Raw genomic sequence first — 72,089 nt, 5'->3', positions numbered from 1 at the left:
CTTTTATTTTTTGTGTTTTGGGGCACATTTAATTCATAACCGCTGAAATATAGGTCTTTGTCAGCTGTTTGGCCGCTCCGTGTCTCCGTACCGTAATACCACAAATAGACGTGCAGCAGAATCCAGGTGGCGGCTCACTTGACCGGGTGTTCACAGATGACGGCTCACTTCACCGCGGTTGCCAGATGGCTCAAAGATCCACATTTCCTACACTCCTCAGGTTGGCCATTGTAGAACACAAAGCCTCTAATCGAGCCTAATTGGATCATGGATGGCAGGTGGGAGAGCTCACTTTTCTCGTTAGTTCTCAAACGAACATGGAATCTTGAGGCTCCTGTCTTGACTCCATCTACATCTTTAATTTGAAAGGCTTTTGTAACTGAGCAATGCAATGAAAGCCATGTGGAAATATCCTCAAGCTTAATCCTCTCTGAAAACATCACCACTGTCACAATTCTGAGTTCTCTCTCAGCTAATTGAATCAAATCAATCTTTTGAAAACAAGCAGACTCATTCTTCTTTCTTTGAAATCTTTCCAGACATTGTTCATATAGCAACAGGGTAGTAAATATCACTTCAAAAGTTTTCCTACCCAGTAAGGCAAAGACAAAGTCCAGCTGAGAAGGATTAAATCCCAATTCACTTTGCAGTATCCTTCTGCTAAAAGTCACACGGTCCATTTCCAGATACTCCAATAACACGAATCTTGCAGCATTCCGTCGTTGCCCTTGCACTGACATTCTAGCTCTCAAACCCCCAAGAGGAAAAACAAATCATCAAAAGGCTTTGAAGTGGGGTCTTTAAATCTACAATACCATGGCCTGGGGTGAACTGCCTTCTTGATCATGGTGTCTCCCCTGCCAGATAAGTACTAAATATTATTAAACAAATATCACCGTAATGTTAAAATATTACAAAAAATGTAGCACTCAGGCTTTTAGACATGAACACTTATCATATGATCCTCAACAATGGTGACAATAATAATTCATGCTGCAGTGCATGAAGGGAGTTTTTACTATAGTGTTAACCAGTATGCATTGCAGCATGAAGCATTTTGTTGATTGTCACCATTGTTGAGATTCATATGCTGGTTCTTGATGTCTGTGTGTGTCTAAATAACAATGGAGTTTAAATATTTATATGCATTACATAGATTTAAGATTCATTCAATATAACTATTGAAGCAACGCTTTCATTTTTATGCTGTAGTTTCACAGGGTTGGTTATTGAAAACCCGAGCATATAAATAAAAAATAAATAAAAAAGTTATTTTGGAGGTAAACAGGTCAGTTCCTTCATCATATGAAAACAGCTATTAGATGCTCACTGCGCAGCACTGATCTTTCTGCTTTATAACAGCACATGCATTATTACAGAGAGCTAGATCTGACAGAAAAAGTCAAGGGTCAAGAGCCCAATTAAAGCAAACACTGACCTCCATGATGGTGGTATCATTTTAACCAATAAAATATCAACATCTGATCCTCTGTGATTCTCAATAACAGCAGGTGTTCATCACTAATGCATGATCATCATTTAATTAGTCACTTAATTATCTCATTAACTTTAACTCTTTGAAGACTTGGGATTTGACTCGAGACTCGTTTGTGACTTGAAAGGAATGACTTGGTTCCTTCTCTGGTGAAATCAGCTGCTGAGTTCATGGGTGGAATAAACATATGGCAGGACTTTTACTTTCTGACCCATTGACTATCCACCTCTGTCTGTAATATATCTGCTTGTTTTACACTCTTTGGCCACCATGTGGTATTGTGAGCAAATGAAGCCTCTAGAAATTAACCCTTTTGTGAACCAAGCTTAATGATTCATAAAGCTTAATTTCACCATCACTACTTTTTAGAACAATGCGATAATATTAATTAGCATTTTCAGGAAATATATCTTCTTCTGGTCAAAATGACCAGCACACAACATGAGTGTTAAAAAAATTATAATAAAAAAAAAACACTTTCTCACTCCAAAATGAACTCAAAAGTTGATATCCCTTCCTTTAATATATTATATTTTCAGTATTTCACTTCTGCTTATTGGAATCATTTTTTTGCTTGACTTTCTTTGAAAACTGTGGTGCCCCCTTTGATTTTAGCATCATATAGTGATTTTCCATTAGCAGCAGCCATTGCTGCAGCTCCAGCAGCTGCTCCTGCCAATAAAGCTGCACGACTAGGAGCAGAAATAAACATTGCACCTCCTGCAACTGCTGCTCCTACAGCTCCTGCCACTAATGCTGCATCTTTAATCTTTTTCAGCATTATTTTTTTCTGAGCTTTCTCGTACATTTCATTTGTGTAACACTGTCCTCCGTTGTCCATCACCATTCTGTCTATCTTTTTCAGCAGTTCAGTGACCTGTGATTGATTTTCTTCATCTGTGTTGTCGAAAACATGATAACGACCTTTACACTCTCCAACTAGCTCTCTAATCTGCTTGTTATTGTTCAGAAACTCCTCAATAGCTTTTTTTTTAATCTGTAACTGATCTCCTCTAGTGAACAGAATGATGGTGTAACATGCAGCATCCTTTCCAAAGTTCTCCTGAATCCATTTTACTGTGTTTTTCTGTTCCTCTGTGAACTTATCATCTAATCTGATGACCAGCAGAAACGCATTAGGACCAGGAACAGACATCTCTACACATCTCACTATTTCATGCTTCATTTGTTCTTCACTGATTTTTGTATCAAACAGTCCTGGAGTGTCGATCACTGAGACGATTCTATCTTCTACCATCTGCTGATGTTGTTGGCATTGTTTAGTCACAGATTCAGTAGAAAAATCTTCATCAAACACTTTTTGTCTCAGGATGGTGTTTCCTGTTGCACTCTTTCCAGCTCCAGTTTTCCCCACCATCACGATCCTGAGATCTGTGCACTCGCCAGGTTTTATGTGGCTGTTCTGTATGGACTCTGGGATGGAGTTTCAGATCAGAAAAACAAACAAAAAAATTATTTGATTTTAAAGTTTCATTGAACTTTTTCATAAATGTGTCATGATATTTGGGAAAAGTGTTATAAAACTGTTCTCACCTGCTTGGGTTGGATGTTGTGTTGTCTCTGTCTGTTTTTTCTTCTGGTCCCATTTTATTGTTGTGCTTAATGTCCAGTATTCTTCTGGTTTCTGGACTGATTTTTTTATTTGCATATGTTCAAATGAGCTTTTCAGTGATTTGACTGATTGTTTGACCACCTCTTCTTCATCATTCTTGTTTTCGTGGGGAACTCTGGAGCATTCTTCTTCATAAAGTTCTGTTCTCTCGATTTTTGTCACATGAGAACTAAAACCTTTCTTTTCAGTCACAACATTTGTTATGCTTTTTTCCTTTACAATGTGTGTGTGACTCTCTTGCACTATTTTTATTTGCTCTTGTTTTGTCTCTTGCACTGTTGTTCTGCCCTTCTTCATTCCTTGTTTTTTTGTTTCTTTCCTGCTCTTTGTTGGACACCCCATGTAAAGCTTATTATCATAATGCTGACCATCATTCTGCTTGATGATTTCATCAATTTTCTCTAGAAGCTCTGTGATGTGAGTTTGATTGATCTCATTTTTATTGTTTATCACATGATAATTACGTTTGCAGTGCCTGATTAGTTCCTGAAACTTAATAGTAAATGTAAAGGCAATCAATTCTCTCTTTGTCATTTTTTCTCTCCCGATAAACAGCACCATGGTGAACTTTAAAGCTTGAGCTCCAAAGTTGTCCTGAATTTCTTCTGCAATGTTCCTCTGCTCCTCTCTGAAGGTCTCCAGGTTGATGACGAGCAGGAACACGTGAGGACCGGGATGAGCGAGAGAAAGACTATCCATCATCTGCTGCTGCAGCTCTTCATCGGTCAGCTGAGTGTTGAAGAATCCTGGAGTGTCGATGATGGAGATGTTTCTGTCTTCTACTCTTCCTCTCTGTATCTCACTCTCTCTGGTTCTGCTCTCTTCAAATGTGTCTTGACCCAGTATTGCATTTCCTATTGCACTCTTTCCAGCTTCACAGACTCCCAGCAGCACAATCCTCAGTTCCTGTGAATCACCTGAAGTCAAACAGTTCATGTCATTAATTGAGTTCTTGGTGATTTTTAGATGTTACCGTTATTCTAACATGCCTATTTTTCAGTTCCAGATATTCTTTGCTAATTCACCATAGCCACTTTCACTCATGAATGTTTTGCTCTGTATCTTGAAACAGTTTGAGTGAAATTTTCATCCATCCATTGCTCTACCTGCATAAGTATTCACAGAAGGGATAGCAAAGGTAGTAAACAACTAACTAAAATACTGCTACTAGCAACTAACTAGAAAACTATCCAAATGCTAACTAACTAACTAACAGCTAACGCACTACTAATGGCAAACTAATGTACTGCTAACTAGCAAATAACTAGAAAACTAACAACAACTAGCATCTAACAGTTAACATTTAACAAGTGACCTACTAACAAATTACAAAAAAATCAAGGCCATAACAATGTCTTAAACATTTGGGGGGACCAACTTATATGCACCCAAATAGCAACATATTGTCAGCCCAGATCCGGCCCACATCTGGGCACATGTGGAATGATGATGTGGCCCACATGTAGCGTGGAACGATGGCACTTGGGCGGACCGCTCCTGTTTGCCAGATCTGGGCCACAAGCAGGCCAAATCAATGCCACATGTCAGCCAAGAGCAAATAAATAAACCACAACTTGACCTTATCCGAGTCATAAAATCTGTGTATATTAAATATGGAGTCATCTCAGCCCTAAAAAGCCCATTACAAGCAGAATTGCTAAAGGAAAGAAAAAAATAGAAAGAAAGAGACAAACAGAAACACAACAACAACAACAACTGACTGTTGCCACAGCCTTAGATGAAATCAACTGAAGATAAAATACATTAAATCTCTGAAGATCTCAGCAGAGCAGGATTAAATAACTCCACAAACAGCATCACCAGCTTTACTCATTACTAACCAGATTGACTTTATTTCTGTTAGAGGTCTACAGAAGTTCTTTTTGAGAATTAACAGGGGTTTAAATCAAATGTTTTTTTTATTTGTTTCATTAGTTCTTACTATTAATCATTTGACTTATTTGGCTACTGCTGTTACAACATCAATTTGAAGATTTAAATTTAAAAAAATTGACAACGAGATAAGAGGTAAGAGCCAATTAATGGAAACACGAATCACCATTACGGTGACGTCAGATTAAACAAATGTTTAAACCCCTGTTTATTCTCAATAAGAACTTCTGTAGACGTCTGACAAAACGTCAGTCTGGTTAGTGTAGCAAATTAGCTTAAAAGGGAAAGCTAAGGGAATTGTATATAAATAATTACAATTAATTATGATTAATTACAATTATTTATATCGGCTGACAGTAATAACTGTAGGAGAATTAAATTGCCATCAACTGATCTGTTCGCCCAGCGACCATTCAGTGTAATTTCATATCAACTCTAAGAAAGGATATTTTCGTGGCCACAGAAAATACTTTCCTAAATATTAATGCATTAGAGCATGTAGTAAGGATCGAAAATCGTAAAGGGACATTAATTTGCAAGGCGGAACCAGAAACTCATGTAATTTGTGCACACAACTTTATTAACTAAACGCTAACACATATAACTAATCTAAACAAACAAACATACATACACTCACGCGTATATACAAAAGGGGAGCTAAAGTGGATGAATGAAGCCATTAGAGAAAACAGAATGCAGTTATGGAAAGAGTCAGTTAACCACCTGAGTAAAACCATCAGCGCCGTTTATAGCGGGGTCTATAGCTTATACTAAACCTCTGTTTAGTTTAGTTAGACGTACCATACTTGCACCTCCATGGCTGTTGGCGTGTGTCTGGAATGCAGTCTCGCATGAAAAGTCTTGATGGTTTCAAGGTCTTGGACTCGCGATCACGTTCTTCTGGGTTGAAGAGCTTTTGCAGCAAGAGAGCTTAGGCGGAACTGTGCGTGAGCCATTTAAGATCTGCGAAGAGTCACACCTCTCAGGATGGGCTTGACCAGTAAGAAAGGCTGAATTTCCAAGCGGGAGTTTGGAAATACTGGGGGGAGTTTATGGCCCTTTGTCTGAGAGCATGGTAATTTGCAAAGGGGTTGGATTGGAAGTTGTTATACAAACTATTAAAGATTCTCAGGACATTAATATGTTGCATATGTATAAACATGTAATATTCACTCTCAATTAGATCATCCGAAGACGAATTGATAGAGACCAAACATGTTACAGTTAGAGTGATATTAACTAGTGAGGTTGAGAGGAGGCAGCTCAAATATCAGTCACCGGGGGGAAATTCTACTTCCTGTTTCTCAACACTATCACAGAGATGTCACAGTGGTGTCACATGATGAGCTCATGAGAGCACGCCCAGCTAACAGATTTATGTTATAAGATACAAGTGAAACATACGTTACCATCATGGTGAGTAGTGTTTGCTTTAGTTGGGCTCTTGACCCTTGACTTTATAATGTTATATCTTTTTGGGGCTGCTGTAACTGTGTTTGTAAAGCACATTTGTTATGGCAAGAAAAACCGAAAAGACACTGCAATCAGGTGATACTGGTTTGTTATTGATGTCATCACCTACACTCATTATGCAGTCTTGGTGAGGTTTTATTAATAAACAGTTTCTAAATACAAAAGCTCTGTGATCACACAGTATAGGACACAATAGTCTCGAATAAAATGAAGAATAAAAGCATAATACACAAACATTATTAACTACCCTCTCATTTAAAAACAAAGAGAGACATCAAGAATCAGTGTATGAATCTCAACAATGGTGACAATCAAAAGTTTCATGTTGCAATGCATGCTGGGTACCTAGTATATGTGCAGTGAGTGCACTTTGACCTCACATTAGTATGAGCACACAGTGAGGGCGCTGTGAGGTTACACTTTTAGCTCACTGTTACCTCACATTGTGACCTCATCATGAGTATCCTGTGAGATCAGGGTGAGATCACTGTGAGATCAAATTGTTGACTGGGTTGCTCTCCACCGACTGTGCTGATCAAAAGCATGATGGGAAAAGACTGACTGACGACACAGCTTAATGCTCATTGGTTCAGACAACCATGATGCTGCGTTCTCTTCTAAAATGTTTTATTTTTTTAATCTGATTTCATGCTATTATGTATTTAAATTGTGCATGAATATTCCCAAACACTATGGCGGTGCGATCTCTGTGTGAGATATGTGATTGCTGTCATATTTTCTATAAAAATCTAAAATACATGTTTGAATTAAAATAAAAAATGGATGATGAATACGACTTTCGTATGGAATTAAATAGCAAGCACTTTGAGTGTCTTGTTCATCATATTTATATTCATAAAAAAGCAACAGAACTGAAATGATATCATGTTTATCAGCAGCACAGCATATGAGTAAGAATAACGCGATATCTGTCTTTGATCTCGTAGGTATCTGTTCTACTTCGAGAGGGCAGAACTGTCCGTCTTGACTGCACTTATTTCACTCCCCTCACTGCAGCCACCTACTCTTGCCTACATTTCAGGCGAGGCGCATCTCAAACAAGCCTAATATGTTGTTATCTGGCCAGGTGTACATTATTGTTTAAAGCACAGGTGGTTCCAGTCAGCTTAATCGCCATTAATACTCTGCTTTCATTTACACACACATACACCAGTCGCACAGAGATCAGAGATTGCACTGCACAAACACAGAATCATTCAGGAGCACAGAAACTTGTTTTCAGTGCTTTCCCAACACTTTTATTAATAAAATAGATTTGATACTGAATCTCTGCATTATGTTTCTCGGCAAAGAGAGAGTAAATTGTTGTTTTTAAAGTAACAAAACTCACAGCTTTGTTGTTTGTAGAGAGAAACACACAGACACAGGTAATTTACACATGCAACTTTAATCTCTCTCTCGATGCATGCTGGGAGTGTTGGGGTGTGTGTGAGGGTGCTTACAGGGAAGAGAACGAGTGATTTTTTTTTTCCCGCCTATGTATCTTATTTATTTTATTTATTTCCATTTTATAATCATATAAATTGCTATATTCTTTCTAAAAAAAATACCTTTTTTTGTTTTAGTGTTTTGGAACTTTTGAGGTGGCATGGGGGCGGCATCATCTGTGTTGCTCCACCAGAGAATCAGGTGTGTACCGGTGCAAGGAGTCACTGTTGAAGACGTGCTGTTAGTAATTGGAGAAAAAACTGGATATGAAAACATCACTTTGGCATCCAGGATGAATAAAACCATAGTGTTTTTTTGTTGAGAAGGAAGATATAGTTAACCGGATGGTAAGCAACGGAATTGTGGTAAGTGGCAATTTTCTTAAAGTTTCACCGCTTGTTACTCCAATGATAAGAGTTACGATATCCAATGTGCCTCCTTTTATTTGGAATGATGAAATCGAGAAGGCTTTAATGAGATATGGTAAATTGGCTAGTGAGATTAAAATGATTCCTCTGGGGTGTAAAAATGCTGCCCTGAAACATGTTATGTCTTTTCGGCGACATGTGTTTATGTACTTGATTGAAACAGAGTTGGATATTTTGTTCAGAATCTTGCATGAAAGGAAAGCGTATGCTATTTATGCGAGCACTGGTAGCATGAACTGTTTTGAGTGCAGGGACATCAGGCATAAAAGGCATGCATGTACACATAAGGCCCAGGTTAGTGAAGTGGAAGTTAGGCCTAGCACTTCTGCTGCTGGTGAGAGAAGTAAGTCAGCTTCTGAGGTTGTGCAGCCTCAAGCTGCATCACAGAGAAACACTGTTAGTGATGGCTTGATTGAAAGTCAGACTGAGGATGTTAATGAAATGGTTGATTCTGGCAGAAATCAGGATGATTCTAAATTGGATGGTAATAGTGTAACGAAAAATGATGCAGCTACGGTTAGCGTCTAAAGGGCTTCTAATGGAAATTCTGAAATTTCTAATTCTGGTGAAATGTGTACTGATGTTGATTTGGGAATGAGAGATGATGATGATACGTTCTCTGAGATATCTGACATTGGATCACAGTGTGTAAGTATGGAAGATGTTTATACATTGCAAGATATAAATGATTTTCTGGATGTAACCTTCGGTAGAAATATTGAAGTTAAAGTTTTTTTTCCTGACGTAGATAAATTCATCCATACAGTGAAATTGTTGCAGAGAAATGTTAGCTATGAGGCCTTAAGTAAACAGAAAAGGTTCAGGCTAAAGAAGATAACAAAGTTGAGAAAGGACAAAGTAAATGCCTCACTAAACAAATCAAATGTTTAAGTCACTTGGGGTAAAGATTTTTTTTCTGCCTTTCTATTCTTTTTCTGTCCTCTTTATATTTTTTTCCTTTCTATGAAGCTGTTGAGGGTGGGCTCTTTAAATATAAATGGGGGTAGAGATGGAAATAAATTGGCAATGGTATCAGAATTATTTAGTATTAAAAAGATAAATGTGGTTTTCTTACAAGAAACACACTAATTTAGATAATGACTCTGAATGGAATAGATGGTGGAAAGGAAAACGTGTTTTAAGTTAAGTTTTAAAATGTATGACAATGTTTGCACTATTATTAGAGGTGATTGGAATTGTACTGTTGAATTTATTGTTGATAGAAATGGAGAAGAACCCCATCATGAATCAAGTGTTGTACTGTCAAATATTTAAAAAGAGTTCGAATTAATAGATATCTGGAGAAGAAGAAATATAGGAATTAAACAGTATACCTGGCTTAAAGTATTTAATAGTGGGGTTAGTGGAGCTAGATTACATAGATTTTTTAAAGAATGGAATAATAAAATTACAGATGTTTCTATTTTACCTGTTGGTTTTTCTGATCATCATTTGATAATGTTTGGTTTGAACATGAGAAGAACGTTAAAACAAAATTATTTTTGGCATTTTAATTTTAAACTATTGCAGGATGTTTTATTTTGTGAAAATGTACAATTATTTTGGAATGACTGGAAGTTAAAAAAAAGATTCCTTTGAAAAATGTTTGTATGTGCTGGGAGGTTGGTAAAGCAAATATAAGAATCTTTTGTCAAAATTATAGTCGTGAAAAATGCTATACAAAAACTTCAAAGAGATATGCAAGCTTTGGAGAAGGCTTGTGAATAATAACAATGATGGAAATACACAAAATGAGCATCTGAAAAAAAAGAAGGAACTTGGTTCATTATTACAAGAACAAGTGAAGGGAGTGTTGATAAGAGCAAGGATTTGTTCCATTAAAGACATGGATGCTCCTTCTTCATATTTCTTTCATCTTGAAAGGAATAGTGTCCAACAAAAGCAAATGTATCATATTCGCCGGCCTGATGGGGTCATAACATCTGACCCAGTGGAAATAAGGAAACTGGCAATTAACTTTTATATGGACTTGTATGGTGCTGAGACTTGTGATCCTGAATGTGTTTCTGATTTGCTGAGTGATCTACTCAAACTGACAAATGAACAGAAAAATTCTTTAGATAAACTGATTACATTTCAGGAGATTACTGAAGCAATGAGACAGTTGTCAAATGGCCGTTCTCCAGGAATTGATGGATTACCAGCAGAGATTTATCAGTCATTCTGGAATGTACAAGGAAATTACTTAATTGAAGTATTATCAGAGAGTATAAAAAACAAGTTACTTCCTACAAGTTGTCGAAGAGCAGTCCTTTCTTGGATCCCTAAAAAGGGGGATTTATGCCTTCTAAAGAACTGGAGACCTGTCTCTTTATTGTGCATGGACTATAACATACTTTCAAAATGTTTGGCAATTAGGCTGAAACATACTTTAGAATCACTGGTTCATAGAGATCAAACATATCCCAGTCAACAATTTGATCTCACAGTGATGTCACTATGAGCTCACAGGATACCCTCACTGCACTCAAAAAAATGATTTGGTCTAAATTGCGCCATTGTTCATGTGTTTCCACACTACAGAGTGTTCAAGTAGAATTGAAGCAGTGCTGGAGTTAAGGAGATAATTATGTGATGATTGATCATTAATGATAAACACCTGCTGTTATCAAGAAGAATCACTGAAGGTAAGAGAAACACAAGAACTACAACTGACTTCAGCCACAGCTGAAGATGAAATCAACTGAAAAAAAAGAAGACATTAAATCTCTCAAGATCTGATTAAACAGCAACAGACTGACCAGATTGACTTTATTTCTGTCAGACTTCTAGAGAAGCTCTTATTGAGAATTAACAGAGGTTTAGATGCTTTATTGTTTTGTTTGAAATCACCATCAAAGAGACCAGTGTTTCCTTTTGTTGCTCTTGACCCTTGACATTTTGGTGTTAATATTACGCTGGTTGCTTTAATTGTGTGATCATTTAAAACACACTTAGCTTAACCAGCGAAACCAAGTGAAAAAGAGTTGTGGGTAGATCTTATCACTGGTCCCTGACCTCATTTCAGGTTTCAATTTCTGATTGTGTAGACATTATACTGTTTTAGATTTTTTCGTAGCTTCATATCTTGCAGTATTGTAAATATCAGATAATTTGAATAATTTACAAATCACTTTGTGCACATAAAGTTTTCATCTGCAGTAATACAAAGACCACAGACATCAAGAATCAGTGTATGAATCTCAACAATGGTGACAGTCAAGAAAATATTCAGATAAAACTCTGAACATCACAAAACAAGCTACTAAAAGTCACAACTATAACAGCATACGTAAAATAAAATAGTAAGAATAAAAGAAAAAAATCAGACAATTCAGCTGCGTTGTTTATTCATGCTGCAATGCATGCTGGGATACATGGGAGAGTCTTGTACTATGCTGGTACCCAGCATACATTGCAACATGAAGCATTTTGTTGACTGTAACCATTGTTGAGATTCATACGCTGATTCTTGATGTCTGTGATCTTTGCATTGTTTCAGAAGAAAACTTTTTGAGCACAAAGTGATTTGTAAATTATTTAAATTATCTGATTTTACAAGACTACTACATCTGAAGCTATATAAAAAAAATCTAAAGCAGTACTACATCCACACAATCAGATGTTGGACTTGAAATGAGATCGGTGGATCATTTGCCAACAACTATTTTTTTTTTTTTTTCTTAGCTTTGCTGGCTAAACGAAGTGTGTTCTATATAAACACACAATTAAAGCAACCAGTGTAATATTAACACCAACATGTCAAGCGTCAAGAGCCCAGAGCCCAACAAAAGGAAACACTGGTCTCTTTGATGGTGATTTCAAACAAAACAATAAAGCATCTAAACCTCTGTTAATTCTCAATAAGAGCTTCTCTAGAAGTCTGACAGAAATAAAGTCAATCTGGTCAGTCTGATGCTGTTTAATCAGATCTTGAGAGATTTAATGTCTTCTTTTTTTTCAGTTGATTTCATCTTCAGCTGTGGCTGAAGTCAGTTGTAGTTCTTGTGTCTCTCTTTCCTTCGGTGATTCTTCTTGATAACAGCAGGTGTTCATCATTAATGATCAATCATCACATAATTATCTCCTTAACTCCAGCACTGCTTCAATTCTACTTGAACACTCTGTAGTGTGGAAACACATGAACACTGGTGCAAATTAGACCAAATCATTTTTTTGAGTGTAAATGTCTAAAATTCATGATTGGAGTATTACAATAAATAATGCAGATACTGCTTTCTGTGATCGGTGATCGACTTCAAAAATCCTGATCGGAGCACCCCTACTCGTTTTGCATTTGATTGTGCAGAATGTTCACGGCTGATTTATTTATTTATTTATTTTTTAATAACTAATCTCTTTTCACTCCTTTGTCACTGTGCTGTCACTTCTGCTTTCCTGCATCAAAAGCTGATGATGAACTTCACATGATTTATTTCAATATAGATTCAAACAAAATTAGCTCAAATTTCCTGTATCTAGGAAGAGTATTATCATTCTCCGTTGTAACTGATAAAACAACATTTTCATCCTGATGATTTCTGTTTCAGGGGTTTCTGGTGCTGGTTGGGGTGTGAGTTACAGTCATCCACACATCTGTGCACTAAAGAACTCATCAGTGATAATGAGCTGCACTTATACATACCCTACTGGATATAAAATCATGAAAGTGTTCTGGACCAAAAACCCTGTAAAGGGTGTAGAGCCTCCAGATCTGTCTAATGACACTGAATACAGTCAGAGGCTTCAGTATCTGGGAGATAAACAGCAGAACTGCACCATCAGAAATTGAAAGTAAAATGCAGATGTTTAATCTACGTCATTTTCATTAAAAGTAGTCAGACTATTTATCTTTACAGTGTTGATGCTACGCTCTCTCGTGTTGCTGTCTTTGCTCTCTCGAAATTAGCTGACAATTAATAAAATGCAGTACATATATATTACTTCCATTGACATGAACTCTGTAAAATTTTAATATATAGCAGGAATTGAAGATTGGATGTCTGTTTTGCAGTGACACATAAGTGTAGCTGAGGCCAGCTGGTAGGGCTGTTTAAATCTTGCTTCCTATGTACTGTCATTGTTTAGAACCCTGTTTTTTTTTTTTTAGCTTTTCAGGTTAGGTTACATTGTGGGGTGGGAATGAAGAGAGAAGTTCAAACAACATTTTGAAAAGTTAACAGGCTGTGCCACATTCCTTTTTCTCACAGATTGTTGTTCTAGCTTCACACAGATGACATACCCTCACCATTATTTAGGCAAATCATATTTTATTCATTATGCTACTATACATACTAATGCAGTGGTTCTCAACTCTGGCCTTCAATGTCCATTTTCCTGCAGAGTTTAGCTCCAACCTTGATCAAACTCACCTGCCAGTAAATTTCTAGTAATCCTGAGGACCTTGATTAGCTTGTTAAGGTGTGTTTGATTAGGGTTATAGCTAAACTCTGCAGGAAAGTGGACATCAAGGGCCAGAGTTGAGAACCCCTGTACTAAAGTATAATGCAATTAGGTACAAGACATGCATATTTTAAATGTACTGGAACAGCCTTCCATCAAAATGTTGTAACATGACCACTAAATATGAAGATTTTCTTCACTTTTCACTTTTTACCGTTTCATCCTTTAGTGCTGTCAGTTACAAAATAACACAGTATAATTCAATTCTCAGTATGTATTGAACTATCATTTGTCTATGAGTATTATATTAGGTTATTTCAGACTAACCTTTATGTGCTGATTCCATTATGTCTCTTGCAGTTTCGTTGTTTGTCGTTTAGAGTCTCTCTGTCTGGCTGCCTGAACCCAAATAAGAGAAACTAGAAGTGTCTAAATTGCCTAAAAAAAATAAATAAATAAAAATCAGTCGACGCCACCCATTGGCTGAATGGCATCTTGAGTATGTGCAACCTCTTACCTCAGAAGTTAACTAGAGTAAGGTTTGCTCAGTATTTCAAGTAAGGCATAGAACTAGTGATGGTGAAATGAAGCTTCATGAAGCATTAACCCCTTAACTGTCACCCACAGTTTTGAACAGAGACATTATAGTGCACTATCCAAACTTAATTTTTTATAATTCATGAATGAAAATATTTTGTAACATGATTTTAATGTACCATTTACATGGTAATGCAATGTCTGATTTTAAAATGGGTTTCAAAGGATGAATTTTGAAATTTTAAGTTATCTACTGATAAATAATTTCTTATGATTTCTAATTCGTGATAGAGAAAAAGGCAACTAAGAAGACTTTCTGTGACAAAGGTCAGAATTCATGTCATGATGTAGATATTTTCAGGTGCACTCTTGTCATAAACAGAGGTGTCAAATCCAGGGTCAGAAAGTAAAAGTCCTGCCATGTGTTTATTCCACCCATGAACTCAGCAGCTGATTTCACCAGAGGAGGAACCAACTCATTCCTTTCAAGTCACAAGCAAGTTTCGAGTCAAATCCCAAGACCTCAACGAGTTGAGGTAATTAAGAGATAATTGAGAGACTAATTAAATGATGATTGTGCATTAGTGATGAACACCTGCTGTTACTGTGAATCACAGAGGATCAGATGTTGATGTTTTATTGGTTAAAATGATACCACCATCATGTAGATCAGTGTTTGCTTTAGTTGGGCTCTTGACCCTTGACTCCTGTGTTAGATCTCTCTGTAGCAATGCATGTGCTGTTGTAAAGCGGAGAGATCAGTGCTGTGCAGTGAGCAACTGTTAGTTGTTTTCATATGATGAGGTAATCATCAGGTGCTTACCTGTTTGTATCCAATATACAGTATATATACAACATTTTTAATTTTTTAAATTTATGTTCTGCTTTTGAATAAACAACTTTGTGAAACCACAGTACGCAATGAATTTACTGCTGTAGTAGTTATAGAGAAAGAATTTTAAATCTAATGTATTTAAACTCCAGTCCTATTCAGACACACACAGACATCAAGAACCAGCGTATGAAACTCAACAATGGTGACAATCAACAAAATGCTTCATGCTGCAATGCATGCTGGGTAACACCACAGTATGAATAATTATTGTCACCACTGTTGAGGATCGTATGATAAGTGTTCATGTCTAAAAGCCTGAGCAATATAATTCTTAATTTTTTCCAATATTTAATATTACAATGGCATTTGTTTAATAGTAAATTCCTGCAGTTCTGTAACCGCTGAACATCAGTAAATAAACCAAAGAGAAACACCTTCATGATGTTCATTCAAGTGACATAAAAGCCAAAAGTGTAAGCTCATCTGCTTCCTCAAGCTTTTAATTCAGCAATGTGCAAATGTTTGTTGTGAAGTAATATTGCAGTTGCTTGAAAGCAATCCATTCTCAGTTACTGAAAGGGTCAAGAGCCCAACTAAAGCAAACACTGATCTACATGATGGTGGCATCATTTTAACCATTAAAACATCAACATCTGATCCTCTGTGATTCACAGTAACAGCAGGTGTTCATCACTAATGCACAATCATCATTTAATTAGTCTCTCAATTATCCCTTAATTACCTCAACTCGTTGAGGTCTTGGGATTTGACTCGAAACTTGCTTGTGACTTGAAAGGAATGAGTTGGTTCCTCCTCTGGTGAAATCAGCTGCTGAGTTCATGGGTGGAATAAACACATGGCAGGACTTTTACTTTCTGACCCTGGATTTGACACCTCTGGTCATAAATTAATCTATTACTTTTCCTACATAATTTTTTAAATGAAAAAGTGGTAAAATACCTATTTAGGAGTCTTAGACCTTTCCAACGATATATAGTTTGTCATGATTAGATTAGGATTTAATTGTAAAATAGTGAAGTAAAGGTAGGCGTCCCACAGGGTGGACGGTGACAGTTAAGAGGTTAAACTTTTCAGCCAAGTGGTTCACAAAAGGGTTAATTTCTGGTGGCTTAATTTGCTCACAATACCACCTGGTGGCCAAAGAGTGTAAAACAAGCAGATATATTACAGACAGAGGTGGATAGTCCCAAGTACTCCTCGCTGCAGACTGTAGCGTGGTGACGTCAGGTACCTACGTCAGGTATGTGTTTACCGCGCATGCGCAAAGTGACGTATGGTATGTCTATAAAACGCATGCGCAGTAGCGCGGTGACGTCATGTACCTACGTTACTTATGTATTTACCGTAAATACGCAGGTTCAATAATGGATCATTCACTTCCGGTACATTTACTTACTTTTGTTTTCTTATAAATGTGCGTTTGTGTTGACTTTTAATTGTAAGGATGCTTTGGTCATAATCATAGAGAGTGTCATTGCAAATGTGTGCGATTTCAAACATTTATGACATTCTTTATGATATGTGTTAGTATTCGAAGTGACGGGGATTCTGCTGGTCTTTAAAAGTCTTATTTCGCCTAAAATTAGCATTTAAAGATGTATTAAAATAGAGCAGAAATACTTATAATAAAGTAATGAATTGCATGCATTGCAAAAAAAATAAAATAAATACATACGTACACACACACATATATATATATGTGTGTGTGTGTATGTATGTATGTATGTATGTTTCTCAGATTTGTCATATTTACCTTCATGTTCATATTACTTTTTAGGGACATTCAGGGAAATTCAGAGAAGAGACCCACTTCATATGTCTAGACAGATAGTTCGTTAACATGTAGTGAATACTGTAAAAAGTATTTGAGTGTCTGTCTCTCTTCTCATTTTTCTGTCTGTCTCATCTCAACTATCTGTTAGATGACACTGATCTCTACCGTGGTTACTTGCTGGTTAATGCAAACTTGATTTGTCTGCTACACCCACTAAAGGTTCTATGTTAATACAACTTAACCTGTTTAGTTTCACCCTGTGTAAAAACTAAAATTGTTTCGTGCAACGGGTTTACTAGAAAATTTCTAGTAAAGTCAACTAATCCGGGTTAAGAGTGATACACTCTTAACCCGAATTAGTTGACTTTACTAGAAATTTCTAGTAAAGTCAACTGATCCGGGTTAAGAGTGTAGGTATGTCAGGACTGACAGGAGGGGAGTCCTGCATGGGTTTTATTCATTCAAAGAATTTGAGGGCTACTGCTCGGTTGATTGTTTTATCAGTGATGGAGGTGGATTTCAGAATGAGTAGATGCAATTTTTTTTTTTTCTCATGTGTCATGTTTATAGTCTATGGTCTTAATCTATATTTGTATATACAATTATATTTTCTGTTTTCTTCTTTGAAATAATAATAATAAAAAAAAAGATCACTGTTTGGTTTTTTGGAGGCACCATGCGTAAAATAGGATGCAGACACTGAAAATATACTGTATGTAGTCAATTGAATTTAAAACTACTTTATTGGCTTAAATATTTCACATGCAGAATTACCAAAGCAAAAGAAAAATGTCCAAAATTATACTAAATAAATAAATAAATAAACAAGAACCATGACAGAGGACAGATTAAAATAAGAAAGGCAGCAGCTATTTGCACTAAGTGATAGCAGGATTTTCTGCTATTTAAACTACTTATTGCAAACAGTGGTAATTATCTGCACCTCAGTATTGTACTACAATATAAAACAGTATGCAATAATAACTTATTGAGTGTAAATTATAATTTTAATTCAAATTATTAAATGGATATCACGTACCTTATTGGGACAATAAAGCCCTCCCTCACAACTTTTTGATTATTTGCTTAATTTTTATTGAAAATAAATGCTTTTTTGATGTGATTTGAAATTTGAAAAGGGAGAAAAAACTTTGCTAAAAGGCGGATTCGAACCTGCGTCGATCGCGTCAAAATGTAAAAATCACAAGTTTTACCATCTGCGCCACTAGAACTGACGACTGATGCTATCTTTTGTAATGTTGACTAGCCTAATAAGAAATACATAAGACGCCGTTAAAGGGTAATATTACAATATACACAGTGAAGTAAAGTGCAGCAGAATGTTAATAAATATACTACACACATATTACAGAATAAACTCTGTAATTCCGTATCATTTTACCTGAGATGAGACATGGTTAAAATCATGTATATGTGCTGCATTACATTTTATTGTTTTATTTTTTTTCCACCTTAGCATTCTTAATACTTTTACATTTTATTAGAGTATTCTGTTAAGTATGCGCATGCGTTTTTATGACGTGTTACGTTAAGTACCGTCACCACGTAATGCAAATTACACACGCAATGCGCATGCGTGTCATAGACATACCATACGTCACTTTGCGCATGCGCAGTAAACATATACCTGACGTAGATACCTGACGTCACCGCGCTACAGTCTGCAGCGAGGGGTGTCTCAATAGTCCAGGGGTCAGAAAGTAAAAGTCCTGCCCTGTGTTTATTCCACCCATGAACTCAGCAGCTGATTTCACCAGAGGAGGAACCAAGTCATTCCTTTCAAGTCACAAGCAAGTCTCGAGTCAAATCCCAAGTCCTCAAAGAGTTTAAGTTAGAGATAATTAAGTGACTAATTAAATGATGATTGTGCATTAGTGATGAACACCTGCTGTTACTGAGAATCACAGAGGATCAGATGTTGATTTTTTATTGGTTAAAATGATGCCACCATCATGGAGATCAGTGTTTGCTTTGGTTGGGTTCTTCAGCCGTTTAGTAATTCAAAGAAATTTGTTTGTAAGCAATTGCAATATTGTTTGACAGCAAACATTTGTGCAGTGCTGAACCAAACTTTTAAGTAGTAGAGTAACTTCTTGGTTCTTGGTTTAAATCTCTCTGGTTTTAGTATTTCTCTTTGGTTTGTTGACTACATTTCGTTATTAAAGAAAAAAAAGAAAAACATCCTACTAAGCAAATACCACCATAATGCTTCAACATCAAGAAAAAAAAGAAAAAGAACATTATATGAACATATATCATATGATCCTCAACAGTGGTGACAATAATTGTTCATACTGCATTGCAAAATGGGAGTTTTTCATGCATTGCATCATGAAGCATTTTGTTGATTGTCACCATTGTTGAGATTCATCTGCTAGTTCTTGATGGGTTTTTTTTTTTATATGTGTTACATAGATTTAAAATGTGTTTATTGTAACTGTTAGAGAAACTCTGCTTGCATGCTGTAATGGGTTGTACAGGATTGATTATGCAAGACCTAAACATATAAATGAAACAAAGAAACAAAATTTATTCTGGATATAATCAAACCAGCTATTGGTGATTATCTGATCACAGTAGAGCACTGATTTCTTTGCTTTACAACAGCACATGCATTGCTGTAGTGAAAAATCTAATGCAGGAAGTCAAGGGTCAAGAGCCCAACTAAAGCAAACACTGATCTCCATGATGGTGGCATCATTTTAACCAATAAAACATCAACATCTGATCATCTGTGATGCTCAATAACAGCAGGTGTTCATCACTAACACATCATCATTTAAATCATCATTTAATTAGACACTTAATTATCTCATTAACTTTAACTCGTTGAGGACTTGGGATTTGACTTGAGACTCGTTTGTGACTTGAAAGGAATGACTTGGTTCCTCCTCTGGTGAAATCAGCTGCTGAGTTCATGGGTGGAACAAAAATATGGCAGGACTTTTACTTTCTGACCCCTGGATTGTCTGCCTCTGGCTAACACAAATAAAACTTTACCATTAGCAGTTAAAGGAGCAGGTGCTCAAGCCCTACTGACCTCGCCCTTTGCATGCCACTGTTATATATTAATAGGAAAGAGAGGCCCAAAAATGTATTTTTCCTATGTCACAATAAGACGTATAAATCTGGCCCTGAGTACAGATGTGGCACTCATGTTCTCTGACATGTTTTCACAAAGTGAATCACAGCTGGATCTATTGAATTTGGTGTGTGTGATCGTGGGGCTGGTGTTCTTCACTTTGGCCCTGTTGACCTTTGCCATCTGCATCAGTCTTCTGCTGGCTCACCTTCTGTTCCTGCTCACACAGCGGTTCCTGAGCCTCATACGGCCTCAGCAGGTGAGAATGATGAAGGAGCCCTACAGCTCAGCATAGCCTCACTGAGAATCATCATAACCGTCTCTCATGGTCTCCAGGTGTTGTGTGCCGTGATTGCAGGCCTTCTGCACTTCCTCTTTCTCTCCGGCTTTGTGTGGATGTTCATTGAAGCTGTGCTGCTCTTCATCTGTGTGAAGAACCTATCACAGATCAGCTCCAAAAAGAGGGAGATGCTTAGAAATGGATTCCTGCACAGCAAAAAATCCAGAGTGAAATTAACTCTCCTGGGAGTACATGTGAGACCACACTCAAGAGTGTGAAAGTGTTAAAATAAGAGTGTTAAATTAACACTGAAGCAGAGTTAAAGTAATGAGATAATTAAGTGATTAATTGTAGTGATGATTGGCCATTATTGAAGACACCTGATGTTAACGAGCAGAATCACCGAAGGAGAAAATCTAAATTTTCATGTCACCATTATAGTGCTCAGCATTTGCTTTAGTTGGGCTCTTGACCCTTATCTTTTTAATATTGAATTTTATTTGGTTGCTGTAACTGAATTACAACAGACAGACAAGCAACAAGAAAAAGGAAAATATATATACATATGTATATTATTTTTTCTAAATCTCTGAGTTAGATTTACGTTGTTGGTTATAGCAGTCCTGTGGTTCATTAGCATATGATTTCCAACATGTTCAATACAATCAGAGGGATTTTTTTAAAAGGTGTTCGTTCAAAAATCTTTGAAAAGAGTTTTTTATTTAGACACACAAACATCAAGAATCAACCTGTGAATCTAAACAACGGTGACAATCAAAAAAGCATGTTGCAGTGCATTCTGGGTGCCACCAATCATAACTCATCCATGGCTCCCATGATGCATTGCGGCATGAATGAATTATGAGCTGAATTGTCTTAGTAATTTCCTTTATTCTTACTATTTTATTTTTGTTTTTTATGTGACTTTTAGTAGCTTGATTTCTAATGTTTAGAGTTGATCTGTTTTTCTGAATATGCCGTTTGTCACCGTTGTTGAGGTTCATACGCTGATTCTTGATGTTTGTGTGTGCCTAGAAGAAAGACTTTTCTTTTTTTAATTTTCAGAACAACTTTCAAGAAATGCTTTTAACAATTGAATACTGTAGAATCACAGGGCATTACGATCAGATATCTGACTTTTTTAGGCTCTAAATGACTTGGTGATTCAGATACGATCGTTATGTAAAAACATGACCACTTTTTTCTCATTTCTTGTCTGTCTGCTATAACTCAGCTATAACAGCCAAACAAATTCTAACTTTGAAACTGTAAGGGTCAAGAGCCCAACTAAAGCAAACGCTGAGCACTATAATGGTGACATGAAAATTTAGATTTTCATCTTTGGTGATTCTGCTCGTTAACATCAGGTGTCTTCAATAATGGCCAATCATCACTTAATTAGTCACTTAATTATCTCATTAACTTTAACTCTGCTTCAGTGTTAATTTAACACTCTTATTTTATCACTTTCACACTCTTGAGTGTGGTCTCACATGTACTCCCAGGAGAGTTAATTTCACTCTGGATTTTTTGCTGTGTGTGTGTGATTGAATACATGGTTGCTCTGGTTGTGGTGTGTCTGTTTGTCGATCTGGTTCCTGAAGGATACGGCAGCGAACAATGAGTTGTTGTTGTTGTTGTTGTTGTTTTTGTTTTTTTTGTTTTCAAGTTAATTTGATTAGAAGGAAATAAAAAGAGCTGGGAAAATTTGTGACATTTCTGATATCAGATAAAAACACAACTCTGACACAAGCTGTATTAACATCACTCAAAATTAAATCTGTAATATTTTACCAGTCAACACCTGTATCTTGGAAAATTGAATTCAGTTATTATATCGATTTTTCTCGAAACAGCTGCTGGATTAAAATGGAAAAAGGTTTTATCTGGAGTTTTCTAGGTCCTGTTTGTGTCATACTAGCAGTAAGTTCTAGTTACAGATATTTTTGTTCAAGGCTGTTGAAGTCAAGAAAACTAAAGTGATAAATCCCCCCCACCGCAGTTAAACATGATTGTCCTCATCAGCATCATCATCAGTCTGAGCTCAATTCTCACAAAACTGAATGCTGAAGTTTCGCAGATGAAACAAACCATGTAACATTATGATTTAATCGCTCTACAGAAAACCACATAGTCAATAAAGACACACAAAACTCTTTCTTTCTCTGTATCTTTGCAGGATAATGGTGTTTAAAACACTGGCTCAGTATGTGGTTCCTGGTTGGCCCTGGGTTCTGGGTTTCTTTACTAATAGCAGCAAGGTGATGGAGATCCTGTTCCTGATCTTGAACTCCCAGAAGGGAACTTTCATCTTCCTGATCTACTGTGTCCTCAATAATGAGGTCAGACATAAACCATTTCACTGTGTCCACCATGTTTTCTTTAGCTGTTAAAACATGGTGGTGCTCTCATTTTTGTATTAATTAATTATTGAATGCATTAATTAATTAATTGATTAACTTTTTATTTTTATTTTTATTGACTACTTGATTTTGTACAGCACTTTGATCAGTCCTGTGATTGTTGTTAAATGTGCTTCATAAATAAAAGAACTAAAGAACTAGAACTCTTGTCCTACTGGGTCCAAAAGTTGTTAAGCTTCAAAAGTGATCAAGAACTACTTATTCATGCTATAAATCATATCCCTGACAACAAGAGCTTCATGTTGTAGTGTGTTTGGGAAACTTAAAATTTAAGAGATTATTTAGTTTTGCTCATGTAAATAAATGTAATTAAGTTACAGCCCAATTTTGATTGGTTGGTCAGTTTGTTCTTCTTTAAACTCTCTTCTGCAGAATTCTACATGCAGATCCCAAATAGTATAATTTGCGCAGAAACAAAATCTCTATGCATATTGAAATTAAAACAAAATATTTGTAGCATTTTACAATATAGAAACAATACAGATTCCTATCTATTCACACTGGACATGAATATTTGACAAGCTGGAGATTTAATGAGGAACAGTTTTATGAGTTTTGTCACTTTGGGTTTCTGTCATTACAGATGGATGTTGTCTTTGCACACCCCACTTTTTGAGCACAACAAAAATAGGTACCATGGCAAATATGGCATGACATCTAAGATGATAACAAGGAGAAATCGAATTTGTGCTTTTAAAAAGTTTGAAAAAAAAGTGTATATAAATGTGTATGAATATATTTTAAATGTGATCTTTGCATTCTCTTGATATATTGATATGTAAATACATCTTGGTTTGCGTGCTTTCTTTGGTATAAATTTGAATATCAATTTGAATTTTTTTCTGAAAGACACAAACATATTTTTAATATGTTTCCTCATTAGATGAGCAGATAACTGTCATATAAAATTGTGACTCAGATATTTAGTCAGACTAGTTGGGTGAAGATCACGACATGTAAACTCATATCAGGTGAGACCCTCTTTACATACTTAAATGAGAATTAAATGCTCTAATGTTATTATCAATCAATGCATTTTTGCAGTTTTGACTTCAGTAGCTGTTTGCAATACTGTACATGTTCATGCTATTTAAGCTAAACATTGAAAATCTCATCAATTAAACTTTTATTTCAAGATCATCTAAATTTCGGATATTCATCCGGAGGATGAACTATAAGCCTTAGCAAAACAAATATACTTGATCATGTGTAGTGAGGTGTGATTTATGTGTAATAAGGGTATTAGCAAAATCAGAGCGTTGTTCAATGTTGCAAGAGATAGTTAAAGGGTTTACTGACAGAACAGTGAGGTAAAATAGAACTGAATTTAATGTGTCACTTGTAGTGATTGTCAAATCGCGATTGATCAATTTGACAGCACTACTTACTTGCTATTTCTTTGTAATTAACTGTGAAATTTACTTGCAATTTCTGAGTGAAAATTGTTTCTACACTTTTTTTTATTCTTTATTGTTTTCAGTGTAAGCAAACAAATCTGTAGGCTCAAAAGCAAATATGTGAGGCAAATGTGTAAATCTTGCAATCCAGGATTGGTTGGCACATTTTTCATCTGTGTTGGATGTCTCTGTTGGGATCCCAAAGATGGGAACAGTTGGCTGATGATTAAATGGTTATTAATGGTTATTTTTTTCTCTTATTTAATTTCAGAAAGTCAATGCCTGATCTGGTTTGCTGAATAAATATTGAACACTGTGGACTGTCAGATTCCATAATGGTGTTCATTGTATTTAAAAGTAAGTATTATTAATTTCCTGTTTTGATTTAGAAAATTTTGATTGTGACTTTTAAGAACTGACTGAGAATTAAATATATGATAAACGTCTAAAGCCCCGTTCACACTGCAAGTGATTTTAAAACTGTAAGATTGCTCCGGAACTCTGTCCTGTCTTGCGTGCACTCGAGACGGTGACGTGTGAGCACCACTGACAGATTCTTCCCTCCTATTGGTTGTCGTTCGCGAAATTAGCTTTGGCTAAAAGAATACATTACTTATTTTCTAGAAAAAAACTGAAATATAAAACACACACACACACACAGAGATATATATATATATATATATAATTTTTTTTTTTTTAAGCCATGTGAATATTATTTATTTACAATGTATAGTTAGTTTAATCAATTTCATGCACAATCATCCTTATCAAGTCAAACTTCTTCAACAGTCTACATTCAGTTCATCAGTTACATGTTTTCCAGTTCTACAGAACAAACCAAAAAGTGGATTCAGAAACTCCTGAAAGTGCACCTGCGCCGTGCGCTTTAGACCATGCCCTTAGATCGTTAAAATAGGGCCCTATGACTGCACTGTGTGTATTAGCACATAAGTGTATGTTAGTATACATTTGGAATTGTCTCTCTTGATTAAATGTAATGGAGCAAAAGGTCTTTTCTGCCTTCCAAAGGCAAAGCGCAGTGACTACACATCTGGTCAAAATTGAGTTAAGTCCTAAAATGGGCTTTGTGACATCTGATCTGCCTTGTGACAAAGTCTCCTGGTTCAATTTTGTCCCGTTTCAGAGAAACAAGAATGTCAAAATTGCAGTAACTACAAAATCCAAGCTAATACCAAGGCAAACCGCAGTAAATGAAGTTACTGCATTCTGGCTTTGTTTTCCTGTTTGACACTGTAGCAAATCAGCTCAAAAGGGAAATGTGTATACATAATTACAATTAATTATAATTAATTACAATTATTTATATCGGCTGACAGTAATAACTGTAGCAGAATTAAATTGCCATCAACTGATCTGTTCGTATCAACTCTAAGAAAAGATATTTCCGTGGCCACAGGAAATACTTTCATATTAATGCATTGGAGCATGTAGCGAGGGTCAAAATCGTAAAGAGACATTAATTTGTGCACACAACTTTTATTAACTAAACGCTAACACACATAACTAATCTAAACAAACAAACAAATAAACATACACTCACGCGCACATACAAAGGGGAGCTAAAGTGGATGAATGAAACCAGAGTATGCAGTTATGGAAAGAGTCAGTTAACCACCTGAGTAAAACCATTAGTGCCATTTATAACGGGGTCTATAACTTATGCTAAACCTCTGTTTCGTTTAATTAAATGTACGATACTTGCATTGCCTTGGTCGTTAACGAGTGTCCGGAATGTCAGGCTCTCCATACAGGCAGCAATCAAAAGATTTAGCAGAAGAGCTTTTGCAGAAGAGAAGACGGAACTGTGCGTAAGCCCTTTAAGGTCTGAGAAGAGTCACGCCTTTCAGGATGGGCTTGACCAATGAGAAAGGCTGAATTTCCAAGCGGGAGTTTGGAAATACTGGGGGGTTTTATGACCCTTTGTCTGAAAGCATGGTAATTTGCATGTGAACTGGATTGGAAGTTGATATACAAACTATTAAAGATTCTTAGAATACTAACATGTTGCATAGGTATCAACATATAATATACACTCTCAATTAGATCATCCGGAGACAAATTGATAGAGACAAAACATGGTATAGGTGAGGTGTTATTAACTAGTGATCTATCAAAAGCGTGCATAAAACAGTATACAATACACAAAACCATATACAAGGAGGTAGTAATCATACACAAAGACATGGGAATATGCATGACAGGAAAGTCATAGAAAAAGTTGTCTATGAATTAATGAAAGAAGTCATTTCCTATAGCAGCATGTGTTGGTTTTAGAGAGAACTGAGTAGGAAGGAAGATTATCTCTACATACTTTTAGGTCCTAAAGTTTATCTGGTCTGTCTGAAATGTCCTGGTTGTCATGGTAACCGGGGGCCTGGAGTCATTCACAGACATACTGGCACCCAGTATGTGTATTGGGTGAGGGGTCTGTGACTATTTGTTAATCTAATGACTAATTGATTTGTTGAATCTAATGAAAAATTGTGTGACTGATTGGTCCAAATGCTACAACACTGCAGATACTGTGCGGTCTTCCTTAGTATCCCGCAGCCAAATGATGGTTGAACTCGTGTTAAAACGCAAACATCCAAAGATGGGCAGGGAAGATAGCAAAATATTAACTCCTAGCAAGGCAAATGACAGCTCTGTAATCAGTTAACTAGCCAGCCGCTAGCAAATTAAACAGCCTACCTGCACTGCTCGATATCTACTCTGACAACGTAATGATAATTTGATTTATAATCGTGTTGATGTTTGTTGATTCGGACTTCTCTACACGATTCAGGCAGCTTACCCAATTGTAGTAACCAATTGTAGGGGTCCCAGTCAACAATTTGATCTCACAGTGATCTCACCATGATCTCCCAGGATACTCGTGATGAGGTCACAATGTGAGGTAACAGTGAGCTAAAAGTGTAACCTCACAGCGCCCTCATTGCGTGCTCATACTAATGTGAGGTCAAAGTGCACTCACTGGACAGAGACTAGGTACCCAGAATGTTCTGCAGCATGAAGCTTTTGACTGTCACCATTGTTGAGATTCATACACCGATTCTTGATGTCTTTGTTTTTGAATGACACCATAGGTCAAAATGTGTGTGACTTATCATGCTTTTAACTCTCTGGGGTCGGCTATATCACCGGCAATACCAGATCAGTGCAAAAGACACTAAGAATACTCTGATTTTGGTCACACAAATAAGTGTTATACATCAATCGAAACTGTTAAGTGTCTACTTTTATTTGTGTACACTCACAATAACAACACAACTTTGTGCTTTTGGAAAAATAAGAAAACAAACAGGGTGCGCTCTCTGTCTTCTCCATCTCCGCGAACTGCTTTTAGAAACGCGTCACTAAAATGAACTATAACTCAGCAAATAGGAAAATGGGAGTTATATCAATAGAAAGCTTGCAGTGTCTGCTTTTAACCCTCTGGGGTCGACAAACGTGGATACGCGTTTTGAGGCAGATTTTCCTGATAAGGCCGAAATGAGCTTGAATTACTCTGCCATTTTTGATCGTACAGATAAGTGCAATACACCATTCGAATCTGTAAGGGGTCTACTTTTATTTGTATACACTCATAATAACAACCTTGTGTCAGAAACGCGCTGAGAGGAAAAAGACTTGTATTTACCCCCAGAAGATGCGCTGAGAGGAAAAAGCTTTGTTTACCTCACAAACAGAGCGTGAATGCTGCTGGAGCCGGCGGAGGAGATACCGGGTAAGTAATGTTTTGGCATTCGATAATGTGTTGTTGTGACAAAGTTGAACGCATTTACAAGTTGAACTTTTCCCAAACTATAACTCCAGAATAAAATATGTGAAATCGAGTGCAACATTTTGAAATATGAAATGCACTTTCATTACATTTAAATGTTGCACGATGTGAGGATAGTTAAGTAATGTCTAAGAAAGTTTAGACCAATCTTTATGCTTCATTTATTTTGAATAGTAACAATATGTAGGCCTATATATTATAATAAATATAATGTACTGTTTTTGCTGTACTTTGGATCAAATAAATGCAGGCTTGGTGAGCCGAAGACACTTCTTAAAAAAAACCCATTACAAATCTTACTGTAATTTGACTGGTAGTGTATGTATTGTCACCATGTTTGCTTTGTCTTTGTCCGTTCATTGTGTTGCTCACGTCTGTTTTGTGTTTTCTCATGCAGTTTCTGCTGTCTCCCGTTTTCCTGGGTTCCAGTTTCCTGCCACTGTTTTGGATATTTTGGATATTGCACCCACGATGTCTTGACTCTTCTGTTGTTTATTTGTTTGTTTGTTCCTAATAAACTGTTTAACTGCACTCGCAAGTGAATCTCAAGTTATTTTATGTGATAGTTATATGTATACACATTTCTTTTTTTCCTCACATTATTTCTTGTAGCAATTCCCCCTGTCACACACCTGACTCAATGGCTCATTATGGAGCTCATTAAGCGGGTCTTTGTCTTCTCAGGTGTGAGTCACAGCATTATCCAGGATAGTTCACGCCCTCTCGCATAGACCCTTTCTACTCAAAAAGTGACTTAGAAAGTTTAAATCAATATATTGTTTTCTCTGAATGAGTGAGTTAGATTATTTTCAGATCATTTTGAAGCAAATATTCTAATTAACCCTTTTGTGAATCAAGCTTAATGCTTCATGAAGCTTCATTTCACCATCCCTAAATGAAGCTTCATGAAGCCTCATTAAGCTTTTCAGCTTTTCAGCCAAGTGGTTCATAAAAGGGTTCATTTCTGGAGGCTTCATTTGCTCACAATACCAGCTGGTGGCCAAAGAGTGTAAAACAAGTAGATATATTACAGACAGAGGTGTAAAGTCCAGGGGTCAGAAAGTAAAAGTCCTGCCATGTGTTTATTCCACCCATGAACTCAGCAGCTGATTTCATCAGAGAATGAGACCTATACTCTGGATTTTCGGATCCTCCGCAGCAATCCGTCGGCCCCAGGATTACTACTTCTCCGCCAGAAACAGCTGCTCTATCGCAGCCGTCGCTCTGCTCAACCAGCAAGATTTTCCCGACACGGGGGCTTAACCTCGCCTCCACCGCCGAAACTTCCAACTTCCCCGGCATGCTCGTACCATTCGGCCGCGCCAAACAATTCCTCTGATCGGAAGTGGACAGTATTTTAATCCAGAGGCAAACGCTGATTAATTCCGCCGCTCCGTTCTCGTGGAGGATAAACAAACGGATGCGTACAAACTATTCGTCACCCTGCAAATCAGCCAACCTCACTCCTGAATCCACTCCAGCCTCCAAGGCGGCCAAAAGATCGAGCAAAGCACCGATCTCCCCTCGCTCGACACCACCATTGTCCCGCACAAGACCCGGCTCTCCGCGAGCGTCGGGTCACAGCAGCAGGCCTTCAATGAGCCTGGGCCACGCCCCAGTTCTCACTGCAGCAAAGCCTTACTTTTTATTTTTCACCAGCATTTTACCTGTATTTAATTTACTCATTATATTTAAATGGATGGACAGGTAAGTTGGATAACTTCAATAGTGGAAGATAAGTTTCACTGTTGATCACAGTGGACCAACAGTAATGATTAACAATCATAAGTACAAACAAAAAATCAAGGCATATCACAAACAATTATTGAACAAGTGCAACCTACAACTTACTTCTCATATGAAGTGCATACTGCTAGGCACCTCTCAAGTGTCTAACGTTGCCAGCCGATGTGCCGCTTAGCTGGCTAGCCGTGTCAATACTTTTCATTTTGTGTGGTTAAGCAAAAAATGCATGCCTTTCATCATTATCACTTTTTAAAGACTGCCAAATACATTTTAAAAATAGCTACAATTGTTGCTAGTTGCTTTTAAAAGCAAGTCACTAGGTAGTCCGACATGGCTTTCACATCTCAGGCTTACCTTCTACCTCCCCTAACCCCTTTCCTTTTCAGCGGTCTCCAGCTCCCGTAGAGGACACTAGCACGAGGTCCCTGCTAGCAGTGCAGGCTGCACAGGCTCTACAGCTTTTCCCTGAATGTCACAAACCCCCTTGGCCTGCAGCTACAGCAGCTGTAGCAAGCGCGAAGCTGCCTCCGCTTACAACACAGGCCCTCACGTGTCTTTTCCCCTGTTACTTCTAACCCCTCCTCCTTTCCAGTTTCCTCTATCCCCATAGCAGACGCTAGCACGAGGTCGCCACAGCCATCCCCTCTAACCCCACCAAATCCACCCATAGCGGCCCATCTCCACTTCAACAGTCCCAGCAGCACCCCGCTCCCGCAGGAGCTCTATCTGTATGTCTCCACTGCCGGAGCAGCGTCTGCTCCCGCAGGAGCCCTATCTGTATTTCCCCACTGCCGCAGCAGTGTCTGCTCCCGCAGGAGCTCTATCTGTATGTTCCCACTGCCGCAGCAGTGTCTGCACCCGCAGGAGCTCTATCTGTATGTCTCCACTGCCGCAGCAGCGTCTGCTCCCACAGAAGCCCTATCTGTATGTCTCCACTGCCGCAGCAGCGTCTGCTCCCGCAGGAGCTCTATCTGTATGTCTCCACTGCCGCAGCATTGTATGCACCCGCAGGAGCTCTATCTGTATGTCTCCACTGCCGCAGCAGCGTCTGCTCCCACAGGAGCCCTATCTCTATTTCTCCACTGCCGCAGCAGTGTCTGCTCCCGCAGGAGCTCTTTATTTTCCCACTGCCGCAGCAGTGTCTGCTCCCGCAGCAGCCCTATCTATATTTTCCCACTGCCGCAGCAGTGTCTGCTCCCGCAGCAGCCCTATCTATATTTTCCCACTGCCGCAGCCCTATCTGTATTTCCCTCTCATCTCTACTTTTCAGATGCCGCAGCAGTTCCCTGCAGAAGCCATTTAATCTTTTCAGGTGCTGCCGCAGCTTCCGCAGAAACCACATTTTCTTTTCAGATGCCGCAGCAGTGTCCGCTCCCGCAGGAGCCAAACTCTCTTCTCGAAGGCCACAGCAGTGCCGTTACTCCAAGCGACGTCCAGCACCCCACCAACCTTAAGCTCTGCAAATATTGGGAGGTTATCAACGCACCTCTCTGGCTGCTGTCCCGCGCTTATTGCATCTTTGGGGGGAACACTCTGGGTCCGGGCTAAATGCCGAGCTCGGACCCCTCTCCCCAGACAGGGGGATTACCCTGGGCTCGGGAGTGATTACCGAGCTCGGAGCCCTCCCCCTGGACAGCACGCCAAATACGCATAATCTTTACTCAGTTTATTATAGGTAAGAGTGAACTCGTGAAGTGATGTTTTATTAACAAATTTCGGGAGGAGCTCGCACAGATAATTAACACGGCCAATTCATCATCAGTAATCACACCACCTATCCAATCAGCACGAGAGAGAACCCCTATAAATAATCAACAATCTTACCTTCATTATCTCTCGTCTTCCAGCATCCCTCCACCACCCCGACTCCTCACCTTCAGCCCGTTTCTACCCCAGCATGGGGAGGAGCACTTGGGTGGGGGAGAACGCTCTGGGTCCGGGCTAAATGCCGAGCTCGGACCCCTCTCCCCAGACAGGGGGAGTACTCTGGGCTCGGGAGTGATTACCGAGCTCGGAGCCCTCCCCCTGGACAGCACGCCAAATACGCATAATCTTTACTCAGTTTATAATAGGTAAGAGTGAACTCGTGAAATGATGATTGTGCATTAGTGATGAACACCTGCTGTTACTGAGCATTACAGAGGATCAGATGTTGATGTTTTATTGGATAAAATGATACCACCATCATTTAATTTAACACCGGGGATTTTGCTGTGTAGAGCAGCTCTAGAAAGAGGACAATAGTAAACAGACAACTCACAGTGATGTGGAGGCTGATGTGAATCAAATTTTCGGTTGATTAGAGAGGTTTGCTTGTGTCTTAATGTGATTAAGTCCATACTCTGATTTTTGGAAATAATTGCATTTTTTGTGCACGTCATTCTTAAAGATCTGCTTTGAAAAACATGTATTATTTGTGTGTGTGACGACCCCTGTCGTCTTTTCATGGAACTGCCGCTGAGTCCGCAAATTACCTTGATTGGCAGTCGTTTGAAACACCTGTTTGTTATTAGATGCTTTGTTAAAAGTGGCCTCCGCTTGGAGGGAAAATTCTCGTTATTTAATTGCACATTATAATTGATTTTTGGCGATTGTTTTCATGGCTGATGTTGATTTCTTTAATTCGCCGTCTTGTAATCTTTTGGAAAAATGCACAAAAGAAAAGGTTATTAAAAATTGCGGATAGGTATGAAATTGTAATTTCTGATAAGAGACTCAAAGAAAATATTAAAGTAATTTTAAGGACAAATTTGATTGAAAAAGGCATTTTGAAAATGGAAGAGTCTGGATCGGTTGTATCTTCCTTGCAGACTAATCTGTCATTTGAACAACAAAAGGAATTATTGCTTTTACAGATGGAGCATGAGAGATTGAAACATCGTTCTGAACAGGGTAAGATCGAGTTGGAAAAGGCAAAGTTGGAATTAGAAGCTCTCAAATTGAATGTGATGAAGGAGGGTAAATTTTCTAACGGCACGGAAGAACAAGGTATGTCTTTTTCACTCGTTTCAAGTTTAAAACTTGTTCCAAAATTTAATGAAGAAGATCCTGACACTTTTTTCACTCTTTTTGAACGTGTGGCAGAATTAAGAAACTGGTCAGATGAGAATCGTGTTGCACTGTTACAGTGTGTTTTGATTGGGAAAGCGCAAGTTGCTTTTTCTTCATTGTCACTTGACGATTGTAAGGATTATGACAGAGTTAAGACTGCAATTTTAAAATTATATGAGTGTGTTCCTGAAGCATATAGACAGCGTTTTCGATTACAGAAGATAGAAGAGTTGCAGTCTCATCTGGAATTTGTGCGTGATCTTAGAAAACACTTTAATCGTTGGTGCACAGCAGTAGGTGTTAAAACACTAGATGATTTAAGTCACTTAATGATTTTAGAGCAACTTAAAAATTCAGTTCCTGGTCGAGTTGCGACATACATTGGTGAGCATAACATTGAAACGCCCGAGGAAGCGGCTGCATTGGCAGATGATTTTGTATTGACGCACAAAACAGTTTTTTCTGATTGGCGTGCTCATGAGATGCAAGGTGTTGTGCCTGTAAGGTCTTCGCCTAAAGGCAGTCGTGTTTTTATGGGGAAGTTTGATCGAGATAAAATATGCAATTATTGTCATGAGAAAGGACATTGGAAGGCAGACTGTTTTGTTCTTAAAAATAAATCTAAACGTCTTGCACAGGGTTCACACGTGAAGCCCACAGTTTTCGTGGCACCAGTGCAGGTTGAGAAGAGTCAATCTATGGAGAATGAAGAGCCTGTTGATTTTATTTCTTCTTACACTCCTTTTGTTACTGAAGGGTTTGTGTCTCTTGTTGGAGGGGAAGAGGTCCCAATTAAGATATTAAGGGACACTGGAGCAATAGATTCGTTTATCTTGGAATCCATTTTGCCTTTTTCCTCACACTCCTATATCGGGGAGAATGTATTAGTTCGGGGAATAGGATTAAATACTTTGTCTGTGCCACTCCATAAGGTAGAGATCCAGTCTGATTTGGTTCAAGGACAGGTATTAGTGGGAGTACGACCTGCTTTGCCAGTGGACGGAATTCATTTGATTCTGGGAAATGGATTAGTAGGTGAGCGTGTGTGGGCTAATAGTTCAGGGTTTCCCATTGTTAATTCTAAAATTACAACCACTAAGGAGTTGGATCTTTTAGGCCAGGATTCTGTGTGTGTTGTGACTCGTGCAAGGAAATATGAAAATGCTGAATTGTGTGGTGAAAAGATGCGTACTCAAAAGGATGGCCAATCTGGAACATGTACTAATGTGTCAATGCCTGATTTGTCTGCCTTGTCTTTTCCTGTCTCTGCAGTGGAATTGGGGAAGGAACAGTGCAGTGACTCTTCCTTGGATGACTTGTTTCAAAGTGTTGTTTCTCCGATGGAAGTGGATAATGTGGCTCGTGGCTATCTTGTTCACGATGGGGTATTGTTAAGGAAATATATTCCTCACAAGGATGATTTTGTGGGGGACCCGGTGTTCCAAGTAGTCGTTCCTGCGAAGTATCGGCTAATGATGATTGAAATTGCGCATGATCAATTAGGCCATCAAGGGGTGCGTAAAACTTACGATCGCTTGTTGCGATATCTTTTTTGGCCGCGTTTGAAGCGAGACATTTCTTCTTATATTAAAAGTTGTAAGACCTGCCAACTAACCAGCAAACCGAATCAGGTGTTGAAATCTTTCCCTTTGCGACCAATTGAAGCTACTGGTGAACCTTTTGAACATCTCATTGTGGATTGCGTAGGGCCACTACCTCGTTCCAGGACTGGGAGTATTTATTTGTTTACGGTTATGTGCCTAAATACACGCTTCCCTGCGGCATATCCATTGCGCAGTATTACTTCTCGTTCTATTGTCAAAGCTTTAACCCAATTTATGTCAGTCTTTGGAATTCCAAAGATCATTCAAAGCGACCAAGGCTCTAACCTTACTTCCCACTTTTTCCAGCAAGTGATGAAACAGTTGCGCATTAAACGCAACCAGTCTACCGCGTATCACGCTCAAAGCCAAGGTGCTTTAGAGAGATTCCACCAGTCGTTAAAGTCATTACTTCGGGCGTACTGTGTGCAGCTGGATAGGGACTGGGAGGAGGGTTTGCCATGGATGATGCTAGTAGCACGTGAAGTGGTGCAGGAAAGTATGGGTTTTAGCCCTAATGACTTGGTCTTCGGCCATAAAGTGCGTGGGTTATTGTCCACATTCCAGGAGGCTGGTAGAGTTGCCAAACCTCCTGAAAACTTGGCATCGTATGTTTTGGGTTTTAAGAACCGACTTCTCCAAGTGAGGGAGCGAGCTAAGGAGAATCTTAAGAAACATCAGGGGAATATGAAGCGACTATACGACCGCACAGTTGAACATCGAATTTTTAATCCAGGCGATCAAGTGCTTGTTTTACGACCTATTGTATCTTCTCCTTTTGAGGCTAAATTTGATGGTCCTTTCGTACAGCGTAAATTGAGTGACACAAATTATGAAGTTATAATGCCATCACGAAGGAAATCTGTTAAGCGTTGTCATGTAAATATATTAAAACCTTATTATGAAATCGAAAGGAAGCCTTTGGGAGAGTTAATATCTTCGCATCCCACCCTTTCTGTTGTTTCTGTGGGTAGGGGTAGTGCGAGTTTAGTGGGAGAGGAAGAGGAGACCCTCTCGCCGGATGATTGCGTGTTTCGTGGTCGGTTACAAAATTTGGAGTCATTACGGAATTTAGAATTCACTCTCCGTCATCTGCCTTCTGAAAGAGGTCAGGAGCTATGTGAATTATTACGTAGTTTTCCTGAATTGTTTGGTGATGTGCCCTCTCGTACTGATTGGGTTGAACACGATATTGATGTGGGGGATGCAAAGCCAGTTAAACAACGTTTTTATCGTGTTTAACGGGAATTAATGGAAGGAGAAATTCGGTACATGCAGGACCATAATATTGCGGTGCCTTCGTCTTCCAAGTTTGACTTGCTGAAGGGCTATTGGCAAGTGCCTCTTACCAAGCGAGCACAAGAAATATCATCTTTTGTTATTCCGTCTGGGCTATACTCCTACCAAGTCATGAGTTTCGGCCTGCGGAATGCTCCAGCGACGTTTCAGCGCCTTATGAACCGAGTGGTGTCTGGTCTCGAGGGGTGTGCTGTTTACTTGGTTGTCTTTAGTGACAGCTGGGAGTCTCACTTAAAACGGTTACGTTCCGTGTTAGAACGCTTGTCTGAAGCTCAGCTTACGGTAAACTTGGGAAAATGTGAGTTTGCCAAGGCGTCGGTGACGTATCTTGGGAAGGTAGTGGGGAGTGGGGAAGTGCGACCAGTGCATGCAAAGGTCCAAGCTATCCAGAACTTTCCTTTTCCCACAACCAAGAAAGAACTTATGCGGTTCTTGGGATTGGTAGGGTACTACCGATCTTTTTGTCGTAATTTCTCTACTGTAGTCGCACCACTCACAGATCTGTTGAAGGGCAAGGTAAAGTTTGTTTGGTCTCCTAGTTGTGAGGCGGCTTTTAAAAATGTTAAGTCTCTGTTGTGTTCGGAGCCTGTGCTTCGGGCTCCGTCCTTCGATAAGTCCTTTATGCTACACGTTGATGCTAGCTGGAGTGGTCCTTCAGCAGTGTGATGATGATGGAGTAGATCATCCAGTTAGTTTTTTTTCAAGAAAGTTTACTTCCTATCAGTGCCATTATTCTGTGGTTGAAAAGGAAGCGTTGGCCCTTATTTGGGCATTACAGCATTTTGCCGTGTATCTAAACTCAAGTGCCCCTATTGTGATATACACGGATCATAATCCATTGACTTTCCTGAATTCTTTACAGTGTCCAAATCAGCGGCTGATCCGTTGGTCTCTGTTTTTACAGTCCTTCTGCCTGGATATTCGACACGTCCGAGGTTTGGACAATGTGGTAGCCGATGCGCTGTCTCGCGCTCCAGACGTATAATGTAGCCATGATTTTGCGCTAATTTGGATGTTTTCTTTTGGTGTTTTTGTAGGAGCTGTCCTTGGTTCTGATTCATGTACATGCTGTTTGGCTGATTTGTTTTGATATTCCGTTACAGGGATCTTGTGGGAGTCCCTGTCGTATGGGGATGGGTGTGACGACCCCTGTCGTCTTTTCATGGAACTGCCGCTGAGTCCGCAAATTACCTTGATTGGCAGTCGTTTGAAACACCTGTTTGTTATTAGATGCTTTGTTAAAAGTGGCCTCCGCTTGGATCGGGGGTTGGCTTTGGTTTTGGACTTTTGGTTTGGTTGGCTTTTGTTTTGGCACCTTCAACACTGCAGCACACTACATTCCCTTACATTCATGCATTTTACATTACATCCTGACATTACTGACGTTTTCCAGTTTATGATTGTTTTCTTATGGTTTCTTTTTTATTTCTGTGTGGTTTCAGTCCTTAAATAAATTATATTTTGAGTCAATATTTTGGTTTCGCGTGTGTCCTCTGTTTGTTGCTTCCCTTGAGCCATGGGTCGTAACAGTGTGTAATGTAAACAAATTCTCATAGTAGAAAAACACAACATTTTAATATTTCTCTTTTTTTTTTATGCCAGGTGGTGTATGGTCACTGTTGACTGTCATCTCTTTAATCCTGTGTGAGTGTAAGTTTTCTTCAAACACATGTGTCTGTTGACCCTGTGAACTTTATAAAAAAATTTATACCATCGGTTACATTTATTTCTCAGAACTCTTTACATAAGTATAATGACGCAAATTAACAGACCAGTTAATCTCTTTTCCAAAATGCATTCCAAATGCATACAAATCTAAATGAAATATTTAGAAAATATTTAATGCATTTTAAAGGATTGATACAACATATAAAAACAAATGAACAGTGTAGTCCACAGATCCTGCAGTTTTGCTAACTGTTGAAAGAAAAAAAAAAAAAAAACTCCGTATTGAGAAATGCATGTTATTGTAAAACAGAGTAAACTCATGTGTTTCACATTAATTTACATATTCTGAACATGCCGGAAATTCACCTGGTTTGGTATTTGTGTTTTCTGACTGATCACATCTTTCTCATCCTCAGGTTTCATATCCACCACTTCTGCTGAACCAAGAGCAGCAGTTGGTCCAGTTTTGAACTGTGAGATTGATAATGGAACGTACATCTGCACTGGTGCTCAGTATCGCATGTACTGCAACACAAGAATGCATCATTTCAACTACCAGAGACACCAAAACCAAAACCAATACCAATGCATAAGTAATGACTGTATCTGTGTTGGTAATAAGGACACCTGTGCATGCTATTATAATACTTCATCCTGCTTCTGTGATATCTTTAGCAATAACATCACTGTTCCTACAGCAGTTAGGCCAGTCTATGAATGTATGCGTTATAATGACCTGTACATCTGCACTGGTGCTCAGTATAGCATGAATTGCAACACAAGTGTACATGATTTTCATTACAATAGATACCATTACCACTGTATGAGTGGTAACTGTGACTGCATTGGTAATAAGGACACCTGTTCATGCTACAGAAGCACTTTGTCTTCCTGCTTCTGCACAAATCACAGCAGTAGTATCACTATTCCTGCAGCAGTTAGTCCGGTCAATGACTGTGTGCTTTATAACGACACCTACATCTGCACTGGTGCTCAGTATCGCATGTACTGCAACACAAGAATGCATTATTTCAACTACCAGAGATATAGAAACCAAAACCAATACTTGTCCCAATGCAGTGGTAATAACTGCTACTGCACTGGAAATAAGGACACCTGTACATGCTACAGTAGCACTTTGTCCTCCTGCTTCTGTGAGAATTACAGCAATATCATCACCATCCCTGCAGCAGTTCGTCCAGTCACAGACCCTGACTGTGTGCTTTATAATGACACGTACACCTGCACTGGTGCTCAGTATCGTATGTACTGCAACACAAGAATGCATGATTTCTCCTTCCAGAGATATCAGTACCAAGACAGGTACCAGTGTGTGAATAATAACTGTAACTGCTTTGGTAATAAGGACACCTGTACATGCTCTAGTAGTACTTTGTCCTCCTGTTTCTGTGAGACTTATGGCAATATCATTGCTCTCATTACAGCAGTTACTCCAGTCTATGACTGTGTGCTTTATGATACATCATACATATGCACTGGTGCTCAATACCAAATGTACTGTAACACAAGAATGCATGAGTTCAACTTCCAGAGATATAGAAACCAAAACCAATATCTGTTCCAATGTTGGAATAATAACTGTAACTGCTTTGGTAATAAGGACACCTGTACATGCTCTAGTAGCACTTTGTCCTCCTGCTTCTGCAAGACTTATGGCAATATCATTGCTCTCACTTCAGCAGTTAGTCCAGCTTATGGCTGTGAGTTATATAATGACATATACATCTGCACTGGTGTTCAATACCGCATGTACTGCAACACAACAGTGCATGATTTCTACTATCAGAAATATCAGAGCCAGAGCCAAAACAAATACCAGTATCAATGTGTGAATAATAATTGTTACTGCATTGGTAATAAGGACACCTGTACATGCTACAGCAGCACTTTGTCCTCCTGCTTTTGTGAGACTTACGGCAATAACATAATCATCCCTACAGCAGTTAGTCCACCGAGAGTCTCTCAATGTGTGCTTTTTAATGACACGTACATCTGCACTGGTGCTCAGTATCGCTTGTTCTGTGACACAAGAATGCATGATTTCTACTATCGGAGATATAGAGACCAAAACCAAGACGAGTACCAGTGTGTGAATAATAACTGTTACTGCATTGGTAATAAGGACACTTGTACATGCTCTAGTAGCACTTTTTCCTCCTGCTTCTGTGAGACTTACGGCAATAGCATTGCTCTCACTACAGCAGTTAGTCCAGCTTATGGCTGTGTGCTTTATAACAACACGGCATACATCTGCACTGGGGCTCAGTACCGCATGTACTGCAACACAAGTGTACATGATTTCCATTATGATAGATACCATTACCACTGTGTGAATAATAACTGTTACTGCTTTGGTAATAAGGACACCTGTTCATGCTCTAGTAGCACCTTGTCCTCCTGCTTCTGTAAGACTTATGGCAATACCATTGCTCTCACTACAGCAGTTAGTCCAGTCTATGACTGTGTGCTTTATAATGACACATACATCTGCACTGGTGCTCAGTACCACATGTACTGCAACACAAGTGTACATGATTTCCATTACAGTAGATACCATTACCACTGTTTAAATAATAACTGTTACTGCATTGGTAATAAGGACACCTGTTCATGCTATAGTAGCACTTCATCCTCCTGCTTCTGCACAAATCACAGCAGTAGCATCACTATTCCTGCGGCAGTTAGTCCGGTCTATGACTGTGTGCTTTATAATGACACATACATCTGCACTGGTGCTCAGTACCGCATGTACTGCAATACAATAATGCATTATTTCTACTATTGGAGATATAGAAACCAAAACCGATATGAATATGAATGCTGGGGTAATAACTGTTACTGCATTGGTAATAAGGACACTTGTACATGCTACAGCAGCTCTATATCCTCCTGCTTCTGTGAGTCTAACATCTTCCCAACCACACTCAGTCCAACTACTGCAGGTGAGCACGTTTCTGGACTGGAATTTTGAGTTTGATTTTCCTATATTTATGTTGTATTGATTAATTCCTTTATTTCAGGTGTGAATATCACACTGCCGGATCAATACAGGGTAAGCTGAATATTTAAATTTACACAGTGCACAGAGTATTTCAGTTTTTATTAGTAAAATTCAGTTGTGATTTCAGAATCAGACCTCCAGAGGATATCTTCAAAATCTTCTTGAGCAGATAGAGTACATTTCAGCTCAAGAGCTTTCTTTGTATGTAAGTCTTCAAGAGAAAAAAATATACAATATTTGAATTAAATCAATGTAATAGATGATTGACATAGCAGTGCGGTGTTAATGGCTCTCTTGACATTTACATGTACAGTAACTATTTATCTGATCACTAAATTAGACTGTGACGAACATTTTGACTGTGGTCTTCAATGCTTCAGAGAAGATTTTAGATTCATCATCATCAGCAAACCCAACTGAACTAGCCTCCTATGGAAACCGCTTGTTAAAAGCCAGTGAGAAGCTCAGCTCTACATTAGTGAAGCCAACAAACACAAGTGACAGTGTCAGTTTTACTCTTCCTGCTGTAGGTAAGTGAAGACATAATTATTATTATTGATGATAAAACTCATAATATTTGATGTCAGTGACTTTTTATAGTCTAGAGAGCACCAGTGGGTTAGACAGCAACACTAATAAATGCAGATACAGTAACTATATAATTGTGTAGAGTTAAAAATGTTTTAACAGAGAGCAGAAAACACTACCAATATCTTTTTATGTTGATGTCAAAGGTCAGTATTTTGGTGCAAATTCATCCATCAATAGGTAGCAATGTCTTGACAAATCCTCATCCTTAAAAGCCATGAACAAAGAAAACATTAAACACAGGTTCACTTACAATGAAGATCATGATGTGGAGATCACAGTGTGTTTGCAAATATTTTCTGTCTTGAGCATAAAACAGTCAACATTCAAAAGACATTTACCATACACTCAAAAGATAAAAACCGAAAGTCAGTGTAGTTTATGATGGTAATCAATTACAGTTTTCTGCTTTTGTGTTTAATCAGAGGGTCAAGTCTTCATGGTTGGACCACAGTTCACCTTAGATAAAATCCCTCGACTTGACACAACACATTCTTCTGTGGACATTGATCTCATTGGGATCGCCAAGAACAACAATGGAAGTATGTGAAATGTTTCAGTGTAAAAAATAAAACTAAAACTAAAAAAATTAATAAAACCACAGACATATACCATTACCACTAAACCATATTTACTTACTTTTTTTTTGATGGTTTTAAATAGTATTGCATGTACTGTAGTTTCTGTTTCTGGCCAACACGGTCTCACTCCCAACTAGTCATATATTGACGCTTGGTCAGGACCCCTTGGCGTCGCTTTTTGACGCTCAAGGTACCCCTTTAGCGTCATTTTTCGACGCACAGAGTCCTCCATGACGCTCAAGGTACCCCTTTAGCGTCATTTTTCGACGCACAGAGTCCTTCATTGTTTTCAGTTGTTTGTCTTAATTTAATGGTTCCCATGCATTTGTATTAAATATGAATAATTTTATATAAATTTATACTTTCATTGGAGCACGTAACCCCACCCCTACCCTAAACATACCCACTTCTTAACAATATAAAACACGTAACAGACAAATAAAAGTACAACCACAAGTATTTATTGCAAAAAACAACCATAAACAAGCAGAATAAACGCATTACAAACATGTCGTGTTGCATTCCAAGTCTTCTGAAGCCATACGATATCTTTATGCGAAGAAGAGAGTAAAACATAAAGGTTTAAATCGCTGAAAATGATCCCGCTCCGTTAACGCGGAGCGTTAATCTCATTCAAATGATACTCCCGTAGCATGACGCAATTGGTCACGAGACACTCAAGAGCCAATGGCATTTCACAACAGTATGACGCAATCGGTCACGAGACACACAAGAGCCCATTGCTAACGTAAGGCTTCTTCTGGCGGCATTTTTTGAATTCGCACACATAGACAGCACACAGGAAGAGCTTACGGCGGACGGAGACGGCGATCGCGTCTATTCTTCTCACAAATCAATCGTTTTGCCTCGAAAGACTTAGAATATTATTATTATTTTATTTTATTTTTTTTATAAATTATGACGATTGTTGTATCTGCCTGTTATATCTTGTGTTTTATTGACAAATGGTAGGTTTAGGGGCAGGGGTTGGGTTACGTGCTCATAAATGTGTAAATAGTGTAATATAAATAAAACTGTTGTGACACACCCCAACATATATGCAACAATGGCAATATTATTGCCCAATATATAATTTAATCATGACGATAAGCCTTTGCGTAGGCATATTGACGCTAAGGGTTTCTTATTTAAAGCAATGGAGGACCCTGCACGTCGAAAAATTATACTAAAGGGGTACCCTGTGAGTCAAAAAGAGACGCCAAAGGGTCCTGACCAAGCGTCAATATGTGACGAGTTGGGAGTGAGACCGTGTTGTTCTGGCTCACAGGAGCTGCTGTGGCTTTCATGAGCTACAACACGATGGAGAATCTACTGAAGCCAGACTTCTTCAACACATCAAAAGACACGATTAAAACCATGATGTCTACTGTGATCTCAGCTACTCTTCCCAAAACCACCAACACTACACTCACCAAACCAGTCAACTTCACCTTCAGACACATCAGAGTGAGAAACTGAAATGTGCTTTTGTTTTGTCTGAGCACTGATGAACATCTGAAAACATCTAATAGTTCTGATATTTCCTGCCTGTTCATTTATCTTTTTGCAGGAGTTTGATCCCAGCGGTTCTCTGTCCTGTGTGTACTGGAATATCAGCGAGTGGATTGTAGATGGTTGTTCTGTTTTAAAGACCAACAGCAGCTACACTGTGTGTTCCTGTGTTCATCTGTCCACATTCGCTCTTGTGCAAATCAGCCACCCACCAGAGGTATGAAAGAGAACAAATCTTCTCAAAAATACTGAAGCATTGAACGCACTAGCATAATTTAAATTCAATCTACAGTAGATGATCAGCATTTATAGTGAATACTAAGAACAGCACATATTTCGAACTCATGTTTTCAACTCACAGATGGATCTGGTGATTTTGTTGTGTGTGATCATGGGACTGGTGTTCTTCAGTTTGGCCTTGTTGACCTTTGTCCTTTATAAGTGGAGTCATGTGCGTGATTGGATACGTGGTTGCGTTGTGCTGGGTCCTGAAGGCTACAACAGGGAAGAGTGAGTTTATTTATTTATTTATTTATTGAAGAATAAAATAAAACTGCTTGGGGCATATGTAACATTTCTGCTATCTGGTAAAAATACAACGTTACGTACAAAATTAAAAAAGTTAACATGAAATAGTATTTCAACACTGGCTCAGTTTGTGGTTCTTGGTTGCTCCTGGATTCTGGGTTTCTTCACTAATGGCAGTAAGGTGCTGGAGATCCTCTTCCTGATCTTAAACTCTCATCTTTCCTGATTTATTGTGTCTTCAATAGTGAGGTCAGACATTTACTCATTTTACCATCATATTCCATAAGAAATCCGGACATGAAATAGTTTTATAGTTGTTTTCACTGAGGTCCTGTTCTTATTTTGGTGTTCTCTGACTTTTAGAGAGGAATGTCAGAGGCAGTTTGTTTAATCTGTTACTCTTCCATTTCCTTCCTGTGACAGAATGTTCAAATGGGCCAAAACTGAAGTCCCTTTAAAACAATTCCTTTCACTCGGCAGGCATCTTTGAAACGCCTCTCGGGCATGCAAGTGCAGCTCCTATTTCTTTGAATGGGGAAACATCAAATTCTCCAAAACTGTTTGCTAAGTTTATGATTAAATTTCATATTTGAAATCACCAATGAAATCTGACAACAACTGCCTCATACTGTTTATAATGTGTAGCGGGCTGAAGAATCACACGACAAGAAGAGCTCAATAAAGGCCCCGAAGGGTGCGTTCATTGGAGAAATGTTGCATGCCAATGTGTCTTGGTGGGGTGAAACCGTGCTCCGAGATCCCCTTCTGCCTTCAATCCAAGTGTCCAGGTGCTGGGTGTCCGTGCTGTGCTCAAGCGTCGTGGCTGGCCGGTCACACACTGCTCTCTGGAATTCAAACAGAGGATAGGTTAGCAGGAAGTCTTCTGGAGACATGTCTCACCAGTGTGTGTGACTCGGCGGCTTTTGTAGCTGTCTCCTGATGAGGCTCAGCTGTGACCGGCCAGCCCATGCAGATTGCGTGCAGGTGTTCCTCCTCTGTTTCCAGGGCGATGCTGATGAGTGCAACACTTCCTTTTCAACGGCCGCGTAACGTTGTTCTGCTGGAGTCAGCTTTCGGCTGATGTAGATCACCGGGTGTTCCTCACCGTCCTGCACCTGGGAGAGGACGGCTCCCAACCCGGTGTTGGAGGCGTCTGTCTGCAACAGGAAGGGGCAATTAAAGTCTGGGGCTCGCAGTACCGGCTCCGAAGTGAGTGCCGCCTTCACTCGCTGGAATGCCTCATCTTCGGTGGGACCCCAGGGAACCTTCTCCGGCTGCCCCTTCCTAGTCAGGTCTGTCAGGGGAGCTGCTAAGGAGGAGAAATTAGGGATAAAGCAGCGATAGTATTCGCTTGTTCACAGTGTTGACGTAACTAACAAAGAAAACCTAACTCAGTTACTCAGCTCAATACATGATGATTATGTCAAAACATAATCATCACCACCTGCTCACTTTTTCTTGTCTGGCTGTTATAATTCAGTTACAGCAGCCAAATAAAATCTATTTTTTAGGTTTATTCCTTTTCTAATCCGATTGAATGTGCATGTAAATACTCGATCGGATTGAAAACCGAAACTGAAAGGACTGCGCATGTGCAATGTAATAACTTTAGCTCTTTATTGAAGCTTTTAATTTGAATTTTAGCTTTAGGGAATCAAATCGTAGAAATCCAATTTTGATCGGATTAATGGATATTAATCAAAATGTATAGATTAATTGATATTAATCAAAACATATAATTTATACTTTCTTAACGACTCGAGCCAGCGAGCATTAAACCAGTATTTTTAGCAATTCTGTTTATTTCGTGGCCCCGATAATAATACAGAATTCGTTGGGTAATTTTGAGCAACAGGTAACAAGATCTTCGGCAAATAGTTTCAAACTTGAAAAACACAGCACCAAACCATTCCTCATAAATGAAACAAGAGTTTATTTACTATTCTATGATACAATACTAACACAAAACATACACACACACACATACACACGTTTGGCAAGAGGGTTGCGATTTGAAGACAATTTAAGGTTCTAAGACCTGATGGAGTCACAAACAGAGGCTTTGACTTTACGCTTAAAGATTAATGCACATCAGCTCAGCAAATAGAGATGTTTTGTTTGTTTTACTTGCGTTACGTTGACTTGAAGGCTGAGCTGGCTCTGTATGGTTGTTTGAGGGAATCCCGGAGCTGCGGTGTCTTTGTTGCGTGATGTCACACGGGGAATCCTTTTGGATTGGTGGCTTCCTGGCTGAGCGAAACTGGCAAGGCTTTGAAGTCCTTATGCTGCAGGCTTTGCAAGTTCCTTTGTCAGAAGTTGATAGTGAAAGTCTTGGATGGTCAACCTGATGTTAAGGCTGTAGGCTTTCCAGCAGCAAAGTTTTCCAGCAGCAAAGTTCTTCCAGCGGCCCAGTTGTCAGCAGCAGCAGCCCCCGTTCCTTTTTTTGCAGCTCAGTTCATCTTTTAGAAGCTCAAAAACTCTACGTGAGCTTTGTGTCACGTAGTTTTAACGGGCTGGATTCTGTCCACCCACTAAAGGTATCTTCCAACCAGATCGTCTGTACAGGGCGAGGCCACGCCCAGCACGGCTTCTTTCCGTGCATATATTAACATAATGCTTCGTCCATCATGTGAGTGATATTTCTAATAAATGGTTATAAAAGTACACTGTAAAAAAAAATCTGTTAAATTTACGGAAAAATACCGGCAGCTGTGGTTGCCAGAATTTTACCGTGAAAAAGACGGTAGCAACATTTTAGGATTTACAGAACTGTTTAAATTTACAGTGAAAAACCGTATCTCATTAACTGATACAATGTTAATACACAAACCTTTCAGTTAAGACATTTTATTTGCAGAAACCGACTACGCTTAAATTATCCAACTGCCATTTGTTTATAAACTAATATTTATAATGTTTATGTAATGTGAGCATAAGAGTATTGAGAACTACTTTGTTTAAATCCATGAAGAAAATCTTACTGATTTATGCAAAGTCACCAATTCAGCTCAAAACTCTTGCAAATAACAGCAACACACATACATGCGTGATTAAAACTAACAAAGAGATTCTCTTTATATCAGTAGCTACACAGTTATTGCCTTTAAATAAAGCAACATGCAGCATAACATCAGTGTCTCTCTGTCCGTCCTTGACTTAAACACAGGCTCTACTCTCCAGCACAATGGTGACCCACAAAACACAACAGGAAGTTGACTGTTAGGTTTTACAGTATTTTGCTGTTTATTTTCTTGATTTTACGGTGAAATACCGGCAGCTGTGGTTGCCAGTAATCTACTGTTTTTTACAGTTTGTTCCGTAAATTAAATTTACGGTATATTTCTGTTAAAATGACGTTCCACAGAATGTTTTGTCATCTCACAAATTTAACCCCTTTAATCCCACAGCAAAATCCTCAGTTATAAAGAGCACTTCTATGTGTCCACACTACAGAGTGTTGAAGTAACACTGAAGCAGTGATGAATTAATGAGAGAATTAAGTGACTAATTAAATTAGGATTGAGTTTATTGATGAACACCTGCTGTTAACAAGTAGAATCATTGAAGGAACGAGAAACAAGAGCAGAGAAACAAAACTTACAGCTAAAGCCAAGATGAAATCAACTGAAATAAAACACATGAAATCTCTCAATATTTCAGAAGAGGGTGATTAAACAACTCCACAAACAGCATCTTATTACTAACCACTTTTACTTTATTTCTGTCATGTGTACAAAAGCTCTTATTGAGATTTTAGTTGTTGTACTTTCATTTGAAGTCACCATATTGGCGATCAGTGGGTGCTTTAGTTGGGCTCTTGACTCGTGACTCTTTAACATTGTTTTTGTTTGGTTGCTTTTAATTCGCTGTGTTTATTAATCACAGTTTTAAAGCAAAAGCGCCAAATTAATTTATCATCATCGGAGACTGATGTTTGTGATGTCAAAACCGTCATGATCTAGTTTAATTCACTGGTTATCCCATGTTAAGTCTCTTATTAAACATGTGATATGTTAATTGCACCATTAATTGCTACAGTAATCAAATGTTGTGAAACAGCTCTAACCAGAATATGCACAAATAAATGTATTGAACTACGGCAGAAATTAAACACACACAGACATCAACAATCAGCGTATGAATCTCAAAATTGGTGACAATCAAAACGATATTAAAAATTTAAAAACGGTTCAACTCTGAACATCACAAAACAGTCTACTGAAAAGTAACAACAAAAACAACACCAAAATAAAAGCAAATAAAGAAAATATTAAGAACATTCAGCTGCATAATTTATTCATGCTGCAGTGCATTCTGGGAGTTTTGTACTGGCACCCAGCATGCTTTGCAGCATGAATTGTTTTTTATTATTAATAGTCACCATTGTTGAGGTTCATGTGCTGATTCCTGATGTCTGTGTGTTTCTAAATGATGCTGTAACTCTGAAGGTTTTGTGCATAAAAGGTTTTTAAATTCTTTCATAATGGTTTGTCAGCTTAACTTGTGGAGTAATATTATTACCATAGCCAATATGAAATTAATTACAAATCACCCACATTGTTTGACACTAACTGAGATCAGCGATCCAGGTCATTAGAAGATGATCACCACTTTTAAGTTTTAACCAAAACTACAAACACTCTTGGCTTTTCTTGTCATAACTAATGTGTTTACAAACGCAGTCATAACAGCCAAAGAAAAACTAACCTCAAAGAGTCAAGGGTCAAGAGCATAACAAAAGCAACCACTGATCGCCAAAATGGTGAGATAAAACAAAACATTTGAAATAAAATATAAACCTCTGTTAATTCGTAGATATATGACAGAAATGAAGTCAAACTGGTTAGTAATAAGTGGAGCTGCTGTTTGTGGAGTTGTTTAATCATCCTCTGCTGTTTTATTTCAGTTGATTTCATTTAAGGCTGTGGCTGTATGTCAGTTGTAGTTTTGTTTCTTGTTCTTTCCTTCAGTGATTGTGTTTGTTAACAGCAGGTGTTCATCAGTGTCTGAATTCACTCATATGTTCTCAATCACTCTGTCTAGTGGACTATATAGTGAAGTAATGTAGGACTAGTGAATGAGGGTGTAGGGAGTGGTTTCAGACACAGTCTATGAGTGTCGACTCTGAGGCTACTTTCTCGAAAACAAAGGTTAGATCTATTACAGTTATTCACTGTATATAGTAAGGAAACTTACTCTTAATCATTTAACAGGTTATTACTGTGGTATTTTACAGTTTTTTACTGTTAAAATCACAATCATTTTTTACAGTGTATTCACCCTTCATATGAAACTGAACATCGACATAACATTAATTCCAACTTCCTGCATTTGACATACTCTCTAATATGATACTATACATGGCACTATTCAAAAGAAAGTTATAAGGTAAAGATCTAAATATCACACCACGCATAACATAAACATCAAGCATATATGTAAGACATGAAACATGTTATTTGTTCATACACTTGCATCAATGAAAATGGAAATGAATGATTGTCTCTAAAGTTCATTTGTAAGTTAGTGTTGCATGAGCAAAGTTGGAGACCGAGCACGCGGGAGCCATGTTACAGATCTCGTGGTCTTGACGGCCTGAGGCTTTAAGTTCCTTTTAATGGTCCTTTTCCTGCTTGAATGTATGGATCTTTATATTTTGACTGAATCACGCGGTTGCTCCACGGGTTGCAAGAAAGACTCTTGCAGTTCTTTAAACAAAGGGGCTTTGTTTTTCCTGATTAAGTTAGTCATTATCACCAATGAGAAAACGCTGACAGGAAACGGCTCAAACCGTGGTCTGAGATTAATCGTTAACTAGTCTCATGACCGCAGATGTCTACAGAGGACTCCTTTTAAGGATTTGTGCTGTTAAACACAAATCTTGGTGTTTCCGTTTGCATGAGGTCCTACAGCAATGACGTAGAAATAGCGTAATGACATATGACGCGCAGAACGAGCGGGTCATTCTTTTGAATAAAATGTTGTATAAATGCGTGTCCTGTCATTATAAAACTCTCCTTTCACTCAGCAACTGTGAAGTGGAGCAGGATAAACTCCCACCAGTCCTTGTTTCGGACTCTCATCCACAGGCAACCCGTTTTGTGCATGGGGAGGGGCATTTTTCTGCATAATAAATATGAGCAGCACGGCACTGCATTTTATATGTATATTTGTCCAGAAATGGAAAAATATTAATTCTGCTGTTAAAAACAAATAAAGAAACAGAGATTAGTAGTTATGTGGAAACAGTGTGAGAAACTCTATATTTGTGCAGTGTGCGCATGTCCAAAAAAAAAAAAAACAATTTCGATTTGAAGCTTGTGACATATAAACGCGCACATCAACCCGATCACTTTATTTCAATAGGAATGAATTCAGTCCGATTGAACCAAAAATTGTGCATGTAAACGTAGCCAATGAATCTCTTAATTACCTCATTAACTTTAACACTGCATCAGTGTTACTTTTAACACTCTGTAGGATGGAGCCATATAGACACCCAGCAGTGTTAATTTAACCAGTGATTTTGCTGTGTACAAAGGCAAATGACCTTAAAGGGGTGGTTTACTGCGATTTCACTTTTTTCATTTTAAATAGTGTGTAATGTTGCTGTTGGTGCATGAACAGTATCTGCAAAGTTGCTGCGCTGAAAGTTCAACGTAAGCGGAGATATCGTCTTTTAAAAATCAGGAAGTTTAATGCCTACAAAAACGACTCATATGGGACTACAACGAGATACTTCCCTGGTTGCATACGTAAAAAACCCATCAAACCCCTCCCTCCGGAACATGCCAAAGAGGGGGCAAGGCCATGTTCTGCGGCTTTGTCGAAGATGAAGAGTTATAGTGGAGAGTTGTAGCCATGCCGTCGAAACGGTGTTATTTTCACCCAGCTGTCAGGTCTTCTGTGTTCGGACTTCCTACGGATGCTGTAGTTCGTCAACAATGGTTAAAATATATGTTTGATTATGTTCCTGACAATTACAGTCCTAATTTAGCTCTCTGTGCTGCGCATTTTACGGAAGACAGCTTCCAGAATCTACACGAGTTCAATGCTGGATTCACACAGAAACTATTACTAAAACATGGAGCAGTTCCAGCTTTAAAAACAGAGGCAGCAGTTGTTGGGCCACAACCTGTAAGTAAGATTTCATAATTTTAAATGTATTTGCATGTATAATTTCAGGCGTAATGTTTTAGTTTTATCAAGGTCGTAAACAAATGCCAACGCTGGCTTTAGTAGCCAGTTAGTTAAATGATGTTTCGTGTGTCTTTGACAAACGCGTACAAACATTTTGGACCCGAATTTGTAATTATGGACTAATTTTGTAAATGTATTTTCCATGTATACTTTATAACGTAATTTTTCGATTTGATCAAGACCGTAAACACAAGCCAACGCTGTTTGGTTATAGTAGCCAGTTAGTTCGATGCTATTTTGTGTGTATAAGACAAACGTGTACAAACTTCAAAAAATGATATGTAATCACAACAGCAAACTTCATTCAGAAACGTTTGTAAGAGCCGTGCTTGCGACTCTCTTCATTACCGCTTTCTGGGTCTGATTCTGGCTCAAACTGATACTGCAATATTGACACCAATTATTTACATTTGACCGCAGCGCATGCAGCTGTCGCTCGTGAAGGTAATGGGCGTGAACGTTTCCGGACAACGTGCAGTACGCGGTTTAGCCAATCACAACACACCGATCACAACTAACCAATCTGAGCCCATCGGCTGTTTCTGAGGGAGTGGCTTCACAGAATCAGGAAGTAAACCGGTCGTTCAAATGATAGAGGAGAAAGCGGCTTACAATAAAGGTGAAATATATGAAAAATAAGGCGTTTTTTAACAAACGAAACACGAAGACATGTTATATTGCACCCCGTAAACACAATCAAGCAAAGAAAAAAAGCAGTAAACCACCCCTTTAACTAAGGCAAAAGACAGTAACTTCCACATTATCAAGTCAAGTTCAAGTCAAGTTGAGCTTTAGTGTCATTCCGCTACATGTGGGGACATACAGTGGAACGAAATGTGCCTCACAGGACCACAGTGCTACATAAATACAGACATACAACAATGAAGTAAAACAGTATAAACCTATACACAACTAACCTACTGACATATTTTGACTATAAATATACTATATATATAAATGGTTACCTATACATAAACTAAACTATACAAACTGTACAAATGCTTCACATAAATACTGTACATGTGCAAAGAGAAACATCGTGAGTCAAGCAGCTGGCTGGGGAACAGTGTAATATGATTTGTAGTGCATGAGCATGTAAACATACATATATTACTGAGACTTTTGTGGGATTATGTACACACAATACCCAGTCAACAATTTGATCTCAAAGTGATGTGACCATGATCTCACAGGATACTCGTGATGAGGTCACAATATGAGTTAACAGTGAGCTAAAAGTGTAACCTCACAGCGCCCTCACTGTGTGCTCATACTATTGTAAGGTCAGAGTGCACTCACTGCACAGAGACTAGGTACCCAGCATGCACTGAGGCATGAACCTTTTGATTGTCACCATTGTTGAGATACATACACTGATTCTTGATGTCTCTCTTTGTGTTTGAAGGACAGGGTAGTTAATAATGTTTGTGTTTTATGCTTTTATAATCCTTCATAACTGATTATTAGACTGCTGGATCCTATGCTGTATAATCACAGAGCTATTATATTTAGAAACTTTAGATTAATAAAACCTCGCCAAGACTGCATATTGAATCTAGATGATGACTGTGTTGTTATCATCAACAACAAACCAATGTCATCTGGTCGCAGTCTCTTTTTGGCTTTCCTTGCCATAACAAATGTGCTTTACAAACACAGTTATAGCAGCTCCAAAAAATATAATGTTATGAAGTCAAGGGTCAAGAGCCCAACTAAGCAAACACTACTCACCACGATGGTAATGTCAAACAAAACAATAAAACATCATCATCTAAATCTGTTAATTCTCAGTAAGCGCTTTTGTAGATGTCTGACAGAAATAAAGTCAGTCTGGTTAATAATGAGTGAAGCTGGTGATTCGTTTATTTCAGTTGATTCCATCTAAGGCTGTGGCTGGAAGTCAGTTGTATGTTTGGAGAAGATATCACTGTGATATCTCTGTGATTGTTGAGAAACAGGAAGTAGAATGTCCCCCTGGTTACCAATATTTGAACTGCCTCCTCTCAACCTGCTCATCATTTTGGGTTCACAATGAGCTCACATATTACTTACACTGTGAGGATCACCGTATGAGAATGGTGTGATGTCACTGTGATCATCGTGTGATCTCACGTGTTGACTGGGTAGTGTGTGAAAAGTGTCTAGTGCGCATAGAGGAGAGTGTGTTACTACAGGTGCTTTGTACTGTACAGGCCCACTCACCTCTGTGTAACACACTTCGAATTGCACAAAAAAATGTTCAGAGTTTTTTTATGTGATGTGGTAAGGTTGGGGGGTGTTTTGGAGGTGGGGTGAGATGGTCCATGTTTCAGAAGGTAGGGGGTTTGTATGGGGTTTCAGAAAGGGGGTATGATTTGAGCTCAGGGCTCTCACAGCCTGGGGGAAAAAGCTTGTTGAGCAGTCTGGCAGAGCGGGCTCTGATGCTCCGGTACCGTCTTCCTGAGCTGGAAGAGGCTGTGGGAGGAATGGGTGGAGTCCTTCACGATACTGTTGGCTTTGCTGGAGCATCGTGTAAGGAAAATGTTGAGGATGGAAGGGAGAGGGGCACTGATGATCCTTGCAGCTGTGTTCACTGTCCGCTGGAGGGTCTTGCGGTTTGCTGCAGTACAGTTCCCGTACCAGACAGTGATGCAGCTGGTCAGCACACTCTCAATGGTTCCCCTGTAGAAAGTGGGGAGGATGGGTGGTGGGAGACTTGTTCATTTCAGCCGGCGGAGAAAGTGTTGTGCCTTCTTGGAGAGTGACATGGTGTTGGTGGTCCAGGTGAGGTCCTATGTGATGTGCACCCCTAGGAATTTAGTGCTGCTGACTCTCTCCACATTCGAGCTGTCGATGGGTCAGTGGGGGGTGGTCAACAGAGTTTCTCCTGAAGTCCATCACAACCTCCTTTGTCTTCTCCAAATTGAGGGACAGGTTGTTAACACCACACCATTCAGCCAGCTGTGCCACTTCCTCTCTGTAGTGCATTTCATCGTTGTTGCTGATGAGACCTACCACTGTTGTGTCATCAGCAAACTTGATGATGTGGTTGGAGCTGTACTTGGCAGTGCAGTCGTGGGTCAGCAGTTTGAAGAGCAGCGGGCTGAGCACACAGCCCTGTGGGACACCTGTGCTCAGTGTAGTAGTGCTCGAGGTGTTGCGGCCGACACAGACTGCCTGAGGTCTTCCGGTTAGAAAGTCCAGGATCCAATTACAGAGGGAATTATTAAGGCCTAGCAGGTTTAGTTTATTAATGAGCTCTTGTGGGATTATTGTGTTGAATGCTGAGCTGAAGTCGATGAACAGCATTCTAACATAGGATTCTTTATTTTCTAGGTGGGTAAGAGCCAGGAGGAGGAAATTTCATTATCCGTAGAGCGGTTTGGATGGTATGCAAACTGTAGCGGATCGAGTGTGTTGGGGAGGCTGGTTTTGATGTTGTGCATGACTAACCTCTCAAAGCACTTCATCATGATTGGAGTCAGTGCTATGGAATGGTAGTCATTTAGACAGAACACAGGTGATTTCTTTGGTACTTGTATGATTGTTGTGGATTTGAGACATGTTAGGTCTCAAAGATATCTGTTAGGACATCTGTCAGCTGTGCAGCACAGTCTCTCAGTACACGGCCAGGTATGTGGTCAGGACCCACAGCCTTGCGTGGGTTAATCCTAGATAGGGTCTTCCTTACGTCAGCTGGAGACAGACAGAGCGCCTGGTCGTTGGGAGGTGTGGGCAGTTTTTGTGCAGGTGTGTCATTCTGCATTTCAAACCGTGAATAAAAGTGGTCGAGTGCATCTGGGAGGGATGTGTCTCTGTCTCTGGTCTTTAGCAGCCCACGAACCTCTGCTGTCATCCACAGCTTCTGGTTTGCACGTGTGATGATGGTCTTGGTGACTGTCACATGCACTTTTTTTTATATAAGCACTCACAGTTTCCGTGTACTCCTGCAGGTCTGTATGAAAGTATGCAAGTTACACCGTAATTAAAACGCAGCAGTATTTAATGGTCAGTAAACAAAGGGAGAACACCTTATAACTCCAAGCCGGCACTGTAACTTCATATTGACACATGGCTAAACAAAGGCAGAACGCTATAACTCAGTCGCTAATGAGGCATCTATATATATATCTGGTGATTGGCTCTTTTATTGAGAAGACGGGACCATTTCGCCATATTGCGCGTTACACTTTCTCCCATTCATAAGTAATAGGAGTGAACAGTCTTTGGTATATCTAAAGTCTTTGGCCAAAACTATTCAAAACTCCAAATGTCAAAAATTCAAATGTAAACAAACACAGAATGCCTTTGATCTGCTGTCTCTCTGTCTGTCTGCACAGCATGACTACTTTCAAACTCCAAACTTTTAAAACTATCTCAAACTTTTAGGCATGGCTTTCTCAAGCCAACATCAGAATTTCAAGTTTTATTTTTATTTTTTTCAGAGACAGTATATGGAAGAAAAGTAAAGATTCTGTATTAACCTCATAAATTCAACTCTAGTCTCTTTAAACATCTTTTCTTACCTGTTTATTATCAACAAACTCTATTCTGGTTCATGAGTTTCAGAGGTTAAATTGATCTCATGAAGTCCTTCTGCTCCTCTTGTCTCATTCCTGTCCAGGCTACGCTGCAGTACACGAAGTGCTTCAGATGCTGTGGACTCAAAACCAGCTACATCAAAAGTGTCCCAAAAAACAATGAGGAACACAACATCATGTTAACCCTAGAATGTATGAACCAAAATCAAGACAGATGCATAAAGGGGGTCAAAATGACCCATATTGGAATGAATGATCTTCTTAGAAAAATAGATGACATTGAAATGGCTAAAATAATTGATGATACAAATGTTTTAATATATCAAACTTCTTTATTTGTCCACTTTTATATATGCATTAAAAAAGTTTTTTTTAATGCAGTTGTACTTTTCCTAAACAAACTCCAAACTAATTTAGATCTACTGTAAAGTATGTTCTCGACTGAACCTTCACTCCCCACATTTTTCACAGATCATTTGAAAATGATCTTTTGAGGCAGAGACAGAATATTTCACATCAAATTTGCAGCTTTCTAAGCATATATTTTGGGCAGAGTTTGAACCTCTTCCTTTGTTTGAGCCTTAAGCTGTCCTTTGCTGTGGCCTTTCTCTACTCATCTACTACATGTGAAATTATATATGGTCTGAGTAGGATGTAAATTTGAGAACTTCATGACTGTTAAAAATATGCTTGTGTACAGTATGAATAAAACATCATCAGGCATGAATGTGATTAGTTTGAATGCAATCTGAATGTACTACATATGTCCGTTACATATGTATTCAGGGTTGGTGTCTGAGGATAATTCTTGGCTCAGAGCAACAGTCAGCAAAGATTTTTGGTTACACTTTATTCCGATAGTCCACTTTAGACATTCTACTAACTATAAGTAACTTTGTAACTACGTGCCAACTAATTCTCATTAATTTGCAACTACATGTCTACTAACTCTCAGTAGGGTAGGTTTAGGGTTAGTAGAATAAGTTGACATATACTTGCAAAGTTTCTCATTCTAAATAAAGTGTTAGAAGATATTTAGCAGACAGTCTACTAATATTCTAATGACTGCTAGTTGACATGTAGCTGCAAAGTTACTGTTAGTAGAATGTCTAAAGTGGACTATCGAAATAAAGTGTTACCAGATTTTTAAGTAATCAACTAATCCAAACAATTTCAATTTTCGTGAAAAATAAATATTATTGAGAAAAATGTATCCAGAAATGTCAAAATTCCATAGGAAGGTAATACAGGTCAGTTTGACCCCTTAATGCATTCTTTGGGTAGTGATACAATTTTATTTTATTTTTTTCCTGTACTATGACCAAGAAAAATGGAAATTACATTGAGTTTTTTTTTTTTTCTTTGTTTGTTTGTTTTGTTTTTTAATCATGGAATATCAAATATATGTTTTCACTGATGAAACATTTAAACAAATCACAGTGTTCCAGGGTTTATTTGACCCCATTTATGCATTCAAGGGTTCAGAAAATAGAAAGTACCATTATTATACAGGCCAATTCACATTGCAACGATAGATGCTGACCAGTGTGGACAATCACCAGATTACAGTACCTCACTCCTTAGATAGTCCACGACCTGACAAACATTCTATTCAGCATGTTCAGTTGGCAAAAACAACAGCCGAGAGCTGACCATCACCAACAGATACAAATTGGACAAAAACAACAAACATTTCTGTTGTCGTCAGTTGGTTCAGTGTGAATCAGCCTATAGTCTCAGCTTCTTTCTGCAAATGATATTAAAATATGTTATACAAGTTTCTTAATATTACAGCTGTCAATATTACTGATGTGAAATAAGTAATTCTATTTTAATTGCTCTCAAAATTTTTGGTGGAGGGCAAAGATATGTTTACAGACTAATATTTTTTGTTACTTAATATTAAAGCTGAATATGAATTAATTTTAGTAAAAATATAAAACTGTTAAACTATAATTCACTGTAAACTGTTAAAAACAATTATATTTTATTTTGTCAAGCTCAGACAACCATTCATTAGATGACTGTTCCTCTGTTAAAACATGTTATGCTTATTTTATTGATGTATCAATGTAAACCTCATAATCTATTTTTAAATTTTTTTTTTGTCTTTAATTTTTTTATAAACTTTTAGGATTTTTTTGGTGGAGGGCGAAAAGCTTATTTTTACAGATTCCTAAAAAAAAAGCTTAACCCTTGCGTGGTGTTCATAATTTTGTTACTCAGCCAGTGTTCGTGGGTCTGGTGGACCCGCTGCAGTTTTGGGTTTTTAATTCAACACAATCAAAAATTATATATAAAAATACTCAACAGATGTTTACTTCATCCCAATTACAAGCAATATAAACAGCATGCATGGTCAAAATTTGCCCTTTTCCTTTGTTAGATCACTATGAATTAAAGTGCTACAACCTTGTGAGGGAATGGCAGGGGCAGAAACACAAAACTCACACTTACACTCACACTCTTACAGACTCTCTCTCTCACACGTACACATAAACACAAATGTGCATACTAATAGTAGGCCCAGACAACAGGAGGACAGAGTGAAGGTACACAGGACCTAAAATTTCCACCCTTCTATTAGCAACATATAATAAAAAGATGGGGGGTGGGGTGCTACAGTGAGTGGCCATTGAAAATGTGTTCTGATATATGTTCTTTACAGAAAATGAGCCAAGGCCAATGAGTCTGAGTTTGAAAAAAATAAAATAAAATTAATAGTATCATTTTTATTTTGATAAAAAGTGAAAACGGGTCCCACAGACCCAAACACCATACAAGGGTTAAATGAGTTCACATAAATGTTGGCAAATGGAAAACCTATGAACTATTTAATGTGTGCATGGTAAAGGGAAATTAATTAACATAATTTGTTAATCTTGCACAATTATATTTTTGTCTATTATGCTCAAAAAGCTGACTGTTTCTTCTGTAAGGAACAATTTTACAATATATTACTTTATTCATATGCCTCATACAACATATCAATATCTGTTTAGGTGGAAGGGAAGGCAGTTAAAGTGAATCTGTATTGTCATGTGGCTTGAGTTTTTGTTAAAACATAACTACATTTTCCTGTATTATTTTTTTTATGCATTTTGTTACAAATATCTTAATAAACAAAATAATAAATGATACTAATAACTGCAAGTGTAAACATGTTTTTTTTCTCTCTCTCATGTCCGCAAAAGAAAAACCTCTATAACAGACTGACCCTGATTTCAGAGGAATACCCCAGTTTGAAATCATGCCATTTTTCCACAGCATTTCTGTATTTAAACTGTAACATAAATAACCCTTAGAACTGCATGTGCACATTTTCTATTATTTTTACAATATCTGTAAATAAACCTTGTCAGAGGGATATATGAGACTTGAAATGTCCATTTTATTGAGGAAGTTAAGAGGGCAATGTTGGGAAGCAGAGAAAAACTAGTGATCAGTTACCAGCAGCTGCCAGTGTTACAGCAACTACCACAGTCCATGTGGAGTCACTGGGTTAAAACTGTTAAAAACCTGATCATGAATTACACATGATGCTGTAGAAGGTCACTGAAAATGCACTTTATAGGAAATGGACAAGTGAGCAATTGTTAGGTATACATTTGTTTTTGAATTTTAATTTGTCGACAAAGCATTGGACTTAGGCTCATATGTTCATGGCTAATTTGTTTATTTTCTACCCATTAAGGGTCCTCTGAACCAGTATGTGCATAAAGAGAAATACACTAGACTGTCAGATGTGACAATAGCTTACATCTTTTCATGTCTTAATGTTGGCCTTAAAAACCTTTATAACATGATTTGTGGTCAGATGTAGGGTTGGGAATCAAAAATTGAATCAAATCCTGGAATCAGATATTTAAGGTTAGAAATCGTATATCGATTAATGTGTGCACATTTTCATGTGATTTTGATCCAGTGCCGGTCTTAGACTTCTTCCTAAGCCAAAACTTTGTCTGGGGGACCTTGTCAGTGTGTTCAAAATAACACAACATGACCCAGACCCCTTAATGAACCCCTTACAAACAACAGGACAACTACAGCAACAACAAAAAAAAAAGATACAAATGAAATAAACAATTTAGCCTAATCAAAATAATAGCCTACTATACAGAAATTGAATAAAGTAGTCAAATGTAAATCAAAAATAAAATACATAGTCTGTGCATACACTGTAAACCCGGATAAGTTGTACGAACTTAAAAAAAATTGAGGCAACTGATTGCCTTTTTTTTTTAAGTTTGCAAACTTAAATATCATCAGTAAATTAACACTGCTCTGTGTTTATATGGGCAGGGGCAGATTAAGGTGGTCAGGGGCCCCTAGGCTGCTCTTTGTGTAAGGCCCCCCTTAATTATTATGCTTTGCTGGAGAAATGTATTTAGTACCATACTGTCACGACTGTGCCAGAGGGAAGAACGCTGCGACGTGGATCAAAGCAACAGTCTTTAATATAATCCAAACAGTGGGTAAATCCACACAAGAAATGGCTGGTAACACACGAACATGACATATAGACAATACCGGACAAGGAATCACAAGGCAGACTACACTGTGTCCCAAAGCTGAGTGCGTGCCCTTCCAAGACCGGATCTGAAGTGCGATTGCGTCACACCAACACTATGAAGACTGTTCCAATGTGAAGTGTACACACCCCGAAGTCCGTATTTGAAGTGCCAATTCAGGATGCGCCCTCCGAAGACCGCATTCCAAGGCCGATTGTGTTACTACGAAGGCTGCAAATTCGAAAGCGATTTCAAATACGCCCTCCGTTTCCCAGGAAAATGAAGTGTACATCAGTAGTATTAGGTAGCCACTCTATGCCAACTTTTTTGATTGATGACTGTCAGCTGTTGACCTTTGACCTTAGGGATTAACTTTATGACCTTTTAATGATCGCAGCTGTGTTATGACAGGTGTTACGACATGTGTTTGTAATATATCATGTTTATATATCCTCATCCGTGAAATAAGAGAATGGTTACATTGTTTGTTAATGCATGGCAGCTGTTTTTGCTATAGCCACCGGACCTCCGATTTGTAACGCGACATGTGTTTGTAATATATCTTGTTTTATATATCCTGAAATAAGACAGCGGTTACATGGCTTGTTAATGTACAGCTGTTGTTTTTGCTATAGCCACCGGACCTCCGATTTGTAACGCGACATGTGTTTGTAATATATCTTGTTTTATATATCCTGAAATAAGACAGCGGTTACATGGCTTGTAAATGTACATCTGTTGTTTTGCTATAGCCACCGGACCTCCGATTTGTAACGTGACATGTGTTTGTAATATATCTTGTTTTATATATCCTGAAATAAGACAGCGGTTACATGGCTTGTTAATGTACATCTGTTGTTTTTGCTATAGCCACCGGACCTCCGATTTGTAACGCGACATGTGTTTGTAATATATCTTGTTTTATATATCCTGAAATAAGACAGCGGTTACATGGCTTGTTAATGTACAGCTGTTGTTTTGCTATAGCCACCGGACCTCCGATTTGTAACGCGACATGTGTTTGTAATATATCTTGTTTTATATATCCTGAAATAAGACAGCGGTTACATGGCTTGTTAATGTACAGCTGTTGTTTTTGCTATAGCCACCGGACCTCCGATTCGTAACGTGACATGTGTTTGTAATATATCTTGTTTTATATATCCTGAAATAAGACAGCGGTTACATGGCTTGTTAATGTACAGCTGTTGTTTTGCTATAGCCACCGGACCTCCGGTTCGTAACACGACATGTGTTTAAATTGGACTGATGGGGCAGCAGGTGCTCTTATGTGGTGTCACGCCATCCCATAGGTTTCGGTCAGCCTGCATGGATGTGAGAAAGAGATACTGGTTTAAGGATAAGATATAAGTAAAAGAGATAGTTCTTAAAATTCAAGGTTATTTATTGTTATGGACAGTGCGACCATTGTATTTTAGATGTGTAAAATTACATCGCTAAAGGAAGCAATAAATTAGTAATAATGAGAGGAAAATAACTCTCTCTCACACACACACACACACACACACACAGTCAGATATACCAGACTAGAGGAACCAGGGGGCTCTCTCTCTCTCTCTCTCACAAACACACACACACACACACACACACACACACACACTCAGGCAGATATACCAGACTAGAGGAACCAGGGGGCCTCTATCTCTCTCTCTCTCTCTCTCTCTCTCTCTCTCGTTGCCAAAGCATTAATATATATATATATATATAACAACAACATAAATAATAATAAATAAAATCCATCTAAATAAATGAAAAGATAAAGTAAGTCAGTTAATCATGTTTAACATCTAACATCTCTCTCTCTCACACACAGCACACACACACACACACACACACATACAAACAAACAAACACACACATTCTATTGGTTGTATTCTCAGCATTATAATAAAGAATTAAAAACTTAGCTTAAGGAATAAAATAAATATTGCAATAAAAACTTTGAGTACAATGAAAATGACTTACATTTTCAGGAGGTTGAGAAATTATGTCTTTACACATTGACAGCAGATCCTCAAATAAAAGGCTTGCAGATAGTTGAAGCTAAATTAGAAATTATCTGAGTGCAGAGTACTTTCCCATCGTTCAGTGAAATGAGAGGCAGGTGAGGGGAAGGTGGACCAGCTGTCACACACACACACACACACACACACACACACACGCTCAGGCAAACTATACCAGACTATAGGAACCAAGAGTCAAATATGGAAAATATCGAGTAACGTTGGGGATAAAAAATATTTGAAAAACATCACCGGTCATCTGGCAGCTGCTTGGCTTACTCCTTGATTAATTATAGAGGTTCAAACACTTACACTAGTTTTAATATAAAAATGTAAATTTTTCCAGGAGCGGGAAAAGAGATTGCCGTGTTAGGGTTAGGGTTAGGATCAATTATAAATTTATAGATTATAAACACCAAATGGCAAAAAATAAAATAAAATATATATATATATATATTAGTAGGCCAAAGGATAAGGGCTATTGTCCCGGACATGTCTGGACTTGCCATAGATGTAGTGATTTTATTTCTCCATCATTACCTACAGTAAACCTATCCATCACAGTAAACTTTCTACATTTATTTTTCATTAAAATTTTCAAAAACATAATTTTGTATAATTTATCATTTAAAAAGTTGTTATGCTCATGGAGACAAATTTTGCAGAGGTCAATCATTTGGACTATTACTACACATATGGTTTGGGGGACACTCCATACAGACGTAATTAATGTTTTGTTTTGTTTTGTTTTGTTTTTTACTTTACAGATTCTAAACCTACCCATCACACAAAAATTTCTGCACACGATTCCATTTTTTATATAATTTTGTTTGTAAGCGATCTTAATTATGAGGACTCAAGAAATTTCATCATAAACCACATTTGCAATGTTATATCAGTCTAATACCCATGTTATTATACAAATTTGTGTTCTGAGAAATCATATAAACAAGTACACACATACATAAACATTTCAAGCTAAAGAGAGACTTATCTCTATTTTAAAGAATATGGAAATAAATAAAATATAGATTTATATATGACATCATAGTAACAAACATGTTACTCGAGCAAAGCAAGCCATTTATCATACATTTTAAACAAAAATTTTTGTTTTCACTAACCACTCATAAACGTTGTTTTCTCAATAACAAAAACACAAACATGTAGATTCATGCTGCTCACATATTATTGTACCCCAGTTTGTGGCAAATACAGTATAATCAGACTTTAGCCATTATTATATTTTTAAGATACTGAAAAACACAAATGTCAGGGTATGTCAAAACTTACCCAAACCCCCAAAGACCCCATTTTAAATAAAACATTGTTTAGTATGTTTGTAAATATTTTAATTATAATGACTCAAGAAATATCCTCATAAACTGCATTTATGTAATTATAGCATTGTAAAACACATATAATCATACAATTGTCTTGATAAATCATATAAACAAGTACAGACACAGCACACAAACACACACACACACACACACACACACACACACTGACACCATTCAGAAAGGTCAACAGTCTAGGTCTGCACTGAGCGCTAAAAGCTAGTTTTCCAACTTTTTCGAGTGTTCCATCTCCCCAAAATCATATATTGTCCATTTTATACTTTTTAATGTAGCTTGAACATTTGAATAAAAGGTTGACAAATGTATCTTCATAACCGTTGTGTTTTGACAAAATGTCATCAACCGATTCTCTTTCATTTATAAGTTTTACTTTTATTATTTCTACAAAGGTTCATGCTACAGTACTTTTATCAGTCTAATAAATATGCGGTCAATACATGATGAAACAATAATCGTGGTACCAAATAAGTTTTACACAATGTTTTTAAGAAAGGGATGTTTTAAAATACAACTAAACCAGACGATGGATTCGTTTTTTCTTCTTTACAAACCTAAGTTTCAAGTAATTTGCCCCTGAGGCGTTTCACATCCAAGCGGAATAGCTCTTATTTTCTAAGTTCCAATACAGGGGGCTACAGATGTAGCTTCTTAACTGAACAAAGAAAACATATTTTTCACATTCATTCAACATATTTTTTATATTTTGCACGAGTACCATGGTTTTCTTGCCTTTTTTTAAAGGCTTGTCTGATGCTTTAGATGCATCAGAATGTGGATTTTTTCAGTATCCAACATGAAATTAAAGAGTTGTATCAGTTGTTTCAGCTGTTTATTACCATTTTCTTAGGTTATTATTATTATTATTATTATTATTATTTTACTCGCATATAGAATAGGTGTAGAATAACCTTATCGTCCATGCTTTTCCCCTTTACAGACCCCCATGCACAATTGTAAGTTCAAGAGGCCTAGTTAGCACCATTTAATAAAAGCGCCACAATGCATTCAGAATACAGAAACCCCCCACTCTCGATCTATTATGACCGGCGTTTTACTTAGTCAAATGATCAGGATTACGGATGATACTGTACACATTTTGTTTGTTGGACCGTTTATGTCACTACTATGACTGCAGGCGAGGCCTTCTCTCTCTGAGAGCCATCAGCATTCACTGTTTATATAAATAAATGAAAATTTCTCGAGAGTGTTTGACTAAGTCGTTATTTCTTTTTAGGACGATTATTCATCTGTGATGTGAGACCCCATTAAGTATCGACACAAAAATTACGGCGTGCTGTTTTACACTTACAACTGAATTGACATATCTTACCATTGTGCTCAAAGCTACACATTCAGTAAAGTTTGAGGTCTTGAAAAGGCTACAGACACAAAATATCAAGGCATTTTTTTTTAGTGCTCTCCATGTAAATATCATATGAATACAGAAAACCCACTCGTGATCATTTGGGTATATTTTTATAAGCGTTGTTTTAAATTACTTTTTTCCTTACGACACTAGATTTAGACCTCTTGCTCAGATGCGCACATTTTATTCGTCGTACTCGTTTCAACATTTCCGTTCGACATTAAAGCGTAGGTAATGTGATCACAATTAAGAAACATAACATTACACTACATCCCCTTGAAAAGGCTATAGACATAGTCGTTTATACAGGAAATATGTTTTCGCAACAGAAATATGTATCGGTATAACAAATACCTAATACTGAAATCCTCGCTTCTAAATTTGTTAAAGTTTTAATGCTGATTTTGATGGCCTACACCGCTAGCTGATACCGCTATATACTTTTTCATTGTTTTTAGATGAAGACTATTCTCAGAATCTGGTCAATCACGTAGCGAGTGTTTGCAGGAAAATAAGAAAATAAAAGGATAGTCCTTCTACAAGAGATAGTTTAAACCGAGATTGTGATGAACTGTAGAGCATCTTTCTGGTCTGTCTACGAAGCGGCCGCGAGACACAAGGCCTCGACATGAAGAGCGAGTCTCTGTTACAGCTATTACGTATAAAATGACGCATGGATGACATCATGGATGCGCTATTTTCTTTGTACTCGTCTCTAAACAACACTTCAATAAATAAACCACTGTTGATATGTAGTTAATTTAAGCGAGACGAGGGATGATTTTGTCCATTTTAGTCGGTCGTTGAGTTTTAGGTCTGATCCAGGAAACAGCAGTACAACTGCAACTGCGCGTTGTCATGTTTGTCTTAATAACCTATTCTTTTTTAAGAAAACATGAGGAGCAATTTTTAACATCTCTTAATTTTTCACAATTGTAAATGTTTGTTTAGCTTAAATATTAGTTTAAGTCGGTTACATAGGTGTCAGGCATGAAGCTTATATTTATTTTTTAAATAATTATGATAGAGTTACAAGTCTCGGTTGTTGGGTGAAAACTTGACAGTAAAAGTGTCAGGGACTAGAGCGTTACTCAAACAGTCCGCTGTGCTATCTTTGATCATAAACATGTTGAAATTAATATAAACGTGCAAATCTATAATATAGCCTAACGATACAGCAGACTGAGCCCTGCTAAGTACGCCTAAAATTGCTTTTTCATCGCCTTACACTATGAAACCGGAACAATTTTATGTTTCCACGACTTGGATCATTCTTTCTGTTTGAATTCGTTTAGGCCAGTTTTGCCATTCTTATCTCATTTTCCCATCTAATTGTAATTGCTAGGCCTCGCGGTTTGTTTCCTAGTTTTTTGCTGTCGTGTTAACGAGCTCTTTGTTCGTATGCAGCTGTATTTCTGTGAATTTGCTTGATTTAATAAAATATGCTTTAAACCTCGTCTTCATTCGAGACATGTCCGTTATATTATTACATTATCCTAGTTTATATCAGATATAAGATACAAGATCATTTCTTAATAATTCTTTTCCGTTTTCTTTTTATTCCATTGACTAAAAAATAAAAAACCTTCTCAGAGGTTCTCACAAACTACTTGAGTTTACTCTTGCACAGTTTGGAAGAACAACCGGTGATAATGCACGATAAAACAGTTAAAGTGGACGTTTTATGACTGTTGAAGGCGCCACGTCCTTGGTTGTTTCACACCTACAGGCCCTACCTACATTCAGAATTTGGTATTTAAATAAGGTTTAGAGGCCACAGAGTTAACCGGAGAAGACATTGCAGTCTCCTGTTACAATGGCTGCTGCTGTTCCAAACAGTCCTGAAACATCTAGAAGAATGATGTGTGTAACACCGCCAAGAAGTTCTGTTGAAATGAGAGAGGAGCTGACTTTAGCACCGAGGAAAAATCAAGGGAAGAGCCTAAGAAAGGTTCTCATTGAAGATGAAGCTATCGTGAAACAAGATTTCACTGTGTCTTGCGATCGTGTGGGGAGATTTGTGTTTGACAAAGAGTTGCAGATTGTGAAACTCTACGTTTTGGAATCTTACGATGAATATACACCCGAATGCTCCTACCTGCTTTTGACCGCCATAGACTGGACATACTTCTACAATCAAATATGGAGAAACTTTATTATGGATGAAAACATTTGGTACAATTTCCAGTGGGACGGTTCAATGCCTGGCATGAGGTATAAAGCGAGCAAGCCGCCAGACTACATATCCATATCATCCTGTTGGAACAAAACGCTTCATGACCAAAATTATCTCATGCTGGTAAATAAACGTCGGGAGGACTCGGAAACAAACGTTTTGTCTCAAAGCAGCGATGAGTCTGACTCTGATGAGTATGATCGAGACTGGCCTCTTCCTGAGGTCAACCCTTTCGAATGCTGCAAAAAGAGTCTATATTTCGAGCAAAGCGACGTACCTGTGTTAAACACCATTTTTTCAAAGATAGACGAGCTGTTTCAGTCAAGTTAAATTTATTTTAAACCGAATAATCAGGGTGTGTATTCAGTATAATTGTGTATTCGGCATAATCAAAAGCTGAACTATGATATTGTAATGTTTCTTTTTCAGCGTTTACTCACCCATCAATGTGTTCCTTGCTGTATGTTTAATTGTTTAATAATTGGCTATTGGGTTGAGTTTTCCCAAGCCACAATACAATACCAACAAAAATCCTAATAAATGACCGAGTTATCTCATAATCTTTTTCTGTTGAATAAAAATTATTTTTATTCAATTGATTTTAAAAAATATATATTTGTAAAATTGCGAGGTTTCGCCGATCGAAGCAAATCCCTAAACAGGCCCCTTGAGGGCAACACCCCCATCTCAACAACCAACCCACCAACAGCCGAAAAGTAAAAACCTCAGCCCCAACAATTTATTTCGCTCGAATTTACAGAAGATCCGCCACTACTTCCTTGTGACTACAGCTACGCTACATCCCCTGTGAGCAAAGAGAGCGGCTGTCCTCATGAACTCTGCAGTTATACCATGGTTTCCTAGATCCTGACAGCACGGTCAACGGAGCTACTGCAACATCTTGTTGACCAAAACATTATCTACATGGACCATCAGAATCAGCTCCAACAATCCAATTTGTCTGAGCACTCTGCAATTTTTTCAATTAATAAGGCTTCGATGGATCTGAACCATAAACCGGAAATTGAAGCCGAAATTGGAATTGCACAAGGCCTGGACCGTCGTGGATTAAAACAGTCGGTCCAGATTCTAGGAAACGGCGACAACATTCTATATCGATTAGGGGGGCAAAGTTTATCTCTTGGAAAGAATTGAATTCTGAAAAGGATGTCTGACGCTGCGCAAAAGCCGATGGAGTGCATCCGGAGTTCTGACGCCGCTGCGGATGATCAGCTGAGGTGCGGCTGCCCCGCGGGAAAAACGTGTCACGTGATTGGCTTCATAGACTCTACGTTCAAACCGTATTACCGTGGACAGATGATCAAACTGATGCAAACGGTCATCGAGCATGCTTGCGATCCGAATCATGATTGTACGGGGGATACCAAGCGTGTGAAAAATCTCAAGAACGAAATGGACGTTGTGAGAAGCTTGAAAAATAGCCCTTGGCCTGATTTGACCGGCATGTTTATTTACAGCAAAGAGCCAATCTGTGTATCCACCAGAAAAATTCTGGATATGACTGAACGTGGGGATCAGATGGAAATTAATGAAGTTCTCTGTCTATGTACGTGTGTAACAGATTTATGCGTGGCGCTGGTTCAAAAAATTTTGAATCCATGATATGTGAAATTGTTGGAACGCTTGTCGATTTCATATTACAGCAAAACATACTGGCCTTAAGAGATTTTCTTTGTTGGCTAGACCACTGTTTGTAACGGCAATTTGATAATTTTCTTCACTACTTCAATGTGTAAATATATATTCAACAATATATTGTTCAAAATAAAAGGTTGATAAATAAAAGGTCCTTTTCTCCGAGTTCAGTTTTTGGATTTAATCATTTAGCCTTTTTCTGAAGCGACTTACAAATGAGCAATTTTACAAATATATATTTTTAAAATCAATTGAATAAAAATAATTTTTATTCAACAGAAAAAGATTATGAGATAACTCGGTCATTTATTAGGATTTTTGTTGGTATTGTATTGTGGCTTGGGAAAACTCAACCCAATAGCCAATTATTAAACAATTAAACATACAGCAAGGAACACATTGATGGGTGAGTAAACGCTGAAAAAGAAACATTACAATATCATAGTTCAGCTTTTGATTATGCCGAATACACAATTATACTGAATACACACCCTGATTATTCGGTTTAAAATAAATTTAACTTGACTGAAACAGCTCGTCTATCTTTGAAAAAATGGTGTTTAACACAGGTACGTCGCTTTGCTCGAAATATAGACTCTTTTTGCAGCATTCGAAAGGGTTGACCTCAGGAAGAGGCCAGTCTCGATCATACTCATCAGAGTCAGACTCATCGCTGCTTTGAGACAAAACGTTTGTTTCCGAGTCCTCCCGACGTTTATTTACCAGCATGAGATAATTTTGGTCATGAAGCGTTTTGTTCCAACAGGATGATATGGATATGTAGTCTGGCGGCTTGCTCGCTTTATACCTCATGCCAGGCATTGAACCGTCCCACTGGAAATTGTACCAAATGTTTTCATCCATAATAAAGTTTCTCCATATTTGATTGTAGAAGTATGTCCAGTCTATGGCGGTCAAAAGCAGGTAGGAGCATTCGGGTGTATATTCATCGTAAGATTCCAAAACGTAGAGTTTCACAATCTGCAACTCTTTGTCAAACACAAATCTCCCACACGATCGCAAGACACAGTGAAATCTTGTTTCACGATAGCTTCATCTTCAATGAGAACCTTTCTTAGGCTCTTCCCTTGATTTTTCCTCGGTGCTAAAGTCAGCTCCTCTCTCATTTCAACAGAACTTCTTGGCGGTGTTACACACATCATTCTTCTAGATGTTTCAGGACTGTTTGGAACAGCAGCAGCCATTGTAACAGGAGACTGCAATGTCTTCTCCGGTTAACTCTGTGGCCTCTAAACCTTATTTAAATACCAAATTCTGAATGTAGGTAGGGCCTGTAGGTGTGAAACAACCAAGGACGTGGCGCCTTCAACAGTCATAAACGTCCACTTTAACTGTTTTATCGTGCATTATCACCGGTTGTTCTTCCAAACTGTGCAAGAGTAAACTCAAGTAGTTTGTGAGAACCTCTGAGAAGGTTTTTTATTTTTTAGTCAATGGAATAAAAAGAAAACGGAAAAGAATTATTAAGAAATGATCTTGTATCTTATATCTGATATAAACTAGGATAATGTAATAATATAACGGACATGTCTCGAATGAAGACGAGGTTTAAAGCATATTTTATTAAATCAAGCAAATTCACAGAAATACAGCTGCATACGAACAAAGAGCTCGTTAACACGACAGCAAAAAACTAGGAAACAAACCGCGAGGCCTAGCAATTACAATTAGATGGGAAAATGAGATAAGAATGGCAAAACTGGCCTAAACGAATTCAAACAGAAAGAATGATCCAAGTCGTGGAAACATAAAATTGTTCCGGTTTCATAGTGTAAGGCGATGAAAAGCAATTTTAGGCGTACTTAGCAGGGCTCAGTCTGCTGTATCGTTAGGCTATATTATAGATTTGCACGTTTATATTAATTTCAACATGTTTATGATCAAAGATAGCACAGCGGACTGTTTGAGTAACGCTCTAGTCCCTGACACTTTTACTGTCAAGTTTTCACCCAACAACCGAGACTTGTAACTCTATCATAATTATTTAAAAAATAAATATAAGCTTCATGCCTGACACCTATGTAACCGACTTAAACTAATATTTAAGCTAAACAAACATTTACAATTGTGAAAAATTAAGAGATGTTAAAAATTGCTCCTCATGTTTTCTTAAAAAAGAATAGGTTATTAAGACAAACATGACAACGCGCAGTTGCAGTTGTACTGCTGTTTCCTGGATCAGACCTAAAACTCAACGACCGACTAAAATGGACAAAATCATCCCTCCTCTCGCTTAAATTAACTACATATCAACAGTGGTTTATTTATTGAAGTGTTGTTTAGAGACGAGTACAAAGAAAATAGCGCATCCATGATGTCATCCATGCGTCATTTTATACGTAATAGCTGTAACAGAGACTCGCTCTTCATGTCGAGGCCTTGTGTCTCATGACGCTTCGTAGACAGACCAGAAAGATGCTCTACAGTTCATCACAATCTCGGTTTAAACTATCTCTTGTAGAAGGACTATCCTTTTATTTTCTTATTTTCCTGCAAACACTCGCTACGTGATTGACCAGATTCTGAGAATAGTCTTCATCTAAAAACAATGAAAAAGTATATAGCGGTATCAGCTAGCGGTGTAGGCCATCAAAATCAGCATTAAAACTTTAACAAATTTAGAAGCGAGGATTTCAGTATTAGGTATTTGTTATACCGATACATATTTCTGTTGTGCAAACATATTTCCTGTATAAACGACTATGTCTATAGCCTTTTCAAGGGGATGTAGTGTAATGTTATGTTTCTTAATTGTGATCACATTACCTACGCTTTAATGTCGAACGGAAATGTTGAAACGAGTACGACGAATAAAATGTGCGCATCTGAGCAAGAGGTCTAAATCTAGTGTCGTAAGGAAAAAAGTAATTTAAAACAACGCTTATAAAAATATACCCAAATGATCACGAGTGGGTTTTCTGTATTCATATGATATTTACATGGAGAGCACTAAAAAAAAATGCCTTGATATTTTGTGTCTGTAGCCTTTTCAAGACCTCAAACTTTACTGAATGTGTAGCTTTGAGCACAATGGTAAGATATGTCAATTCAGTTGTAAGTGTAAAACAGCACGCCGTAATTTTTGTGTCGATACTTAATGGGGTCTCACATCACAGATGAATAATCGTCCTAAAAAGAAATAACGACTTAGTCAAACACTCTCGAGAAATTTTCATTTATTTATATAAACAGTGAATGCTGATGGCTCTCAGAGAGAGAGAAGGCCTCGCCTGCAGTCATAGTAGTGACATAAACGGTCCAACAAACAAAATGTGTACAGTATCATCCGTAATCCTGATCATTTGACTAAGTAAAACGCCGGTCATAATAGATCGAGAGTGGGGGGTTTCTGTATTCTGAATGCATTGTGGCGCTTTTATTAAATGGTGCTAACTAGGCCTCTTGAACTTACAATTGTGCATGGGGGTCTGTAAAGGGGAAAAGCATGGACGATAAGGTTATTCTACACCTATTCTATATGCGAGTAAAATAATAATAATAATAATAATAATAATAATAACCTAAGAAAATGGTAATAAACAGCTGAAACAACTGATACAACTCTTTAATTTCATGTTGGATACTGAAAAAATCCACATTCTGATGCATCTAAAGCATCAGACAAGCCTTTAAAAAAAGGCAAGAAAACCATGGTACTCGTGCAAAATATAAAAAATATGTTGAATGAATGTGAAAAATATGTTTTCTT

General features: G+C 38.1%; 2 protein-coding genes across 11 annotated transcripts; one reads left to right on the top strand and one right to left on the bottom strand.

Annotated features, from left to right (window-relative positions):
- Nucleotides 1–2,057: 2,057 nt before the first annotated feature.
- LOC131543521 (uncharacterized) lies at nt 2,058–4,064 on the bottom strand. The gene is made up of 2 exons (XM_058780908.1): nt 3,050–4,064; nt 2,058–2,929 (listed from the first exon to the last, which is right to left on the bottom strand). Exons 1-2 carry the CDS (start codon nt 4,062–4,064, stop codon nt 2,058–2,060), a joined length of 1,887 nt encoding a protein of 628 aa, XP_058636891.1.
- A 19,628-nt stretch (nt 4,065–23,692) lies between these two features.
- LOC131536088 (uncharacterized) lies at nt 23,693–58,439 on the top strand. Of its 10 annotated transcripts, XM_058768819.1 has the most exons (13): nt 23,695–23,718; nt 24,416–24,501; nt 32,551–32,683; nt 37,249–37,296; nt 37,731–40,277; nt 40,356–40,387; nt 40,464–40,541; nt 40,677–40,866; nt 41,350–41,466; nt 42,794–42,972; nt 43,076–43,234; nt 43,379–43,527; nt 55,349–58,439. In XM_058768819.1, exons 3-13 carry the CDS (start codon nt 32,551–32,553, stop codon nt 55,446–55,448), a joined length of 3,732 nt encoding a protein of 1,243 aa, XP_058624802.1. In that variant the 5' UTR covers nt 23,695–23,718; nt 24,416–24,501; the 3' UTR covers nt 55,449–58,439. The 10 variants fall into 10 exon arrangements, 9 of the variants coding, with proteins under 9 accessions (XP_058624820.1, XP_058624811.1, XP_058624802.1 ...); XM_058768837.1 differs by lacking the exon at nt 32,551–32,683 and having other exon boundaries at nt 23,693–23,718; nt 37,249–37,290; nt 55,349–58,438; XM_058768828.1 differs by lacking the exon at nt 32,551–32,683 and having other exon boundaries at nt 23,693–23,718; nt 55,349–58,438.
- The last annotated feature ends 13,650 nt before the right edge of the window (nt 58,440–72,089 follow it).

The sequence above is a fragment of the Onychostoma macrolepis genome, chromosome 01 (genome assembly GCF_012432095.1).
Source record: "Onychostoma macrolepis isolate SWU-2019 chromosome 01, ASM1243209v1, whole genome shotgun sequence".
In the NCBI taxonomy this organism is placed as follows: domain Eukaryota; kingdom Metazoa; phylum Chordata; class Actinopteri; order Cypriniformes; family Cyprinidae; genus Onychostoma; species Onychostoma macrolepis.
Note: the sequence above shows the minus strand (reverse complement) of the source record. Positions and strands in the feature narration are given on the sequence as shown.

Coding starts and splice junctions, on each gene's coding strand:
- LOC131543521 (XM_058780908.1), bottom strand. CDS start 4,064: ATGAACTGTTTGACTTCAGGTGATTCACAGGAACTGAGGATTGTGCTG. Junction 2,930..3,049: donor ACAACATCCAACCCAAGCAG/GTGAGAACAGTT, acceptor ACTCCATCCCAG/AGTCCATACAGAACAGCCAC.
- LOC131536088 (XM_058768780.1), top strand. CDS start 32,302: ATGTTGATTTCTTTAATTCGCCGTCTTGTAATCTTTTGGAAAAATGCA. Junction 32,684..37,248: donor TAACGGCACGGAAGAACAAG/GTATGTCTTTTT, acceptor TTTTTATGCCAG/GTGGTGTATGGTCACTGTTG. Junction 41,467..42,793: donor CGCCAAGAACAACAATGGAA/GTATGTGAAATG, acceptor TCTGGCTCACAG/GAGCTGCTGTGGCTTTCATG.